Genomic DNA, 72,089 nt, shown 5'->3' on the forward strand with positions numbered 1-72,089 from the left:
AAGGCTGCATAGTATTCCATGGTGTATATATACCAAATTGTCTTTATCCAGTCTATCACTGATGAGCATTTAGGTTGATTTCATGTCTTTGCTATTGTGAACAGTGCGGCAGTGAACATATGCGTGAATATGTCTTTATAACAGAACAATTTATATTCTTTCGGGTATATACCCAGTAATGCGACTGCTGGGTCAAATCTTTAAATCTTGGAGGACTCTCTACATTGTCTTCCACAATGGTGGGACCAATTTACACTCCCACTAACAGTGTGTAAGCATTCCTTTTTCTCTACAACCTCACCAGCATCAGTAATTTTTTGTCCTGATTTCAATTCTTTTCCGAACATCCATTTTTAACTGATTTATAACATACAGTAGTTTCACTAGAGTGAAATGAACATATTGATTTAAATACTAACTTCCTGGACTTTTTTTAATTCAGAATTTTTGAAAATGAGAATATCAGCTCTTGTTCACTGATCTTGACCTCTATTGACTAGTGGCTGAAATTTCCTCTTAAAACTAACAATTCTAAAGTCAAGAAAACATAGTTTCCATTTTCAAAATTAGCTTCAACAAGATCATGTGAAGCAAATAATTTAAAGAAAAAGCAGATGAAACATTAAACTGTACATCCAATGGTGGTACTCCACCTAAAGGAGAAGGAGTTCGATGTGGCAGGAACATCCTTCAGGCCTCAGAAGATGGGGAGCGGGAGGGAAGGCATTGACAGACAAGAACTAGATGGAAAACAGAAGTTACAGCTGATCAAGAATTTACCTTTATTCTGATTATGATTCTTCAAAGAGCATTAGTTGTTTACATTTCATTTAAGTCATGCTTAAATACATACCAAATACGACTACTTATAGTCCTTTTGACCAAAAAGCTGAAAATGTTGTTCTAGTTCATCTTACTCATTTTATTCTGATGTGAAACACTTTAAATCCAAATCATTTTGAAAGTAAATAGGCCAAGTGGCCTACCCTACCCTTTTTATAGTACAAATTCTGTGATACTGCCTTCTTTTCAGTATACGCTCCTCTGTGGGCCTTTGGCTTACACGGAGACCATCAGCTATAACCCATGGCAGTCAGCTTCAGAGTCCTCGCTCCAGTGTGCATCTCGTTTCTCAGCCACAAGTTTGATGAATTGAAAATGACTGGCGTAAAGCTTCAGTTTATCATTGATGTCCACCCATTTCACTTTTCCAGCATCATCTCCAGCTTCTAGAGTAAGATTATCCATTATCTCACCTGGTTGCCAAAGAAAAACCATCACCAAGAAAAATTCATCTCTGTTTTAGCATATCTATATCGTCAAGTATTCTTACTTAAAATAATCTTAAATCATCATTGTACTAGCTGGCCAAGTGAATTAAAAACTAGACTATTCCATCCCTGGTCAGCAGAATGAATAAAAGGAAAAAAAAAAAACAGACTATTCCAAAATGCCCAAATTTTAACAAAAACACACAATACAAAGACTTTTCTCTAAAAAGATAATCCTTAAAAAAGAGATTATATTATATGAATACGAAACCTTACATCAAAATCAATCCAAGAGGGATTAGAGATTTAAATGTAAAAAAAAAAAAAACAAATTATTGGTGACTCCTTTTATAGTCTTAGGTGGAGTTTTCTAAGCATAACACCAAACCAAAAACCATAAAGTATGTTTAAGTCCTTAAGATATTTTAATAAATACAAGTATTTATAAATAGATTTATTGAAATATTTTAAATTAGGCCAGACACGGTGGCTCACACGTGTAATACAGTACTTTGGGAGGCTAAGGCAGGTGGATCACCTAAGGTCAGGAGTTTGAGACCAGCCTGGCCAACAAGGTGAAACCCCTTCTCTACTAAAAATACAAAAATTAGCTAGGTGTGGTGGTACATGCCTGTAGTCCCAGCTTACTTGGGAGGCTGAGGCAGGAGAATCATTTGAATCCATGAGGCAGAGGTTGCAGTGAGCCAAGATCACACCACTGCACTCCAGCCTGGTGACAGGGTAAGACACCATCTCAAAAAAAAAAAAAAAAAAAAAAAAAGAAAAAAAAAAAAAAAAAATTAAATTAAAATTATCAAAAAAATAAATAAGTGCTCCCAATCAAGGTTGGAAATAGGAATATAAATGGCATATTTCTGTAGGCAATTTGACAATGTTTATCAAGAGCTTTTAAAAAGTAAGTATATAAATATAAGTTTATATTATAAGTATATAAATATCAGAGTACATCTTGTGTACCAGACTCTGTATTAGGCACTGAAGATACAATAAGCAAGCCAGTAATTCCACTTTGAAGAATTTATTCTAATGAAATAGAGACAAGCCTATTAAAGTATTCAAGGCAACATTACTTAAATACTTTATTTTATTTTTATTTATTTACTTTTAGACAGAGTCTCGCTCTTGTTGACCAGGCTGAAGTGCAGTGGTGCAATCACGGCTCACTGCAACCTCCACCTCCTGAGTTCAAGCGATTCTCCTGCCTCAGTCTCCCGAGTACCTGGGATTACAGGCACTCGCCACCATGCCCGGCTAATTTTTTTGTATTCTTGGTAGAGAGCACACTGCCATACCAAAAACTGGAGAGACAGGCAAATACAGAGACTCACAACTGACGAGGGAGAGAAGGCGACCACTGGAGTCAGCACTTGGTAGGAACACTTACTTAAAGGGTAACTTGAGAACTGCTGAAAGCTGACCTTTGGACTAGCTTGAAAGATAAAATCTCCTAGGGGCTCACCCATACCAGTATGAAGGGGTGGCCTCCATTTTAGTGAGTTTTACCTCCAAGAAAGCCACTGCGTGAAGACTGCAGAAAAATCCTCTCTCCCTTCCAACATGGAGAGGGGAAAGGTAACCATTCTGAAATACACCCAGATCACTCTGCCCTCAAGGAAGCCCTAAGCAACCTGAGGGAAAGGAAATACCCAACTCCACAATTTACCACCATATCTATCAATAGGGCTGTTTAATAAAAGGTGAAGAGAGCTGAAAGAAGGGCATGCTTCAGACCTTATTTAAGAAGTCTCCAGGGAAATCTAAAACTATAGGAAATTTAAGCCTCTGACACATACAACTACAGCAAACAACAAACACAGCCTAACACCTAGCCAGATAAAACATAAAACCTCACACTAAAGAACTATTTGCCTTAGTTCCCTTTACAAGATATATGGTGGTCAATTTTCAAAAAAGCACTACAGCCAGGCGCAGTGGTTCATGCCTGTAATCCCAGCAGTTTGGGAGGCCAAGGTGGGTGGATCACCTGAAGTAAGGAGTACGAGACCAGCCTGGCCAACATGATGAAACCCCATCTCTACTAAAAATACAAAAATTAGCCAGGCATGGTGGTGCATGCCTGTAGTACCAGCTATTTGGGAGCCTGAAGCAGGAGAATCACCTGAACCCAAGAGGCAGAGGTTGCAGTGAGCCGAGATCATGCCACTGCACTCCAGCGTGGGCAACAGAGCAAGACTCCATTTCGGAGTTAAGAAAGAAAAAAAAAAAAGGCACTAAAAGCATGCTAAAAGGCAAAAAACATAGCCTAAAGAAACAAAGCAAATATTAGAACCAAACTCAAATATGGCACAGATTTTGGAATTATCAAAACACAATTTTTTAAGTTTAAAGAGAGAAAAAGGGTAAAAACAGCGAACAACCTATAAACTCTATAATCAACCTCTGAAAGATCAGTTATTGTTTTTAATTCCAAAAATAAGTAGTTAACAAATTTATCAGTACTAAAGTTGTACAGACCTGCTTCTAATTTACATCTGCATATTTCTTCTAATATACCTCAGTGGAAATACAGAAGCAATGGAAAATGGTCCCAGGAGTTTCCTCCAAGTTCAACAAGCAAAAGCACAGGACATAGAAATGACAGATCTTCTAGTTCTAGCCCATTTTGTAAGTGAAAAAAACTGAGTCCAAGAGGACAAGTGATTTCTACAAGGTTACACAGCTCAGAAAGAACCATGAGTGGAACATTCATTTCATTTCTCTAGCATGATGCACCTACTTTTATGCTACAAATAAAAACAAATTAAATTTAGCAATAAAATATGTTTCAAGGGAGCCATTCAATGTGTACATTGAGATCAAATTAATTTTTAAGACAGCAGATTTTTCCTTTCTCCTTCTGTAATAACAGGTTTGACCCTCCTCGTAAAATTTTAAATTCCATGGACCAGAAAGAACATTCATGTAAATTTTCTCAGGACCTGGAATTTTTTATTGCTTTGTGTTTTAATAATCCAAGATTATTATAAAAATATTTCAAATAGTAAGATATAAATCCCATTTCCTTCATCATTGCCATACTTCCTACCCAAATCCCAGTTGCTTTCGTTTTTGTTTTGCAAAAAAATGAATCATACTCAATAAATAATCTGGTATCTTTAAAGCATACCATTTTAGCCCATAATTTCAACCTTAATTTCAAATGTTACCAATGGATTAAAGAAAATTTAATCACTGGTGATAACAGTTTTGAAGATTTCTCCTACGTATTCCTTTAATACCAACAATTTTGCTTTTATATAACTACAATCCTACAATCAACAGTTCAGTGGTTTAAGAAGCTAAAATAGTCCAGATTTAATCATGCCTTAGTGGGCTACTGGCTTAAATTGATCCTTTAATCCCAGTCAGTTTAATAAATACAAAGTTACCTGTTTCGTCATGGTAGTTCACAGCTTCTGTCTCCATCCATGCATTATCGGTGTTTCGAGGATCATCAACATATCCCTTATATATCTATTTTCAAAAGAAGACAGATATTTAAGAAAACAAGATGTAGTGAGTACAGCAGAGCATGTTACCTTCACTAGCATCAGAAATGTAAATATCCTGTTGCACAATATGAACATATTGAATGCTACTGAGCTGTAAATTCAACAGTTTAGATGGCAAATTTTATGTTATGTGTTTCTATCAAAATTTTGTTTAAGAAATGTAAGTATCAGCCAGGCGTGGTGGCTCACGTCTATAATCTCAGCACTTTGGGAGGCTGAGGCAGGTGGATCACCTGAGGTCAGGAGTTTGAGATGAGCCTGACCAACAAGGTGAAACCCTGTCTCTACTAAAAATACACAAAAATTAGCCAGGCATGGTGGTAGACGCCTGTAGTCCCAGCTACTCAGGAGGCTGAAACAGGAGAACTGCTTGAACCCAGGAGGTGGAGGTAGCAGTGAGCCAAAATCACGCCATCGCACTCCAGCCTGGGCAACAGAGCAAGACTTTGTCTCAAAAAAACAGAAAGAAAAAAAGAAAGAAATGTAACTATCATAAAACTTTTAATGCAGTACTTCATGTGTTTGTTTCAAATTTCCCACAGAACAATATTCTCTTTTGAGGCAGCTTTAAAACTCATGAAACCCTCAGGACAGGCGCAGGGCTCATGCCTGTAATCCCAGCACTTTGGGAGGTGGAGGCAGGCAGATCACAAGGTCAAGAGATCAAGACCATACTGGCCAACATGGTGAAACCTCATCTCTACTAAAAATACAAAAATTAGCTGGGCATGCTGGCGCACACACCTGTAGTCCCAGCTACTTGGGAGGCTGAGGCAGGAGAATCACGTGAACCTGGGAGGCAGAGGTTGCAGTGAGCTGAGATCACGTCACTGCACTGCAGCCTGGCAACAGAGCAAGACACCATCTCAAAATAAATAAATAAATCATGAAACCGTCAACACTTCAAACTCTAATTTCAGAATCTGAGAATAGTCAGATTTGGGCAATATGATCTTTTAAGAGAGTCCATGATTTAAGTATTTTTCTGTGATTATGGTTTCTGAAATACAAAGGTAAACTCCTATAGTTAAAGGAGATCTATAAGTAAAACTAAAGATTACTACTTAAGCTATTAACATGTGAAAATATTTGGATCTAGTCATCTAGCACAAATGTAACCCAAAAAAATCTGGACAACATAAATAACTAAATCCCAATTCTGAAAAGAAAACAAGCAATCCAAATTAAAAAATGACATAAAAAAGGCCAGGCGCGGTAGCTCACGCCTGTAATCCCAGCACTTTGGGAGGCCAAGGCAGGCAGATCACCTGAGGTCAGGAGTTCAAGACCTGACTGGCCAACATGGTGAAACCCTGTCTCTACTAAAAATATAAAAATTAGCCAGGCATGGTGGCACACGCCTGTAATCCCAGCTACTTGAGAGGCCGAGGCAGGAGAATCGTTTCAACCCAGGAGGCAGAGGTTGCAGTGAGCCGAGATCGCGCCATTGCACTATAGCCTGGAGACAAGAGCGACACTTTATCTCAAAAAAAAAAAAAAAAAAGAAACAACAACAACAAAGAAGAAAAAAAAATCTATTATTTTCTAAAAGCATGGAAGGCCAGGCTCACTCCTATAATCCCAGCACTTTGGGAGATCGAGGTGGGGGAATCACTTGAGCCCAGGAGTTCAAGACCAGCCTGGGCAACATGGTAAAACCCCGTCTCTGCAAAACAAAAAACAAAAAATCACCCCAGTGCGGTGGTGTGTGCCTGTGGTCCCAGCTACCCAGAAGACTGAGGTGGGAGGATCACATGAGCTCAAGAGGTTGAGACTGCAGTGAGCCATGATAACACCACTGCACTCCAGCCTGAACAAAGCAAGACCCTGTCTCAAATAAAAATCAAAAGAATAGAGGGTATATGGACAAAACAGACATGAGATTTAAATTATCATCAACCAGAAAAATCTCTGTATGACATAATTTAAAATGTAAATGTTCTTTCAGCGAGAGCTGAATTCATGCACATACAAAAAGCTTTCTGTTGGATGGGTACTCAATGTGAAAGAAAATAGTTTACAGGCCAGGCATGTTGGCTCACGCCTGTAAACCCAGCACTTTCGGAGGCCAAAGAGGGCAGATAACTTGAAATCAGGAGTTCAAGGGCAACCTGGCCAACATGGTGAAATACTACATGGTGTCTCTACGACAAATACAAAAATTAGCTGGGCATGGTGGTGGGTGCCTGTAATCCCAACTATTCCAGAAGCTGAGGCAGGAGAATTGTATGAACCTGGGAGGTGGAGGTTGCAGTAAGCCAGGATCATGCCACTGCACTCCAGACTGGGTGACAGAGCAAGACTCCATCTCAAAAGAAAAAAGAAAAACTAAGAAGAAAAAGGTTGTTATAATAAATGATATAAATGAACTAAATATAGATCATTTTAGCCTATATAAAGTTGGGCTATAAAACTTTAAATAGAAACCTATTTACAATGAAGTCTGTAATTTGTTTTTGTGAATATATTTTAAATATACAAGTATTCCACTTTATTTAGAGAAGGACATACAGATTTCCAGGTCAACTTTTAAGTCATTTTCAACAATCCACAGAACTAAATCCCTCCCAGAAACACTATTTCTTACCACTAGGTGGTCTTGGCTGAAGAGTTTGTGCAACTTTTCCTCTATTTCTCTCTTTTCAGCGCTGGTTTTCTGTAAGGAGTTGAGAGCTTCCTCACCAAATTCTCTTTTCAGTGTGGCACTAATCTTTTCTCCTGGGTCCACCATCCCCTAAGAGTCACATTAAAAAATTTGGAAAAAGGGATCAGCTTTGATTTGTTCAACAAATATTTATTGAGTGGTAGAGTGAACAGTATTCAATCTGCCTATAATAGTGATCCCCATTTCTCTGTGATACGCTGTTCTCTAAACCATCTGTTGCTAGTAGAAGAAGCCAATAAGGATATCTCATGTATTTGGCCACAGTGATTGGTCCAAGGTTAGTCTATGGCAAACTGAGCCAATCAAACCAATTTCCTGGTACTTGCCAAACTCAAACTAAGGAAAAAGGACTGGAGGCAAGAAATAATACAGCACATTGATTCTTCCCCCATTGTTCATTCCATTCCAGCCACACTGATCTCCTCAATGTTTCCAGGACCTGCCTAACATGCTGCCCGCTGAGCGCCTTTGCACCTGCTATTATCTCTATCCAAGATGCTTTTCTCTAGATATCTGCATGGTTCACTAATTCATTTCCCTTCAGATAGTTACCTAACATGCACCTCCTCGGGGAGGTCTTCTCTAATTGCCCTGTCTAAAACTGCAAACTCTCAAACACTTCCTAGTCCTCTAACTTGCTTTTGTTTTTTCTTAATACTTATTGTTAGATGCGATATATTTAACTTATGTATCTTATATTATCTGTCTCTCCAACTGGAATGTGAGCACCAAAAGATAGAGATATTTGTTTATGTTGTTCTGTTGTATCCTCAATGTCTAAAATATTAGCTGACAAAAGGAAGATACTAAAAATACAGTGATTAGATGAGTAACTGTCAAAATGATATCAATGACAGCAGTTTACTGATAAGAATTTCAAATAACAATAAAAATATAAGATTCTATGATGAAATCATTATTACATTATTGCTTTCAACCTAAGTGAAGTTTGACGATTTGGCTCAAAGAAGTTAGCCTAAAGTTTGCTGAGCGCGGTAGCTCATGCCTATAATCCCAGCACTTTGGGAGGCCAGGGCGGGTGAATCACGAGGTCAGGAGTTCAAGACCAGCCTGGCCAAGATGGTGAAACCCCATCTCTACTAAAAATACAAAAGTTAGCCAGGTGTGGTGGTGGTCGCCTACAATCCCAGCTATGAGGGAGGCTGAGGCGGGGAATTGCTTGAACCCAGGAAGCGGATGTTGCAGTGAGCTGAGATCATGCCATTGCACTCCAGCCGAGCAATGGACTGGATGGACTCCGTCTCAAAAAGAAGAAAAAAACAGAAATTAACCTAAACTTTTATCAGAGTCAGTTGAGATCCTTATTTCCATTCCATTTTTATTCTACAAAGAAAAAAACATTCTTGCAGATAACTGTATGTTTATAAAGAGTCATCCTAGAGAGGGTGGAGCAAGATGGCCGAATAGGAATAGCTCCAGTCTCCATCTCCCAGCGCGAGCGACACAGAAGACTGGTGATTTCTGCATTTTCAACTGAGGTACTGGGGTCATCTCACTCGGGAGTGCCGGACAATCCGTGTGGGTCAGCTGCTGCAGCCTGACCAGCGAGAGCTGAAGCAGGGCGAGGCATCGCCTCACCTGGGAAGCGCGAGGGGGAAGGGAGTCCTTTTTCCTAGCCAGGGGAACTGAGACACACAACACCTGGAAAATCAGGTAACTCCCACCCCAATACTGTGCTATAACACCGGCACACCGGAGAATATATCCCACACCTGGCCGGGAGGGTCCCACGCCCACGGAGCCTCCCTCCTTGCTAACACAGCAGTCTGCGGCAATCTAACCGCAAGGCAGCAGCAAGGCTGGGGGAGGGGCGCCCGCCATCGCTGAGGCTTAAGTAGGTAAATAAAGCCGCTGGGAAGCTCGACCTGGGTGGAGCTCACAGCAGCTCAAGGAAACCTGCCTGTCTCTGTAGACTGCGCCTCTGGGGACAGGGCTCAGCTAAAGGAGCAGAAGCCTGTGCAAACGCGAACGACTCTGTCTGACAGCTTTGAAGAGAGCAGTGGATCTCCCAACACGGAGGTTGAGATCTGAGAAGGGGCAGTCTGCCTGCTCAAGTGGGTCCCTGACCCCTGAGTAGCCTAACTGGGAGACATCCCCCACTAGGGGCAGTCTGACACCCCACACCTCACAGGGTGGAGTACACCCCTGAGAGGAAGCTTCCAAAGCAAGAATCCGACAGGTGCACTCGCTGTTCAGCAATATTCTGTCTTCTTCAACCTCTGCTGCTGATACCCAGGCAAACAGGGTCTGGAGTGGACCTCAAGTAATCTCCAACAGACCTATAGCTGAGGGTCCTGACTGTCAGAAGGAAAACTATCAAACAGGAAGGTCACCTATACCAAAACCCCATCAGTACGTCACCATCATCAAAGACCAGAGACAGATAAAACCACAAAGATGGGGAAAAAGCAGGGCAGAAAAGCTGGAAATTCAAAAAATAAGAGCGCATCTCCTCCTGCAAAGGAGCACAGCCCATCGCCAGCAACGGATCAAAGCTGGTCAGAGAAGGATTTTGATGAGATGAGAGAAGAAGGCTTCAGTCCATCAAACCTCTCAGAGCTAAAGGAGGAATTACGTACCCAGCGCAAAGAAACTAAAAATCTTGAAAAAAAAGTGGAAGAATTGACAGCTAGACTAATTAATGCAGAGAAGGTCATAAACGAAATGACAGAGATGAAAACCAAGACACGAGAAATACGTGACAAATGCACAAGCTTCAGTAACCGACTCGATCAACTGGAAGAAAGAGTATCAGCGATGGAGGATCAAATGAATGAAATGAAGCGAGAAGAGAAACCAAAAGAAAAAAGAAGAAAAAGAAATGAACAAAGCCTGCAAGAAGTATGGGATTATGTCAAAAGACCAAATCTACGTCTGATTGGGGTGCCTGAAAGTGAGGGGGAAAATGGAACCAAATTGGAAAACACTCTACAGGATATCATCCAGGAGAACTTCCCCAACCTAGCAGGGCAGGCCAACATTCAAATTCAGGAAATACAGAGAACGCCACAAAGATACTCCTCCAGAAGAGCAACTCCAAGACACATAATTGCCAGATTCACCAAAGTTGAAATGAAGGAAAAAATCTTAAGGGCAGCCAGAGAGAAAGGTCGGGTTACCCACAAAGGGAAGCCCATCAGACTCACAGCAGATCTCTCGGCAGAAACTCTACAAGCCAGAAGAGAGTGGGGGCCAATATTCAACGTTCTTAAAGAAAAGAATTTTAAACCCAGAATTTCATATCCAGCCAAACTAAGTTTCATAAGTGAAGGAGAAATAAAATTCTTTACAGATAAGCAAATGCTTAGAGATTTTGTCACCACCAGGCCTGCCTTACAAGAGACCCTGAAGGAAGCCCTAAACATGGAAAGGAACAACAGGTACCAGCCATTGCAAAAACATGCCAAAATGTAAAGACCATCGAGCCTAGGAAGAAACTGCATCAACTAATGAGCAAAATAACCAGTTAATATCATAATGGCAGGATCAAGTTCACACATAACAATATTAACCTTAAATGTAAATGGACTAAATGCTCCAATTAAAAGACACAGACTGGCAAACTGGATAAAGAGTCAAGACCCATCAGTCTGCTGTCTTCAGGAGACCCATCTCACATGCAGAGACATACATAGGCTCAAAATAAAGGGATGGAGGAAGATCTACCAAGCAAATGGAGAACCAAAAAAAGCAGGGGTTGCAATCCTAGTCTCTGATAAAACAGACTTTAAACCATCAAAGATCAAAAGAGACAAAGAAGGCCATTACATAATGGTAAAGGGATCAATTCAACAGGAAGAGCTAACTATCCTAAATATATATGCACCCAATACAGGAACACCCAGATTCATAAAGCAGTCCTTAGAGACTTACAAAGAGACTTAGACTCCCATACAATAATAATGGGAGACTTCAACACTCCACTGTCAACATTAGACAAATCAACGAGACAGAAAGTTAACAAGGATATCCAGGAATTGAACTCATCTCTGCACCAAGCGGACCTAATAGACATCTATAGAACTCTCCACCCCAAGTCAACAGAATATACATTCTTCTCAGCACCACATCACACTTATTCCAAAATTGACCACATAATTGGAAGTAAAGCACTCCTCAGCAAATGTAAAAGAACAGAAATTATAACAAACTGTCTCTCTGACCACAGTGCAATCAAACTAGAACTCAGGACTAAGAAATTCAATCAAAACCGCTCAACTACATGGAAACTGAACAACCTGCTCCTGAATGACTACTGGGTACATAACGAAATGAAAGCAGAAATAAAGATGTTCTTTGAAACCAATGAGAACAAAGATACAACATACCAGAATCTCTGGGACACATTTAAAGCAGTGTGTAGAGGGAAATTTATAGCACTAAGTGCCCACAAGAGAAAGCAGGAAAGATCTAAAATTGACACTCTAACATCACAATTAAACGAACTAGAGAGGCAAGAGCAAACACATTCAAAAGCTAGCAGAAGGCAAGAAATAACTAAGATCAGAGCAGAACTGAAGGAGATAGAGACACAAAAAACCCTCCAAAAAATCCATGAATCCAGGAGTTGGTTTTTTGAAAAGATCAACAAAATTGACAGACCGCTAGCAAGGCTAATAAAGAAGAAAAGAGAGAGGAATCAAATAGACGCAATAAAAAATGATAAAGGGGGTATCACCACCGACCCCACAGAAATACAAACTACCATCAGAGAATACTATAAACACCTCTACGCAAATCAACTAGAAAATCTAGAAGAAATGGATAATTTCCTGGACACGTACACTCTCCCAAGACTAAACCAGGAAGAAGTTGAATCCCTGAATAGACCAATAGCAGCCTCTGAAATTGAGGCAACAATTAATAGCCTACCCACCAAAAAAAGCCCAGGACCAGATGGATTCACAGCTGAATTCTACCAGAGGTACAAGGAGGAGCTGGTACCATTCCTTCTGAAACTATTCCAATCAATAGAAAAAGAGGGAATCCTCCCTAACTCATTTTATGAGGCCAACATCATCCTGATACCAAAGCCTGGCAGAGACACAACAAAAAAAGAGAATTTTAGACCAATCTCCCTGATGAACATCGATGCAAAAATCCTCAATAAAATACTGGCAAACCGGATTCAGCAGCACATCAAAAAGCTTATCCACCATGATCAAGTGGGCTTCATCCCTGGGATGCAAGGCTGGTTCAACATTCGCAAATCAATCAACGTAATCCAGCATATCAACAGAACCAAAGACAAGAACCACATGATTATCTCAATAGATGCAGAAAAGGCTTTTGACAAAATTCAACAGCCCTTCATGCTAAAAACGCTCAATAAATTCGGTATTGATGGAACGTACCTCAAAATAATAAGAGCTATTTATGACAAACCCACAGCTAATATCATACTGAATGGGCAAAAACTGGAAAAATTCCCTTTGAAAACTGGCACAAGACAGGGATGCCCTCTCTCACCACTCCTATTCAACATAGTGTTGGAAGTTCTGGCTAGGGCAATCAGGCAAGAGAAAGAAATCAAGGGTATTCAGTTAGGAAAAGAGGAAGTCAAATTGTCCCTGTTTGCAGATGACATGATTGTGTATTTAGAAAACCCCATCGTCTCAGCCCAAAATCTTCTTAAGCTGATAAGCAACTTCAGCAAAGTCTCAGGATACAAAATTAATGTGCAAAAATCACAAGCATTCTTATACACCAGTAACAGACAAGCAGAGAGCCAAATCAGGAATGAACTTCCATTCACAATTGCTTCAAAGAGAATAAAATACCTAGGAATCCAACTTACAAGGGATGTAAAGGACCTCTTCAAGGAGAACTACAAACCACTGCTCAGTGAAATCAAAGAGGACACAAACAAATGGAAGAACATACCATGCTCATGGATAGGAAGAATCAATATCGTGAAAATGGCCATACTGCCCAAGGTTATTTATAGATTCAATGCCATCCCCATCAAGCTACCAATGAGTTTCTTCACCGAATTGGAAAAAACTGCTTTAAAGTTCATATGGAACCAAAAAAGAGCCCGCATTGCCAAGACAATCCTAAGTCAAAAGGACAAAGCCGGAGGCGTCACGCTACCTGACTTCAAACTATACTACAAGGCTACAGTAACCAAAACAGCATGGTACTGGTACCAAAACAGAGATATAGACCAATGGAACAGAACGGAGCCCTCAGAAATAATGCCACACATCTACAACCATCTGATCTTTGACAAACCTGACAAAAACAAGAAATGGGGAAAGGATTCCCTATTTAATAAATGGTGCTGGGAAAATTGGCTAGCCATAAGTAGAAAGCTGAAACTGGATCCTTTCCTTACTCCTTATACGAAGATTAATTCAAGATGGATTAGAGACTTAAATGTTAGACCTAATACCATAAAAACCCTAGAAGAAAATCTAGGTAGTACCATTCAGGACATAGGCATGGGCAAGGACTTCATGTCTAAAACACCAAAAGCAACGGCAGCAAAAGCCAAAATTGACAAATGGGATCCAATTAAACTAAAGAGCTTCTGCACAGCAAAAGAAACTACCATCAGAGTGAACAGGCAACCTACAGAATGGGAGAAAATTTTTGCAATCTACTCATCTGACAAAGGGCTAATTTCCAGAATCTACAAAGAACTCAAACAAATATACAAGAAAAAAACAACCCCATCAAAAAGTGGGGAAAGGATATGAACAGACATTTCTCAAAAGAAGACATTCATACAGCCAACAGACACATGAAAAAATGCTCATCATCACTTGCCATCAGAGAAATGCAAATCAAAACCACAATGAGATACCATCTCACACCAGTTAGAATGGCAATCATTAAAAAATCAGGAAACAATAGGTGTTGGAGAGGATGTGGAGAAATAGGAACACTTTTACACTGTTGGTGGGATTGTAAACTAGTTCAACCATTATGGAAAACAGTATGGCGATTCCTCAAGGATCTAGAACTAGATGTACCATATGACCCAGCCATCCCACTACTGGGTATATACCCAAAGGATTATAAATTATGCTACTACAAAGACACATGCACACGTATGTTTATTGCGGCACTATTCACAATAGCAAAGACTTGGAATCAACCCAAATGTCCATCTGTGACAGACTGGATTAAGAAAATGTGGCACATATACACCATGGAATACTATGCAGCCATAAAAAAGGATGAGTTTGCGTCCTTTGTAGGGACATGGATGCAGCTGGAAACCATCATTCTTAGCAAACTATCACAAGAAGAGAAAACCAAACACCGCATGTTCTCACTCATAGGTGGGAACTGAACAATGAGCTCACTTGGACTCAGGAAGGGGAACATCACACAATGGGGCCTATCATGGGGAGGGGGGAGGGGGGAGGGATTGCATTGGGGAGTTATACCTGATATAAATGATGAATTGATGGGTGCTGACGAGTTGATGGGTGCAGCACACCAACATGGCACATATATACATATGTAACAAACCTGCACGTTATGCACATGTACCCTTGAACTTAAAGTATAATAAAAAATAAAATAAAATAAAAAAATAAAGAGTCATCCTCATATCAAACTATCTCCATTTCACAATATGGTATAAAATATAAAACCCTCTACCACACACATAAACATTTTAAACGGCCACTTCAGGCCGGGCGTGGTGACTCACACCTGTAATCTCAGCACTTTGGGAGGCCCTGAGGCAGGCAGATTGCTTGAGGCCAGGAGTTTGAGACCAGCCAGGCCAACATAGTGAAACTCGTCTCTACTAAAATTACAAAATAGCCAGGCATGGTGGCGCATGCTTGTAATCCCAGCTACGGGGGGAGGCTGCTGCAATAAGCCAAGATTGCACCAATGCACTCCAGCCTGGATGACAAAGTGAGAGACTCTGTCTCAAAATAAATAAATAAAAAATAAATGGCCACTTCAAATATACCGCTGCCATAAATTCAAACTACAAGTCAACAAAAGTATACTCATCTTGATGACATTATAGAAATTATTTAAACTACAAGGAACAGTAAATAACAAAAGTTAATTTTTTAAATGTCAAAAGTTATCAGAATTCAAACAAAAAGTGCTTAAAAATACTACCTTGGGCTTGGAGTAGAGGTTAAATTCTGAAATGGGATCCAACATAATGAACGCCTATTTATATGTGATCTCTAATAATCCTGTGAAGTAGATCTCTTTATTTTAAAGACGAGGGCCTGAACTCCCAATCACCCAGCTGCAAGTGGAATGGCCAGAACACAGACCTACATCTAATGTCAAAGCCCAAGTTACTTCCCAAGGGTGTCAGAATTAGACGCAGATTCTAACAGTCTTGGATTATCCTAAACTTGTTGTTGACAATGACACTTCATGCAGGGATGAAAAACAAAAGAACTACTAATTCAAGTGGGAAGGAATAGAGGAAAATGGAATAGAAAAGATCCACAAACAATAACCATGTAGTAAGTAAAGCAACTAAAAAGAATTTAAACACTAATTTAATTTTAATGCTTACCCCTGGGATTGCCCATTCTCCACAGTCTTTCCTTTTTATTGCAACAAACTGTAAGATGTGTTTCCCAGAAACAGGATGCATGATTTTATTTCCACTGCTATCCTTTTTCCATCTGTGAATAGTAATGTAAAATCATAACTATTTACAACAAAAACTAAGGTTTTATCTCAAATCTGAGAAAAAGTTACAAGGACACTTTTCTTTAAAACAGAGTATATACAAATTTATCTCAAATTAGCTAGTTTTATTTAAAACTATTGATTTTTATAGGAAATATTCTATATTCATCACTGTTACAAACCAGGACAAATGTCTACATTACATAAGATACTACATTGGCCGGGCGCGGTGGCTCAAGCCTGTAATCCCAGCACTTCGGGAGGCTGAGACGGGCAGATCATGAGGTCAGGAGATCGAGACCATACTGGCTAACACGGTGAAATCCCGTCTCTACTAAAAAAATACAAAAAACTAGCCGGGCGAGGTGGCGGGCACCTGTAGTCCCAGCTACTTGGCAGGCTGAGGCAGGAGAATGGCGTAAACCCGGAAGGCGGAGCTTGCAGTGAGCTGAGATCCGGCCACTGCACTCCAACTTGGGCGACAGAGCGAGATTCCGTCTCAAAAAAATAAATAAATAAAATAAAAGATACTACATTATCGGTAACGAAAATTCAGGATATGAACAATTTTTACCACTTAAAGTACTAAAAAAACAAGTAGCAGCAGAATAGAATTTAAAGAAAAGGATATCAAAGTCTTTTAAAAAATAAGTTTACATATCCTTCTTTAAAAATTACTGGTAGTTGCCAGGTGCTGTGGCTCACACTTGTAATCCCAACACTTTGGGAGAATTGCTTGAGCTCAGGAGTTCGAGACCAGCCTGGGCAACAAGGGAAGACCTCATCTCTACAAAAAATTAAAAAATCAGCTGGTGCGGTGGCATGCACCTATAGTCCTAGCTAGTTGGGAGACTGAGGCAGAAGGGTCACTTGTACCCAGAGTTTGAGGTTGCACTGAGCTAAGATCGTGCCACTACACTCTAGCTTGGGTGACCGACAGAGAAAATTACTGGCAGTGAAAAAGGCATGGTAAGATTTGTTTTTGGCAGGGTGTGGTGAGTCACGCCTGAAATCCCAGCACTTTGGGAGGCCAAGGCGGGCAGATCACCTGAGGTCAGCAGTTCAAGACCCCCCACCAGCCTGGCCAACATCGTGAAACCCTGTTTCTACAAAAATACAAAAATTAGCCAGGCATGATGGTGAGTGCCTGTAATCCCAGCTACTCAGGGGGCTGAGGCAGGACAATCACTTAAACCCAGGAGGCAGAGGTTGCAGTGAGCAAAGATCGTGCCATTACACTCCAGCCTGGGTGACAGAGTGAGACTCCACCTCAAAAAAAAAAAAAATTTGCTTTTAACAGTTCACCCTGTGCTAAGAGAAAAGCAGATTATATGACCCAGTTTAGTTGTTGTCAAAAGCAGTACTTCTCAATTTTTTTTTTTTATTTAAAGAGACAGGGTCTTGCTCTGTCACCAAGGCTGGAGTACAGTGGTGCAATCATAGTTCACTGTAACCTTAAACTCCTGGGCTCAAGCAATCATTCTGTTTCAGCCTCCTGCATAGCTAGGACTACAGGTGTGGGCCACAACGCCCAGCTAATTTTTTTTGTTTTTCAGTAGAGATGGGGTCTCCTGCTAGGTTACCCAGCTGGTCTTGAACTCCTGGCCTCAAGCCATCCTCCCACCTCAGCCTCCCAAAGTGCTGTGATTACAGGTGTAAGCCACCACACCTGGCCCTGCTTCTCAATCTTTATGCCCTCTAATTTGATAAACAAACAAAAAAAAACTCTATCCTTTTATTTTACATTTTAAATTTAATTGATTATAGGTTTTGTAAAAACTATCAAGGCAATGTTAGTTTCAGAATACACTTTTTCTAACCACACTCTCTTTGCCAGAGATGTTGATACTAATAAATCGCCCCTTCCCCTTCCTCACCTCCATATCAACCTCCAGCCCAATTTTAGGAATTGTCCTAATGATCTCCTAGTCAAAAAAAAATCTTCCAATGCTAAACCAAAAAAGAAGGTCTATGATCTAATCATTACTCTGGATGAAACCCAATAAAATATTAGTGTGGATATGAGCTTCCAAATTTCCTTATATAGTAGCTGACTACCATATCTAATTTCCTTATATAGTAGCTGACTACCATATCTACCGTATTTAATTCCTCCCATGAAAGAGCTCACAGTCTAGCAGTGGCTCTAAATTAGAAGGGTGATAGTTTGATGAGTATATTAAATAGAAATGAAATAATAATTAGTACAAGAGGGCACATCTGTTTTTTTAAATGCCAGAAAGGGGAATACAGGAGTGAGAAACAAAGTCATAAAATAAAATAATGTGTTCAAGAAACTGAATGTCCATACGGGGTCTAGCACCATGGGCATCAGTGAGGGAAAAGATAGGCCAGAAAAGTGGGCAACAGGCTTATACGACGATTCATCTAATTCATCTACTTAGAGAGCCACAGAATGTTTTTAAGCAGGGTAAAGCCATAACCAATCTGAATTTTAGAAAGCTCACTCACTTTGACAAAAGCATGTATGTTGGTCTGCAGGAAAGCAAGACTGGACTCAAGATCAGCTGGGAGGCCACTACCATGACCCAGGTAAAAGATGATGACAGGACAGAAGGCAGAGACAGTGAGAAAGAAGAAAGGATGGATTTTATTTTTATTTTCTAAAAGCCACTTAGATAGCATGTATTATATATATAACACTGTTCCAAGTGCTTTCATGTATTTATCTATTTAAGCCTCAAAACAACCCTATAAAATAGTCGTTTTATTATCTTTATCTTACAGATATGGAAAATAAAGAACAGAAAAGTTAGGTAACTTCCCTAAGACTGCAGTGTTAACAAGGGTGTAAACAGAACTTTGAACCTGGGCAATCTGGTTCCAGAATCTGTGCTCTTAATTACCATACTATCTACTTAAACTGAACAAGCAGAACGTTTACACTAATTAGGTAAGAGGAAAGATGACCGGGCGTGGTGGTACACGCCTGTAATCCCAGCACTTTGGGAGGCCATGAGGTCAAAAGATCAAGACCATCCTGGCCAACATGGTGAAACCTTATCTACTAATACAAAAATTAGCTGGGCAGTGTGGCGTGCACCTGTAGTCCCAGCTACTTGGGAGGCTGAAGCAGGAGAATCACTTGGAGGTTGCAGTGAGCCAAGATAGCACCACTACACTCCAGCCTGGGTGACAGAGCTAGAATCTGTCTCCAAAAAAAAAAAAAGGAAAGATAAGAAGGTGAATGATGGCTCTGTTCACTCATAAACATTTACTGGCACCTACTACACATCACATGCAAGGAGATGGGAAAACAAAGACTCAATACAGCCACTGCTCTTCAGCCAGCCAGTTGTAACTATGGAACAAGGATGAGAAAGAGAATAGAGAGAGATGCTGGCCAGGTGTGGTGGCTCCTGCCTGTAATCCTAGCACTCTGGGAGGCCAAGGTGGGAGGATTGCTTGAGCTCAGGAGTTCGAGACCAGCCAGGGTAACATAGCAAGACCACATCTCAAAAAAAAAAAAAGAGAGATGCTGCTGGGGAGAAGGTAGGACCAGAGAGATGATGAGCAGCTTGCATATGTTCTCAGATTTTATTCTGAAGGGACAAACGTATGGATTTTAAGCACAGTAGCTTCTTGCTATGTTATTTACTAGTATTAAATACATTATCACCAATTTTAAAACAAAATTTCTTGATCTAACAGAACACATCATTTTAACTGATGAACCTAATGAACACTTACTGAATATCAATGGTATTTCTATGCCCTATTGCTATTCCCTCCCCAGTTCTGGTAGTATGCCCCTTCCTGTCGTTAACCAAAAGGGAACAGAAAATGATAGTCATCAATTATTTGAGCTGAATTTATTCAAAATAATATATTAACACTTCCCAACTCATTTTGACTCTAGAGGATCTGAAGAAACTTTTGAAAATTATACCTGGACAATCTCTAGGAGAGATGCCTGGGAATCTGAAAATTTAACACCTGACCTGGAGCTTCTGAACTAAAAAGTTTATGAAATCCTGAACAATGTTGTTTTGAATCATGAAGTGCATACTTGAAAGAAAGGGGGATAGAATCTTTGCTCTGAAAGTGCCTGGGTGATTCTTCAGTAGAAGGAATATACCCTAAAATAATGATAAAAAGTACAGTATAGTAAAGACTCACTAGTGGTGTAACGGAAAAAGCACAGTATTTAAAGCCACTTACCCCGATTCAGATGTCAGATCTATAACATTTAGGCAAGTCACTTAACCCCAGTGAGTCTGTATTTTCAAATTCTCAAAACAGATATATCAATACCTACTTGGAGGGGCTTCTGTGAAAAACAAATAGAAAAACTAATGATAGCACTGATAGGATGCCTGGAATAGACTAGTCTAAAAGTAGAATACTTTTAACAATTCATCTAAGGCTTGATCCTTCTTTCAACATCTTTCACTCTTCTCTCTTCCATTTCTGCTGCCTCTCATCTATTTAGAGGAACTCATCAATTTATTAATTAATGCATTATTATTAATTAATCATTATTGAGATAACAAAGAACGTCAATCTAAGAGTACAGCTGAAAGCCAGACACCGCCACTTGTGGGCTCTCTTACAGCCTTGGACCATCTCTAAGCCTTCATTTCTCTTATCTGTTGGACAGAGTTAAGCTCAAAAAGTCTACCATTTCAAAACAACTTGACACACAATCACCACATACACTCTTAGCCACTATTTGGTCCAGCATAGATAAAGATAAGCTAACTAGATTCTAACTTTCAAGATTCAGACTCCCTTTTCTGCTTCTCGTCCGCTTACTAGCATTACATTCCTGTTTCAAACGTTTCATACCTTCCTGTTTTTAGCCAGCTTCACCAAAGTCAGAAACTAACACTGCCATTAATATTTTTTTATTAACTCTTTCCATCTCATTTAAACCATATAGGTTCTAACAGTACATGGATGGAGAGGTAGGTTGATCAGTAGTTAAGTAAGTAAGTAGGTGAATGGGTGGGTAGGTGGATAGATGATGGAGGGAAGATAAAATTGGGGATTGGGTAAAGATCCTTTTTGGCAGGAGAATCGAGAGGGCAAGTAAGAAAGTGAGACCAGGTGAGTATGGGTGCCTCTTCCAGCAACTTGAAAATAAAAAAAAATATATAGAATTAAACTCTCAGATCAAAGAAAAACAGAGTCTCCATGAAGAAAAGCCCCCAAAATATCAAAACTAAGAAAGTAACAATATTGAAGATACTTGCACTATTTAAAGAAAGAACATGACAATTCCATGTGGGGAGACAGATGGTCAGCAAAGAAATTCTGTAAGTAAAAAAATAAAAATTAAAAGGATGACAAATATGACAGTATTTCAGATACATTAGAAAGATGATTCCTGTGGAGATAGCTAAGCCCATCTAAACATTAGATTCACTGACCTTCTTAATTCTGATTCATGCTCATCAAGAGTCCTGAATATGATTTGGCTTACCAGATAGGTCTGCCTCGGGAAGAGAATGCCTCTCCCCTGTTCTGAAACCTTCAGTGGCTCCAGTCCATACTACCAATTTTGGCATTTAAAATTCTTCACAATAAAACTGCACAAAAATTAACTTTTAGTTTCACCCACTACTCTCCTACAAGAATTTTTTTTCACCCACTACTCTCCTACAAGAATATTCTGTTTCAACCAAGCCGGTCTCTACTCAGATATTACTACAAACCCTTTTCTTAGGCTTCCTGCTATCTCCTTACCCATGGTTCAAGTTCAGCTCAAATCTACCTGCTTTATAATGCCTTTCTTGAGTGCTCTAGTTTACCACAGCCATGCCCCACATCCAATCTTCTAAAGCATCCTGAATCACCCATACTATTTGATGATATTTAACATGTTTTCTTACTTCATATTTTCCATCTTGCAAATACAGCCATAGCTCTTCAGTCACAGAGAACCAACTTAGGATTCTCAGATTTTTTAATATCTACTAAAGTGCCTACTCAACGCTGAAAACAAATAGATGTTCAATAAATAGATGCATAAATAGAATTAACCTTCTTTATATAATGCCTAACCTACTCATATAATGACAGCTTTATACTTATATCACATCACTATTGTATATAAAATCCCTTAAAAACATCAATTATATATACATCTGCATGCATATTTATGTAATATACATATGCTGGCTTGTGTGTGTGTGTGTGTGTACAGTCATGTGCCATATAATGATGTTTTGGTCAATAACAGACTACATATGCAGTGGTGGTCCCATAAGATTATGATGGAGCTGAAACATTCCTATCACCTAATGATGTCATAAGCCATTGTTAATATCCTCACCCAATGTATTACTCACATGCTTGTGGTGATGCTGATGTAAACAAACTTACTGCACTGCCAGTCATAAGAGTACAATCACATACAGTACATAATACTTGATAATAAGTGACTATGTTACTGGCTTATGTATTTACTATACTGTACTTTTTATTATTATTTTAGAGTATATTCCTTCTACTTATAAAAAAAGTTAACTATAAAACAGCCTCAGGCAGGTCCTTCAGGAGATATTCAAGAGGAAGGCATTATTATCATAGGAGATGACAGCTCCATGCATATTACTGCCCCTGACAACTTTCCAGTGGGACAAGATATGGAGGCAGAAAACAGTGATATTGATGATCCTGACCTTATATAGCCGTAGGCTAATGTGTGTATTTGTATCTTAGTTTTTAACAAAAAGTTTAAAAACAAACAAAAAAACTTTTTTTAATTAAAGCTCACAGAATAAGGATGTAACAAAAAAACTATCTTTGTACAGTTGCACAATGTGTTTTAAGCTGTTGTAAAAAAGCCAAAAAGGTTTTAAAAATGTTTAAGTTTATAAAGTAAGGAAGTTACAGTAAGTTAAGGTCAATTTATTATTCACAAAAGGAAAATATTTTTTATAAATTTGGTGTAGCCTAAGTATGCAGTGTTTATAAACTCTACAGTAGTGGACAGCAATGTCTTAGGCTTTCATGTTCACTCACCACCCACTCGGACTCACCCAGATCAACTTCCAGTCCTAAGAGCTCCATTCAGGGTAAGTGCCTGAAACAGGTGCATGGTTTTTTATCTTTTATATCGTATTTTTACCTACTTTCCCTATGTTTAGATATATATACACTTACAATTGTGTTACAGTTGCCTACGGCATTCAGTACAGTTAACATGCTGTACAGGCTTGTAGCCTAAGAGCAACAGACTATAGCATATAGCATAGGTGTATACTACTTATTCAATTGTACCTACACAACCTAGGCTTATGTAAATATACTCTATGATGTTCGCATAACAACAAAATCACCTAACAATGCATTTCTCAGAACATGTCCTCATTGTTAAGCAATGCATGACTGTATATACACATATATATACAAACACAAACATATGCATATACACACAGGTAGACATATATACACACAGCTACAGTCTGCATTTTTTCTATCACTTAGCTCTTTGCTACTGATATGTTTTTTTACTGGCTCTTACCTGGTTATAATGGGATCTGCAGCATGATTTGGGCCCCATCGCCCCAAAAGCCCCCGGCCAACCAGTCCGGTCCGTCCTGCAGGATTTCTGGAAAAACAAAAAAGCATAAAATCAATTGAATGTTTTCATCTTTTTAACTTGATTTGATATAACCCAAACGAAGGGAATATAAGCAGTAAGACGGAACTAATAAGTCCTTACAAATCCAACAGTACCACCACATATCTGGTGCTAAGGTCATGTATGCCATTACACTGCCATTTAATTTTTCTTTTGTGCATGTGATATGCTTTGAACTTGAACCAGGAAGAGGTTCTCATACTCAAAGTGGTTCTACAATGGGATGATTTGTTTCAGTTTTCACCTATACTCCTAAATTCAAACTAGAACCTTCCTGCATTCTTTTGGAACACCCACATCTCTCTTCACTTTCTCATTATTCTCATTTCCTACTCTACTCTCCTACAACCCTTCCCATTAAAGTTGTTACTGTTACATTAAGTCCATTTTTCCTCAATGGTTTCTGGATTTTTATTATCATCAATAATATATATTTGTAGCATACAATAAGGTATTAGTATTACTATTTCACAGATTTCAAGTATACTAAAATACAATTTTATAAAAATGCCAACTATTTAACCTGATGCCACAATCCAGTGTTAAAAATTTGTCAGATAAACCCATCAATACTCATGCCTGTGTCATTTTATTTCAGTAAATATCCTTTAAATGTTTAACTTTCATTATGTACTACTAAAAAAATGTTCTAACACGTAATTCTACCTAATGGTACTGTATCTTTTGCCCTCCCACTATATGAAAGTAAATAAACAACTTGCCAAAATATCCCTTTTTGCCATTTTTTATTCCTTCTTCCCAGTAACTGTTATTAAAATTGAATGAATTTTTATATTGTTTTCGTATAGACTCAGAAATATTTCAGCAAGACTTGCAAATAGCAACAGAAAGAAAAGACAAGACACCTGCCCAGCTGACAATAATTCTTTCCAAATTAACAGGAGGAGGAGGCAGAGTGGCCAGCAACCATTTATTTATTTATATATATTTTTTTTTTTTTTTTTTTTTTTTTTTTGAGATGGAGTCTCACTCTGTCGCCCAGGCTGGAGTGCAGTGGCATGATCTCGGCTCACTGAAACCTCCGTCTCCTGGGTTCAAACAATTCTCCTGCCTCAGTCTCCTGAGTAGCTGGGATTACAGGCATGCGCCACCATGCCTGGCTAATTTTTGCATTTTTAGTACAGACGTGGTTTCACCATGTTGATCAGGCTGGTCTTGAACTCCTGACCTCATGATACACCCGCCTCAGCCTCCCAAAGTGCTGGGATTACAGGCATGAGCCACCATGCCCAGCCTGCAACCATATTTTATTCCATGTAACCACACATCCCTGAACACAAAGTGATCAAGGCCACCATTAAAAGACAGGTTAGTTTGTATAGATGACCAAGACTGTAACTTGTAAACAGGAAACTGGAATGGACACACAGATTATATTAAAACCTGAAAAGCACAGATGGTTATTTGCAAAGAGAGAGTAATAAGCCAATAATATAGACAAAAGAATAAATGAAGCAGAGAGAGTCCTGATGGATTTCGAATTCCATGTTTTCCTAAAGTCAGCTGCATTTTTGCTTTGAGCTCCCTGAGACATTCCTATAGCCTTAAAATAAATTTTACTTTTGCTCAGGCAAGCTAAAGTTAGTTTCTATTCATCAGAGACTTGATTAAAAGAACAATCTATCTTGCATTTCCATCTATGTATCTTACCTATCTTTTCACATATTTTATCTTTTTGTAATTGTATCTATAAAAGAACCTAAGGAATCAGTCAAATGCAAGGAGAATTTGACTTAAAAAGACTCAATAACATATGTGTAAGTTATCACCACAGAACGAACTTAGCAAAACTGAAGGACCAGGTTGAGATGAGAGGAGTACTACCATTTCCTTGTCTTACAGGAACCAAGAATACAAAGTGTAACATTTTTATAAGGTGATAACCATGATTTCAAATCTGTGATCCTTCTTTGGTTTTATTTGGTACATGCTAATTTTTACGTTTCTTTCTAACTTTTTAATATGATTTGGCTCTGTAACTCCACTCAAATCTCACCTCAAATTTTAATTCTTGTAAGTTGAGGGCAGAACCTGATGGGAGGTGATTGGATCATGGGGGGCAGTTTCTCCATGCTGTTCTCATGATAGTGAGTGAGTTCTCATGAGATCTGATGGGGTTTTTTGGTTTTGTTTTGTTTTTTTTGAGATGGAGTCTCGCTCTGTTGCCCAGGCTGGAGGAGTGCAGAGGCACGATCTTGGCTCATTCCAACCTCCGCTTCCTGGGTTCAAGCAATTCTCTTGCCTCAGCCTCCCAAATAGCTGGAATTACAGGCGCCCGCCACCGTGCCCAGCTAATTTTTGCATTTTTAGTAGAGACAGGGTTTCGCCATATTGGCCAGGCTGGTCTCGAACTCGTGATCTCACGTGATTCATCCGCCTTGGCCTCCCAAAGTGCTGGGATTACAGGTGTGAGCCACCATGCCCGGCCAATCTGATGGTTTTATAAGGGGCTTTTCCCCCTTTACTTGTTCACTCTGTCACCTGCTGCCATGGAAGATGTACCTTTGCTTCTCTCTTGTCTTCTGCCATGACAGTAAGTTTCCTGAGGCCTCCCCAGCCATGCAGAACTGTAAGTCAATTAAACTTCTTTCCCTTATTAATTACCCAGTCTTGGGTATGTCTTTTTTTTTTTTTTTTTTTTTTTTTTGAGACGGAGTCTCGCTTTGTCGCCTAGGCTGGAGGGCAGTGGCACAATCTCAGCTCACTGCAACCTCCACCTCCCAGGTTCAAGCAATTCTCCTCCCTCAGCCTCCTGAGCAGCTGGGATTACAGGTGCCCACCACCACATCTGGCTAAATTTTGTATCTTCAGTAGAGATGGGGTTTCTCCATGTTGGTCAGGCTGGTCTTAAACTCCTGACCTCAGGTAATCTGTCCACTTCGGCCTCCCAAAGTGCTGGGATTATAGGCGTGAGCCACCACACCCAGCCAGGTATGTCTTTGTAGCAGTGTGAGAACAGGCTAATACATGTTTATAATATCTTCTTAAGAAAAATGGATAATTTTTTAGTTGTACAGAAAAATCATGTTTTAAAAAATATAGAAAGACCCTTGATGTTAAATTATTGGGTTATCTTTATTTTTGCTCTTACAGGTTTGGATAAATTCTTACTTTAAGATACTATACCATTTAATAAATATCTGCTGAACAATTTTCCTTTCTGTTAATGTATTCAACTAATTATTTCTATTTTCAAGATAAAATTACAAAAAGATGCATTCAAACGCTGCCTCTGCCACTTGCTAGCTGTATACAAATTGCTTACACTCTCTTTCCTTCAACTAAAAATTCAACTAAAAATATCCACCAACAGGGTTATTGTGCAGATTTAATTAGATCACATATATAAATAAATTATTTGTACAACATCTGGGTCATACAAGGATTTGATAAATATGAACTATCTTTTCTACTTTTTGGTGACTCATTATTGTAAGATGCTCTACTCCCAGTACCTACCTTGGTCTTCCATTTTCAATCTCATACAGGCCATTCTTGCTCTTTCTCTCAACATGCCCATCTTTTTCGTTAAATTTGGGAGAAAAATTACTTTCACTGTAATGAGAATACCAAATAAGAAATAATCATTCAAAACTACCAACAGCTTAATAATGCAAGTCAATCTGTTATCCATAGGAAGTATTTCTGAAACAGTAAATTTTTAAGGGTTAGTTTTTTTTTCCACAAATCCATCTTATTCCTTCAAAACAATTTTTAAGGGAAACAAAAAGTTTTAACCAAAACACCATACATTACAAAGATATATATTATTATTAAACTTATTAACCCCTCTGGGAAGGACTACCAGCAGAAGAGCTAGAGCTCCTATCACATGCTACAGAAAGGTATATTGGCAAGAAGGAATTGTTGGTGGGCACATTATGAAAACTATTGGTTCCCACGTAATTTCAAAAATAAGATTCCTTCTGACGATGTTTCTACTATTTTAAAATAATTTAAATTTCTTCAAATGCACACTGATTAATATTTTTATCAAAGAAAACCCACGAAGCAGTGAATTTGCCCCACAAGCTGCATAATAAATATGATGTAAATTAAAAACAGACATACTATGCTGGAAATGTTCTAGATTTTGATCTGGGCAGTGGTTACAGAGCTATGTAAATGTAAAACTTTACTGAGCTGCACACCTTCACATGTAAGAAATGTGCACTTTACAGCCGGGCACGGTGGCTCACACCTGTAATCCCAGCACTTTGGGAGGCCGAGGTGGGCAGATCACGAGGTCAGGAGATCGAGACCATCCTGGCTAACACGGTGAAACCCCGTCTCTAATTTTAAAAAGCAAAAAAAAAATTTAAAAATGTGCATTTTTAATATATTTATATCATACCACAACAAAAAAATTTTTATGTTTTATTTATTTCTTCTTTTTTTTTTTAAATGGAGTCGTTTTTCTGTCGCCCAGGCTGGAGTGCAATAGCACTATCTTGGTTCACTGCAATCTCCACCACCCGGGTTCAAGCAAATCTCCTGCCTCAGCCTGCCGAGTAGCTGGGACTACAGGAACATGCCACCATACCCAGCTAGTTTTTTATATTTTTAAATATAAATATATTTTATAAATAAAATATGTATTATATATATATAAATAAAATATACATTTTATATTTTTAAAATATAAAAAATTAGCCGGGCACAGTGGCACATTCTTGTAGTCCCAGTTACTCGGTAGGCTGAGGGTTTCATCATGTTGGCCAAGCTGGTCTCAAACTCCTGACCTCAAGTGATCCACCCACCTCGGCCTCCCAAAGTGCTGGGATCACAGGTGCAAGCCACTGTGCCTGGCCCAACACAAAATTTTTTAAACAGACATAACTAAACTACTCTCCTCACCACTATAAAATCCCTGCCATAATTACACTGACAGTGAATAAAGAGTTATGTAGCACTGGATAGTTCATGGGCAGTTCTGACACAGGTTTCACTTCTTTCTTGCTTTAATGCCAGTGAGTGAGCAAAGAAATATCTGTGGTTTGGGGAATAATTTCCAACTTCAATGATCCATACATTTTCTTAAGACTTCTAACCAATCTGCCATCTAACATGCAAATAAAATGAATTAAATGATAAAAACCATGAAATTATAAAAACAGAGTTGCAATGCCTTTGGGACTCTAGAGATTCACCCCTTTAAAAAAATCACCAGGCGTGCTGGCTCACGCCTGTAATCCCAGCACTTTGGCAAGCCAAGGCAAATCACTTGAGCTCAGGAGTTCGAGACCAGACTGGACAATAATAAAGTGAGAACTCATCTCTGCTAAAAATTTAAAAGTTAGCCAGGCATGGTGGCACACACCTGTAGTCCCAGCTGCTCTGGAGGCTGAAGTGGGAGGATCACTTGAGCCCAGGAGATCAAGGCTGCAGTGAGCTATGATCACACCACTGCACTCCACCCTGGGTTAGAAAAGGAACATAAAGAGGTGGGAAAAATGGGGAGATGTTGGTCAAAGGGTATAAAGTTTCAGTTATGCAAAATGAGTAAGTTCTAGAGATCTAATTTACAGTGTGGTGACTACAGTTAATAATACTGTTCTTGTCCAGCCTGGACAAAACAGTGAGACTCCATCTCTACTTAAAAAAAAGTAAAATAAAATTAGCCAAGTATGGTGGAATATGCCCATAGTCCTAGCTACTCAGGTGGCTGAGACAGGAGAATCACCTGAGCCCCGGAGTTGAAGGTTAGAGCAAGCTATGATCACATCACTGTACTCCAGCCTGGGTGAAGTACAGTCTCAAAAATAGATAGAGCACCAGTCTCAAAAATAGTAATAATACAGTATTGTATACTTGAAACTCACTGAGAGTAGATCTCAACTGTTCTTACTACACACACAAAAAAGGTAACCATGTAAGATTATTTTAAATGGCTTGATTGTGGTAATCACTTCAAAATGTATATGCATGTCAAAATATCACATTGTATACCTTATATATAGTTATTTGTCAATCATACATCAATAAAGCTGGAAAAAATAAAAGAAACATAAACACAAAATGTTAATCAATGCAGCACTTCTATGAATTTAGTGAGAGCCCTTTCTCTCTCATTCTTCCCCTCTCTCTTCCCTTTATCCATCCCTCTTCTATTTTTTCACACTGGTTTATCATCATCCTGTTCTTAGTAACCTGGAAAATTTTCCGAAAAATATTTTCACAAGTCTAGTTATGTTGGAAAATAACCACAAAAGATGTTCTATTGATAACCCAAACAAAACACATGAAAACAAGTACCATCAGCTGTTATTTCAAAACAAATATAATAGTACCAGCTGTTATTTCATAACACATAGCTGATGCTATTTGTTATTTCAAATCAAAACAGATTTAACTATTTGGAAGTATCCTCCTAAAACCCCCAAAAGAGTAAAAAAATATGAACTGTTTATCTTTAGCAAGAATTCAAGCAAATGTGGAAACTGAGTTATAACACAGCTAAGCATAGATTGAAATTATTTTCAGGAGTCAAAAATATACTTTACAAATAAAACCATTACCTTCTCTAAGAGTCTTACTCCCAGCTAACGCTGTCTTATTTGCTCACCTGATCTGAGGATCTGCCCACCTGGGTCCAGCCAAGACAGAGACTGCAGTGTATTCCACAGGGTTATAGTCCTGCCACTCAACAAGCCAGCCCACCTTCTCATTAGGAACCTGGCTTCGTTCAACTTTTGAACCTGGGTAAGGAGACGTCCGAGCCTTATTGTGGGAATTCTCTTTGGAACCATTAGAACCAGACATGACGTTGGTATTAAGATGAAACCAACAAGATGAAAACGAGTTTCTGGGGAAGAAAAAGAAAAAACATTTTACATAAATACCAAAAATATATTAATTAAAGAACCTAGGCCGGGCGTGGCGGCTTACTCCTGTAATCCCAGCACTTTGGGAGGCCGAGGTGGATCACCTGAGGTTAGGAGTTCAAGACCAGCCTGACCAACATGGTGAAATGCCATCTCTACTAAAAAGACAAAATTAGCCAGGCATGGTATGCCTGTAATCCCAGCTACTTGGGAGGTTGAGGCAAGAGAATCACTTGAACCCAGAAGGTAGAGGTTGCAGTGAGCCAACATCGCGCCATTGCGCTCCAACCTGGGCAACAAGAGCAAAAACTCCATCTCAAAAAAAAAAACAAAAGAAAAAGAACCTAATTCAAAGACTCAAAAACATACTTTCCAATTTCAAAAACCTTTAAGGATCAGAAAATTCAAATATGATGTATATTAGTCTAAAGGTCCAACATCTATGAGAGATTATTTTCAAATATATATTTTTTTAACATATAGCTAAATCTTATTAATTGGAACCCACTCACTGAATTTATTTTAGGCAAAAAAAAAAAAAAAGAAAAAAAAAGACACAAGCTTACTTGTGTGTTATCTGTTGTAGAAGGGGAAGTCTGTTATAAAAACTCAAACCATAAAAACAAATGTAGGCCCGGCGTGGTAGCTCATATCTGTAATCCCAGCACTTTGGGAGGCCAAGGTAGGCAGATCACTTGAGGTCAGGAGTTCGAGACCAGCCTGCTCAACATGGTGAAACCCCGTCTCTACTAAAAAATACAAAAATTAGCCAGGTGTAGTGTTGCGCACCTGTAATCCCAGCTACTGGGGAGGCTGGGGCAGGAGAATCACTTGAACCCAGGAGGTGGAGGTTGCAGTGAGCTGAGATTGTGCCACTGCACTCCAGCCTGGGCGACAGAGCGAGACTCCATCTCAAAAAAAAAAAAATTATAAAAGAAAATCGTTTAAAGTCTATGTGAAGGAATGCATTTTAAAAAAATCATCTATAGTCTAATATACACGTAAAACATATGGCAAAAATGGTTCAAAGGAAAAATGGGAACATAGAAATTAAATACTGAAAAATTCTTACACTGAAAATGAACTAATGTAATATAATTTGAAGGTAGACTGTGGTAAATATACAAATTGTAACCTTTAGAGCAAAATTTAAACAAAGTATACAGGCATGAAATAATTAGAGAGCATATGCAAAAGAAAAACCAACCAACCTTCACCCTAACCACACAGCATATACAAAAATTTTTCATATCTCATCTTTCCTAAAAAGTTAAATGACTTCTCATTATCCTTAAAATAAAATACGAATTCTTGATGACCTTAAATTAGGACATCTAAAGTAGGAAAGGAGATTCTGAGGACATGGTAAAATTATGGTAGCTCCTTTTCCCTGCTCTCACAATACCAGTCAGTTTGACCTTCTTAAGACAAATGATTGACGGGGCAAATATCCACTTGACCAAGGTTGTGGAATAAGTCAACCGCATGTGCCTCCTGATCTCATACAGTGAGAAGTACACAACAATCATTTGAGGTATTTCTGCCAAAAATATATGACATGAATCTGGACATTAGAAAACACAGGACAGACCCGGGTTAAAAGACATCTTACAGAATAAAGGTGTGTACTCTCTAAATTGGTAAGGTCATGAAAGATAGAGAAAAGTGCAGGAACTCTTCCAGATAGATTAAGACTAAAAAGACATGACAATTAGAAGCAATCAATGATCCTGGATGGGCTGATAACCATAAAAGAAAAAGTAACCATTGCAGGATAGGTAGTAAAGTTTGAATGGGGTTGTATAATCTTAAAAGGCGAATTTTTTTAAAGTATCTATTTACTCCCAACAAAGAAAAACCCAGGACCAGATGGCTTTACTGATAAATTCTACCAAACATTTAAAGAACAATCAACACCAATATTCCCTCAACTCTTCCAAAACCCTGAAGAGGAAGTAAACACTTCCAAACTCACTCTATGAGGCCAGCATTATCCTGATACTAAAGCTCGACAAAGACACTATAAAAAAAAACTACAAACTAGAATCTTTGATTAATACTGATGTGAAAATCCTCAACAAAATAACAACAAACAGAATTCAACAGCACATGAAAAGGATTATACACCATGACCAAGGGAGACATTCCTGGAATGCAATGATGGTTCCACATAATGAAAATCAATCAACATAATGTACCACATTAACAAAACTTTTTTAAAAAACACAATCCTCTTGATTGATGCAGAAAAATTATCTAACAAAATTCAACACCCTTTCATGATTTAAAAATATTCAACAAACTAGCAATAGAAGGAAATTACCTCAACATAATAAAGGCCATATATGAAAAGCCCACAGCTAATGGTGTGAAGGTGAAAGACTGAAAGTTTTTCCTCTAAGATCAGGAACAAGACAAGGATGTTCACTTTATTTAATATAATACTGGAAGTTCTAGCCAGAGCAATTAGGAAAGAAAAAGAAGTTCTGGCCAGAACAATTAGGAAATGAAAAAAAGGAAAAAGCATCCAAATTGGAAAGGAAGAAGTAAAACTGGTTGAGTATTCCTAATCCAAAAATCCAAAATCAGAAATTTTTTGAGTGCTGATATGATGCCACAGATAGAAAATTCCACACCATGGGAAACACTAAAATTGTTTCAGGCACAAGTTCAAAATATTGTATAAAATTATCTCCAGGCTACCTGTTTAAAGTATATATGAAACATAAATGAATTCCGTGTTTAGACTTGAGTCCCATCTCCAAGACATCTCATCATGTGTATGCAAATATTCCAAAACCTGAAATCCAAAACGCTCTGGTCCCAAGCATTTTAGATAAGGGATACTCAACCTGTATTTACACATCGCATGATATTTTATGTACAAAACTCAAGATAATTTACGAAAAAACTGTTAGAACTAATAAATGAATTCAGCAAAGTTGCAAGGTATGAAATCAACACACAAAAATGGTTACATTAAAAAACACTAACAGGCTGGGTGCGCTGGCTCATGCCTGTAATCCCAGCACTTTGGAAGGCAGAGGCGAGTTTGAGACCAGTCCAGCCAACATGGCGACACCCTGTCTCTACTAAAAATACAAAAATTAGCCGGGTGTGGTGGTGCGTGCCTGTAATCCCAGCTACTCAAGAAGCTGAGGCAGGAGAATCGCTTGAACGCTGGAGGCAGATGTTGCAGTAAGTTGAGATCGAGACTCTATCTCAAAAACGAACAAACAAAGCACTAATAATTAACAATCCAAAAGGAATATGAAGAAAACAATTCTACTTACAATAGCATCAAAAAGAATAAAATACTTAGGAATAAACTTAAGGAAGCAAAACTTTTATACACTGAACACTACAAAATATTGCTAAAAAAAGTTAAAGACACCAATAAATAAAAAGACATCCTATGTTCATTGACTGCAAGAAAATATTGTTAAGATATCAATACTACTCAGTTATCTACAGATTCAATGCAATCTCTGCCAAAATCCCAATGATGTTTTTCCAGAAACAGAAAACTCTACCTTAAAATTTATATGGAATCTCAAGGAACCCCAAATAGCCAAGACAATCTTGAAAGGGAAAAACAAAGTGCAAGGTCTCACACTGACTACACAGCTATAGCAATCACAACACTGAGATACTGGCATACAGACAAACATATAAACTAATGGAATAGAAGTAGAACCCAGAAATAAATCCTCATAATAATTTTTGACAAAGGTACCAAGACCATTTCAACAGGCAAAGGGCAGTCTTTTCAACAAATGGTGCTAGGAAAATTGGATATTCACATGCAAAAGCAATATGAAGTTTGACCCTTACCTTACGCCATATAAAAATATTAACTAAAAATGGGTCAAAGACCTACACATAAGACCTAAAATGATCAAAATCTTAGAGGAACACATGCTGACAAAATTTCACGACACTGGATTTGGCAATGATTTTCTGGATATGACACCAAAAGTACAAGCAACAAGAGAAAAAATGGTAAGTTGGACTACATATTACATCAAAATGAAAAACTTCTGGGTATCAAAAGACACAATCAAGAGTGAAAAAGCAACCCATGCAACAGGAGAAGATACTTGGGAATCACATGTCTGATAAAGGGTTGGTTATATCCAGAATACAGAAAGAACTCCTACACACAACAACAATAAAACAACCCAATTGAAAAATGGGCAAAGGATTCCAATAGACATTTCTCCAAAAAAGATATACAAATGGCCAATAAGCACATGGGAAGATGCTCAATATCACTAATTATTAGACAAAAGCAAGTCAAAACCACAATGAGGTACTGCCTCAGACCCATTAGAATTACCACTATGAAAAAAACAATACAGAAAATAAGTATTGGCAAAGATGTGGAGAAATTTACTTGCTAATAAAAATAATGACATCAAACAATTTGTATTTCCATAAGGTATTGCTGAAAAAAGATTCAGTAAAGTGCTATAATACGATACTATTTTTATAAAGCAATGACATAAAAAATAAGTAAGTACATACATTTCAGTGCATGTATATAATGTATTAGTTTTCTATTGAAGCCATAACAAATCACCACAAATTCAATGACTTAAGACAACACAAATTCATTCTCTTAACAGTTTCGTAGGTTAGAAGTCCAACAAAGGTCTCACTTGGCTAAAGCAATTTACCAGCAGGGCTGCATTCCTTTCTGGAGACTCAAGAGAAAAATTCATTCACTTTCCCAGCTTCTAGAGGGAATCCCCATTCCATCTGCATTCTGTGGCTCATGGCCCCCTTCCATCATCTTCAAAGCCAGCAACATAGAATCTCTCTCTGACCATTCATTAGTAGTCATATCTTTGATCACGGCCAGGTCATTTTTTAAGGACTCTCAATTACATCAGGCACACCTTCCAGGATGCTCTCCCCATCTCAACATCCTTAACCTTAATCACATCTGCACTCTCTTTTGCTATGTAAGGCAACTTATACACAGGTTCCAGGTATTAGGATGCATACATACTTGGGGGGCCATTATTCTGCTTACCACAAATGTCTATACTATTATATAAGCATATATAGAAGGATCTACATAATCAGGTTCTTAACACAAGCTAGGAAATAAGGTGCTAATGTGAATAGACGTAGAAGCAAACAGGAAGAGGGAAAAGAAAGGAAGAAGAAAGAAAAGGAAAGGGAGGGGGAAAGGGGAGTAGAGGAGAGGAGAGAAGAAAAAGAGGATGGGGGAAAGAAGAGAGAGTGGCAAAGATGGGGAGGAAAAGGGGAGAGAGAAAAGGAGAAAAGGAAAGGGAGATGCAAGAAAGGATAAGAAAAAAAGAGAAAAACAGATTTAAAAAAAAAGGATAAGAAATAAAATGGAAAAGGAGAAAAGGAAACAAGTTAAAAAAGAGAAGGAAAAAAGACTCCCAAATATACCAAATAAAGTGAGGTATGCCTGATCAAATTTATGCAATTAGGGAAAATTACATAATTATATATACACAAAAAGAAACTTATCAGTGGGGCATGCTGGCTCACGTCTGTAATCCCAACACTTTGGGAAGCCAAGACAGGAGGACTGCTTGAAGCTGGAAGTTCAAGACCACCCTAGGTGAGATAGTGAGACCCTTATCTCTACAAAAATTTTTAAAAGTTAGCCAGGCATGCTGGTACGTGCCTATAGTTGCTGCTACTCAGGAAACTGAGGTGGGAGGATCTCCTGAGTCCAGGAGGTCAAGGCTGCAGTGAACCATGATCACGCCACTGCACTCCAGCCTGGGCAACATAATGAGATCCCGACTCATTAAAAAAATAAGAAACTCTTTTTTTTTTTTTCATTAAAATTCTTAACCTGACTTACAAGAACTGCCTACTAGACTTCCTCCTGGTCCATCTTCAGTGTATACAGTGTATATATGTACCTACTATTAGGTATCATACACAAGTTTCACTGCCCCAAAGGCAGTGAATTTTATGTGTACAATTCCATAATAGTTGATGCGTGTCATTATACATTTGTCCAAACCATAAAGTACGAGACTGAGAGTAAACCCTGATATAAACTACAGGACTTTGGGTGATAAAGCATCAATGTAGGTTCGATTTTAACAAACGTATGGCTCCATGGCTCTGTGGGGATGTTGACAATGCAGGAGGCTAAAGTCCTCTGTGCTACCCCAATTCATCCAACTCCTGATCTTTTTACTGTCTCCACAGTTACGCCTTCAAGAATGCCATATAGTTGGAATCATACAGCCTTCCTTCAGTTAATAATATGCATTTAAGATTCCTCCATCCATGTCTTTTCATGGTTTGATAGCTCATTTCTTCTTAGCACTAAATAGTATCCCATTGGCTGGATGTACCACAGTTTATTTACCCATTCACCTATTGAAGAACATCTTGGCTGCTTCTAAGTTTTGGCGGTCATGAATACAACTGCTGTAAACATCTGTGTGCAGGTTTTTGTGTGGACATAAATTTTCAGTTCATTTGGGTAAATACCAAAGAGTGTGACTGCTGAATTCTAAGTGTTGAGTTCTGTAAGAAACTGCCAAACTGTCAGTTGGATTTTTAACTGGTTTCATTCTTTCCTATTTTTGCGCGTCTACAGTTTTATGTACTATTCAAGCTGTTCTCTTTCATCACATTTAAAGACTCTGAAACAATTACTATTTCATTTTACACTCACTTTACATCTGCAAAGTGTTGTAAAACACACCAAAATCGGGAAACCCTAACCAATAAAGAAGGGAATATCCCCAGATGGGCTGAAAACTAGTGCAAGGTGAGCGAATATCTGATTTGTGACTAACTTTATTAAAAGCGGTAGGTTCATTCACTTCCATGCTGTGACGACTGTCTTGCTTCAGCTGCCACAGTTTAGGAAATGTACATAATGAATATTCTGAAAATAAAGAGTCCCTCACTCACCTTAAACTCATACTCAATAAAAAATAAATACATATATGAAACACATCTATCAAAATTAGAAAACAGACTTCAGGTGTTTTAAAAAGCAAAATTTTAACATATGGAACCCTAACCTCTAACTGAACTCTACTACAGAATGAGTTATGTTTCACGGTTTGGGAGTAGGGCAAGAAAAAAGTTAAGGCCATTAATTAAATACCCAACAGTAAACACTAATCCTGTTCCACTCCATCCCACTTAAGTACCAAAAATATTTAAATAACTTAAGGCTCTTTGTTCCCTGATTAAGCAATAAAATGTTTATGGAATTCCACCAACCTATCTACTTGACAAGACAGACTTACACACTGGATTATTTACCTTTCTAAAACAAATTTAATTGTGCAAGAAAAAGAGCAAAAATTCAGACTACACATCTTATCACATCAAAAAGTGTTAACACTGCTATCTAAATATGCTATTTAAATGTGATACACTAAAAGGTAACAGAAAAAAGAATACTTGTAATATACACACACACAGCCTAGACCTTTGTACTGTATTACTGAACAAGTGCAAGAAATATATTTGGCCTAGCAAATGGGAACTAAGTAATTGATAAAGTTCATTTACATGGCAAAAACCAGTTCTTAAAACTGGCAAACTTTAAAAAATGCAATACTGACATGGTGCTTTGAAATAAAGAAAATCTGCAACAATCATATTGTCATAACCACAGATAAATACATACAGTGATTACTATGTGCAAGACGCTGTTCTAAGCACTGTAAATTAACTCACTTGATCCTCACAACTGAGTTCAGTTACTTTTTTTTTCTTAACCTTTTTTTTTTTTTTTTGTGAGACAGGGCCTCACTCTATTACCCAGGCTGGCGTGCATTGGTAAAATCATGGCTCACTGCAGTCTCGACCTCCCAGGCTCAAGCAATCCTCCTGCCTCAGTCTCCTGAGTAGTTGGGACTACAGGCATGTGCTATCACACCTGGCTTTTTTTTTTTCTTTTTTTCTTTTGGTTTAGTTTTGTCTTTTTGTTGAGGGAGCGGTTTGGTAAATCAGGTAGGCTCAGAGACTCCCAATTTTGTTTATTTTTTGTAGAGATGGGGTCTCACTGTATGTTGCCCAGGCTGGTCTTGAACTCCTAGGCTCAAGCAATGTTCCTGCCTCGGACTTCCAAAGTGCTGAGATTACAGGTGTGAGCCTCCACACCAGGCCATATTATCTTTTTTCTTTTCTTTTTTTTTTTTAAAGAAATAAGAACATTAAGGCCAAGTGCGGTGGCTCACACCTGTAATCGCAGCACTTTGGGGGGCTGAGGCAGGAGGATCGCAAGGTCAGGAATTCGAGAACAGCATGGCCAACATAGTGAAACCCAGTCTCTACTAAAAATACAAAAAAATTAGCCAGGCATGGTAGCAGTCACCTATAATCCTAGCTACTCAGGAGGCTGAGGCAGGAGAATCACTTGAACCTGGGAGGCGGAAGTTGCAGAGAGCCAAGATTGCGCCACTGCACATCAGCCAGGGCGACAGTGCGAGACTCCGTCTCAAAAAAAAAAAAAGGAAATAAGAACATTAAGAACCAGAGAGGTAAATAAGTTTACCAAGGTCACACAACTGAGTAGAAATCAGGATCCAAACCTAGGCAAGCTGTCTTAGAATTCCAGGCTCTTAACACTATGCTTTACTATCTCTATTTCATTTTTAGTTCATTCATGTGTTTTACGTATTCACAGTAATAAAACAATGTTCTACATGCGTGTCCCCAGTAGATCCTTCCGGAAGATTTGTATGTTGTGCTATTTAAAAGCATTCACCACATCTTTGTAATATACTACTTTTTTTCTAGAAAACCTACACTTGATGACTGGGAGCAGTGTCTCACACCTATAATCCCAGCACTTTAGGAGGCCAAGGCAGGAGGATCACTGGAGCCCAATAGTTTGAGACCAGCCTGGGCAACATAGGGAGACCCACCTCTACAAAAAAAAATAAACAAATTTTTAATTAGTCAGGCATGGTAGTGCGCACTGGTAGTACCAGATACTCAGGATGCTGAGTTGGGATAATCATTTGAGCCTAGGAGGTTGAGACTGCAGTGAGTCATGATCACACCACTGCACTCCAGCCTAGATGACAGAGCAAGAAAAAAAGAAAAAACTTTCTAGTAATCACAAAAACTAAGTGCAAAACTGTCATTTTCTGGGTTTTTCCAAATTATCAAAGACTGGTAAAATTCTTTTTTTTTTTTTAAAGACAGGGTCTCGGCCAGGGGTGGGGGCTCACACCTGTAATCCCCAGCACTTTGGGAGGCAGAGGCGGAGAGATTACCTGAGGTCAGGAGTTTGAAACCAGCCTAGCCAACGTAGTGAAACCCCGTCTCTACTAAAAATATAAAACTTAGCCAGGCATGGTGACAGGCGCCTGTAATCCCAGCTACTTGAGAGGCTGGGGCAGGAGAATCGCTTGAACCTGGGAGGCAGAGGTTGCAGTGAGTGGAGATCGCGCCACTGCACTCCAGCCTGGGTGACAAGAGCAAGACTCCATATCAAAAACAAAAAAAATAGGAAAAGAACATTAGGGACAGGGTCTTGCTCTGTCACTCCGGCTGGAATGCAGTGATGGAATCACAGCTTACCACAGCCTCAAACTCAACTCCTGAGCTCAAGCAATCCTACTGATCACTTAGTAGTCTCTAAGCCTACTCTGCTCCTATGATAGTGAGGAGTACACATGCATGCCAACAGATCCAGTTAATTTATTTTTTTTTTTAAGAGACAAGGGTCTTGCTAAGTTGCCTAGACTGGTCTCAAACTCCTGGCCTCACACGATCCTCCTGCCTCAGCCTCCCAAAGCACTGGGATTACAGGTGTTAACCACGGTGCCTGGCTGTAAAACTCTTGTTTTTCTTGAGACATTGTATCACTCTGTCACCCAGAATGGAATGCAGTGGCATGATCTCAGCTCACCGCAACCTCCTACCTCCCCAGCTCAAGCTATTCTGCCATATTAGTTACCAGGTACATGGCACATTTGTTAACTGTTGGCTTTTTCTTTAAAGCCAGTACAGTCTCTGGTTCTGGATATACCTGCCTCATCTAGGGTTCCCAGAGTTATAAAAACGAAGAATAATTGCCAAGCAAGTTTACACTGTTCTGCTGGTATCTAACAAAAAAAGCATTAGAGATTTCCAGAGAGCACATACGTGTATTCCTTCCTTCCTCAAATCCCACTGGAAGAAAATAAAGATAAAGGGAAATAAAATCCATACCAGGAGAAGGAATAAATGCCACCAGTGAATGACAGATGTTAACCAACTTCAGGAAGATGAAAAGTAGTTGGAATATTGACCTTAAAACCAGAGTAGGACAAAGTAAATTTAAGACTATGCACCAAGGACAGGCGTGGTGGTTCACGACTGTAATCCCAGCAATTTGGGAGGCTGAGACGGGCAGATCACGAGGTCAGGAGTTCAAGACCAGATCAGCCTAACCAAGGTGTTGAAATCCCCCCTCTACTAAAAAATACAAAACAATTAGCCGGGAGTGGTGGCGCGCGTCTTTAGTCCCAGCTACTTAAGAGGTTGAGGAAGAAGAATCCCTTGAACCCAGGAGGCGGAGGTTGCAGTGAGCCGAGATCACACCACTGCGCTCCAGCCTGGGCGACAGAGTGAAACTCCGTCCAAAAAAAAAACCACCAAAGGATTAGGGGGAGATGCTATTCCTACAAACTGAGCAGAGTTAGAGGTTTCAAGCTTGAAGTCAGTGGGCCCAAAGGTCATAAATTGGCAGCGGGACAAAAACCATGGAAATCACTCAGTCCTCCTCCCTCCCCACTCTTCAAGCAAAAACTGCAAAATAGTTATGTTTGTCCCTAAAATAAAGTCAAAAGTTTTTTAGAAATGAAGGGGTAGGACCCCTACTGTGAATACTGCTGTTAAGAGTACACAGCAGAAACTTAGGCTTAATAATTTTACAGTTCACACTGAGGAAACAAAGTTAAACAGCCATACTCAGCGGAGAAGCTGCTCCTCCACTAATGTAAAGCTTGAAGCAAAAGGCAGGTTCCCGGCCTATCCGTCTGGTACCTGCTCACGTGCCCTCAACTGAAACCTTCCTATCTAGGCGACCTGGTACAAAGAGCCAAAAGTCAATTAGCGACCCGTGTACTGAAAACAAGACCTATTACTCACATTAACCAAAATATAGACAGATAACCAGTGCCCATCAGACGTGGGAGAAAAAGCAGCAGAAGGAAACAGGACGGACCAAAAAGACACAGAACTATTGCCCAACAGTAAACAGATTTAGGAAACAGATTTTTTTTTCTAATTATCATCTTTGTAGATTCAAGAGACTTTTAATATCTATAAAATAAATAAGAAAAGGCTGCTGCACCTAGGACCCTGTGTTTACTAACTCAAAGAATAAAAACTGGAGAAGAACAGGAGGAGGCGGCCTAAGACACCATAAATTCCTAAATTTATCCACAATAGACAAATTAAAAAAAAAAAAAGGAGGTAGATAGCAAATATATTATCTACCCTGGAAAGGGGGTGGGGGAATAGTGATTTCACTTTTCATTTTACATCATTTTCAAGCTGTTTTAACTATGTACATATATTAATTCTAACAACAATGTTTTAAGTAGTAACCATGGAAAAATGGCACAGGGCAACACCATCCCAAACAAGTGCTATTTAAACTCTCTCGTGATACTAACAATGATTTACGGAGGATGGCAAATTTCAAAATAAGAGGTCAAAAAGGGTCCGACGCCACTCGTTTCCCTCAAAAGGCAGATAAAACATTTTACAGCCTTTTTGAAAACTTGCATATGACTATAAAAACCCGGGAGACAAAGCAAAGCCTACAGAATACGCCGGAAATAAAGCTGGTTCCACCCCAATTCAAAGTCTAGGGCAAATGAGCCGGCAGTAGGAGGGCGGAATACCTGAACGCAGGGATGCCGCGGCAGACGGGGGACCTGACGGTCACAGAGGCCAAGGCCACAGAGAGAGACACTGCAGCTAAAGCCCTTCCCAGGAGGCGTCCGGCCATCAGCGCCCCGAGGGCGGCTTCACGATGCTAGGTTGCTCTTAGTTGGTGCCTCCACCTCCCCACAACCCACAGCTCCGAGTCCCGGCCCCCCGTATCTAGTGGGCACTAGGACCCGGCTGCCGTTGGGTTCCCGAACTGGAGTAGCTGTGCCTACCTATAAATCACAGATCAAAAGCCCTCCCACGCTAAGAGTCCGGGGCTTTACCCAGGCATCGAGAAAAATCCAAACCAGCACGTGACGCACAGCGCCAGCTACCGGGGGAACCGCAACCAAGGACGTCGTAACTTTCTCGCTGCGTAACGGCGCTTTACGGCCGCGCCGCAAAGCAAAGATCGTGCGTTGCCGGCTTCGTAGCGCTTTCGGTCTCCAACTTCCCAGACTTCCCAGTCTGCGCAGGCGTACTTGGAGCCGAAGGGAAATACCAAGAAAGTACCAGAGGAAAGGAAACGTCTGACAGACGAGGAACTGGAAGGGGAATAAGTGGGAAAGAAGCCAAGGGGTTTGAGAGAGACTTGTTGCCCTGGGTTTTGTTTGTTTGTTTGCTTGGTTTTTGAGACGAGAGTCTGGCTCTGTCGCCCAGGCTGCAGTGCAGGGGCGCGATGTCAGCTCGTTTCCGCCTCAACCTCCTGGGCTTAAAGCGAGTCTCCTGTCTCAGCCCCCGACGTAGCTGAGACTACAGGCACACACCGCCATACCTGGCTAATTTTTGTATGTTTTGTAGAGACAGATATTTGCCGTGTTGCCCAGGCTGGTCTCCAACTCTCAAGCTCAAACAATCCAACTGCCTGGGCCTCCTCACAGGCGCGAGCCAAGGCGCCTGGCCCTGCCCTGGTTTTTTAAGGCAGTAAGTTGTTGCGGAACCACGCGGGTCTTAGCCATATTTTGAATAGTACTTGATTATGGGAATGAAACCCCCTTTGCAAAATTATAACTGATTTGGGAGGCTGAGGCGGGATCACTTGCGGTCAGGAGTTCAAGACCAGCCTGGTCAACGTGGTGAAACCCCCTCGCTACTAAAAATACAAAACTTAGCTGGGCCTGGTGGCGCGCGCCTGTAGCCCCAGCTACTCAGGAGGCTGAAGCAGGAGAATCGCTTGAACCCGGGAGGCGGAGGTTGCAGCCAGCTGAGGTCACACCACTGCACTCCAGCCTGGGCGACCAGAGAAATTACGTCTCAAAAAAAAAAAAACCCCTCTACTCCCTGAATGCTCAGGGAGACTGATTTGAGTAATAAAAAACTCCGGTCTCCCACACAGCCGGCTCTGCCTGAATTACTTTTTCTCTATTGCAATTCCCCTGTCTTGATGAATCACCTCTGTCTAGGCAGCGGGAAAGGTGAACCCCTTGAGTGGTTACAGCAAGAGGAGATAGTGCAGAGACTCAGCCCTCGTATCTTGAAGCATTTCTCAGTTTTTTGTTTTTGTTTTTGCTTTTGCTTTCTTAACCAAGTTGTCTGCTCCAGTTGCTGGATTTCATTCACAAGGCTTTGCCAGGACCAGGTGTGGCCCTTGGAAACTCGTGGAGGAGAAAAGCTATGAAAATAGGCACACAACCTGGAGGAGGAACAGAGGGCAATACCCTTAATACTGGAGAAGAAACTCGAGAGGCAAAAATTAGCCAAACGGACGAACTGAAAGTTGGAAACCCAGATTGTCCAAAGCAGCTTGTAATCAGGCTTACCTCATTTATATTAGCTTATTGATGTGGCAAATATTTGACTTTTGCTTACATGAGCCACTGTTTCTGTGCGGTTCCAATACACCAACGTTACAAAACTTTGACCATCTTAAGAGCCAGATTAATCAAATTTTGACAACCATTGTTCTGAAAACTGCAGAACTCTTGACAGTATTGACTGTTCAAACCTTTACACGGTCCGCCTAGGTGTGTCTCAGATGCTGAGGCACGAAATAGAATTTAAAGCATTTACTTTAGCCAAAGTGAGGACAGCTGCCCAGAAGACCCAGACCCAAGTAACCTTGAATGTGAGCTCCCGTCCGCCTTCGTTACAATCAGGTTTTTAAAGGCAAAAAGGGGACAGGGAGTTGACTGATACAAAGTTGTAGAGAATTATTGCTTTGTAGAAATAGCATTGATTAGTGAATGGCTATATATTAAGCTATACGGTGGGAGTTACAGTGTCCAGTGTGCCATTATTAGGTTAATTGGTAGCTACTTGTGGCTGTAGCAAGCAGTTTAAAGAGATGAATACATAAGAAAGTGGGGAGTAGGATGTAATTGCTGTCTCATTTTAATGTCTCTCTGGGCCTGATAATTTTAAAGGATTCACCTTCCTCATATAAAAGTTCTTTTCTCAGCACTGAGAGACTTGATTATACTCTAGCATAACTTCCAGTAGCTTAAGGCCTTGTCCCTAGGCTGGTCCCAGACCCCATTAAAATGCTTCCCTGAAATCAAAACTCAATGCCTGGAGAATTTACTGTTTGTTCCAGCCAAAACTTGGTGATAGGCAGATAGGTCACTGAATCCCTTCTTAGAGCAGTTACCTTAGAATTCTTTCTCTACCCTTCCTGATGTAAGTCTACCACCCAAAACAGTTTCCTCAAAGACTTGGGAGCCATCTCCTTGAAATGCAAATATTCAGGGAGATAATTCACCCTATCTCCTGGTCCCTATAGGAGGCAGGTACCTTGCTTTAGCTAGCACCACTGCCTCCTATCATAAAGATAGAAGTTTGTTTCTCCTCTGGATACAAGCCAGTTAACAAACCCAAATGGCATAGTCACATCAATCAACAAACCACCGCCCCCCTCCCCGGCTGCTCGCCACCCCCTAAAACTTAAGATCATTTTGTGCCTTTCTCTGTTGCATACCTCAGCCTTTTGTTTCAGGGAAGTGTGGGGTTTGTTCATATTACACTCTCTTCCCTATTGGACTGCCATTACTGAATAAAGTCTGTCCTTACTGCTTTAACTAGTGTCCGGCTTCATTTATTTTGACTGCTATCTCAGGTTGAGAAGTAGTATTATTGAAATGTGCATTTTAAAGATAAATATCTGTACTTGGCTTCCTTTGGTCAGATAAACTTTGCTGTCAACGTTGTTAATCACTGCTTAAGTTGGAAATGTATTAGACCAGCTCTGTTCATCAAGTTCAGCGTTTCCAAAGTCTGCTGACAAATTAGTCAAGAGAGAGGACAGGAGAAAAGCAGTGAGTTACAAAGTCAACAAGCAAAGAAAGGGAGCAACAGAAAGTAGTTCTCACAGGAAGCTCCTCAGACCCTAGTCTTCTAACTCCACATTCCTTAAGGGGAGGCTAGTGTGAACTTAGTTTGATGAACCACACAACTGTGCAAACAAAACCAATTCCATGGCACTGAAACCAAATCGCAGTTAGCTGGGACAACCAGATCTCCTGGGTTCCTCCCTTCGGGGACGCATACTCCCATGTTTGCTAGGGTGTAGTGAGTGCATGTTCTGCAACCTGCTCTTGGGTAAAAAAAAAGAAATCTCGTTATTAAATTACCCACATCCTAAATTAGTTAAACAGATGTCATCAGAATTTAAGTAAGGAGAAGTAAGGACTTTTTTAAAATTTATGAAGCATGTACCAACTTCAAGGACATCTTACAATAGTTGGTGAGACAGGCCAATGACACTGAGAAATGAGAATTTTTAAATAGGAAAGTGACATATGTGATCATTGGAATTGATGGGTATGCTAAAAGTAAGAGTAATTCAGAATCTCAACTATTTCCCTGATATAGTTTGGATATTTGTCCCCCATAATCTCATGTTGAAATGTATTCCCCCGTGTTGGAGGTGGGGTCTGGTGGGAGGTGTTTGGGTCATGAGGGTGGATCCCTCATGGCTTGGTGCTGTCCTTGTGATAGTTCATGCGAGATCTGGTTATTTAAAGATGTATGACACCTCCCCCACCTCTTTCGGGCTCCCACTCTCACCAAAATGTCAGCTCCCCTTTGCCTTCCACCATGATTGTAAGCTTTCTCAGGCCTCACCAGGAGCCAAGCAGATGCCCAGCACCATGCTTCCTGTACAGCCTGCAGAACTGTGAACCAAGCAAACCTCTTTTCTATCAGGGGAACCCACCCCCAATATTTCAACATAAGTTCTTTCTATTTTCCATAACTGTCGGCCAGCTGAGAAATAAAGAGAAAGAGTACAAAGAGAGGAATTTTACAGCTGGGCCACTGGAGGTGACATCACATATCGGTAGGACCATGATGCCCACCTGAGCCACAAAACCAGCAAGTTTTTATTAAGGATTTCAGAAGGGGAGGGGGAATACGAACAGGGAGTAGGTCACAAAGATCACATGCTTCAAAGGGCAAAAGACAGAACAAAGATCACATGCTTCTGAGGAAACAGGACAAGGGCAAAATCAGAACTCTTGGGTAAGAGTCTATGTTCAGCAGTGCAAGTATTGTCTTCATAAACATCTTAACAGAAAACAGGATTCAAGAGCAGAGAACTGATCTGACCAATACTTGACTAGGATGAAGTTTTCCAATTCTAGTAAACCTGAGGGTACTGCAGGAGACCAGGTCGTATCTCAGTCCTTATCTCAACCACATAGGACAGACATTCCCAGAGCAGCCATATATAGACCGCCCCTGAGGAATGCATTCCTTTCCCAGGGTCTTAATATTAATATTCCTTGCTAGGAAAAGAATTTAGCAATATCTCTCCTACTTGCATGTCTGTTTATAGGCTCTCTGCAAGAAGAAAAATATGGCTCTTTTTGCCCGACCCCACAAGCAGTCAGACCTTATGGTTGTCTTCCCTTGTTCCCTAAAAATTGCTGTTATTCTGTTCTTTTTCAAGGTGCACTGATTTCATATTGTTCAAACACACATGTTTTACAATCAATTTGTACAGTTAACACAATGATCACAGTAGTCCTGAGGTGACATACATCCTCAGCTTATGATGATAACAGGATTAAGAGATTAAAGATGGGCATAAGAATTATAAAAGTATTATTTGAGAACAGATAAATGTCCATATTAAAATGAAATCTTCACAATTTATGTTCCTTTGCTGTGGCTCCAGCCGGTCCCTCTGTTTGGGGTCCCTGACTTCCTGCAACACTTTTCTTTATAAATTACCCAGTCTCAAGTATTTCTTTCTTTTCTTCTTATTTTTTTTTTTTTTGAGATGGAATCTCACTCTGTTGCCAGGCTGGAGTGCAGTGGCGTGATCTCGGCTCACTGCAACCTCCACCTCCGGGGTTCAAGTGATTCTCCTGCCTCAGCCTCCTGAGTAGCTGGGACTACTCGGCCCACACCACCAAGCTTGGCTACATTTTTGTATTTTTAGTAGAGACAGAGTTTCACCATGTTGGCCAGGATGATCTCAATCTCTTGACCTTGTGATCTGCCCACCTTGGCCTCCCAAAGTGCTGGGATTACATGCATGAGCCACCATGCCCGGCCTCAAGTATTTCTTTACAGCAATGCAAGAATGGTCTAACGTATTCTCTCTCTCTCTTTTTTTTTTTTTCTTCCATTCATTTAGTCATTGTAAACAAACATTCTCTGAAAAGGAATTTGGAGGAAAGAGACTTTATTCCAGTGGACAGTTTGCAAACCAGGGAAACATGGCCTTTGGTGTAAAACAAAAGTGTGCTCCAGAGAACAGAGAGAGGGTTTGGATTTTATAACCAAAATTGCCACCCAGATTACTAATTAGGTCTGTTTATACAAATGAGGGATTCAAGCTAGCTTAGTTCTGATTGATTGACACAGCTGAGCTCCTATTGGTTGGTTCGGGTGAGTTTTGTAAATCCCGAAGTTCAATAGAGGTGTGAGTTTTCAGTGAACTCAGAGTATGTGTGTGACCTTTAGTAAGCAAATGGCCACTTGGCTCTGTTTAAAATTTGTTAGCCACATGGGATCCATCTTAAAGGATTGCCTCTTTCGGGTTCACATTTATTCACATTATACCGTAATGACAAATAATACTATTTACTAAGCACACCACCCCAGGTGCCAGGAATACAGTTGTGAACAAGATGGACAAGGTCCTACTCTCATGAAGCTTACTTTATAGAAGAGGGAAATAAACGTTAATAAGTAAACCAATAAACTAGGAATTCCAGATTAGGAAAAGTGCTGTGAAGGAAATAGATAACTTGCTGAGGGACAGAATAGTTGAAGGAGAAGTGACTACTTTAGATTGCAGGGTGAGGATGTCTTTTCTGATGAGGTCACATTTGTGCAGAGACCTAAGGACATGAAGCTGCCAGTCATTGAAAAAGCTGGGAAAAGAGCATTCAAGGCAGGTAAGACTGAACGTTGAAAAAACAGATCTGAGGTAGGAAAGAAATAAGAATAATCAAGGAGGCCAGGCACAGTGGCTCACTCCTGTAATCCCATCACTTTGGGAGGCCAAGGCAAGTGGATCATCTGAGGTCAGGAGTTCAAGACCGACCTGACCAACATGGTGAAATCATGTCTCTACTAAAAATACAAAAATTAGCCGAGCATGGTGGTAGCCGCCTGTAATCCCAGCTACTCAGGAGGCTGAGGCAGAAGAATCGCTTGAACCCAGGAGGCGGAGGTAGCAGTGAGCCGAAATCATGCCATTGCACTCCAGCCTGGGCGCCAGAGCAAGACTTTATCTCAAAAAAATGAAATAAAATAAAATAGCCAAGGAATAGAAAGGCCAATAAACTAAAGCATAGTAAACTAGGGGCATAATAATCTGTATTTAGGCCAGTATGGTGGACACTGCTGGCTGCTTCCCAATACCCATTAATTCTTTCTTCCACATTCTTTGTAGAAATATGCCTAGTTTTAACTTCTACCTCCCTAATTCTCCCTGCAGCTAAAGGGGCCATGTGACTCTTTCTGGTCAATGAAATGAAAGTGGAAGTCTACTGTGTGGGTCTTCCGGAAAGGGTATTGTTTTCCTGGTAAAAAGGAATTAGCTCATTTCATAAGCACCATTTACCCTTTGCCATTTCGCCTCCTTCCTTTATTCCAGCTTGAAAGGAGGACATAATTCCTAGAGAAGGAGGAGCTATCCTGAGACCAATACTGACAAAAGCCACACAGTATGGATGGCAGAGTAGGGTGCAAGAAGGAGCCTGTCTTTTATGACTTCCTCAAGTAGATGTACTGGCCCTGGACAGCTGGCTTCTGGACTAATCAAGAAAATAAATCCTATCATTATGATTGTGTTAATTTTATGTAAAAATCCTGACTCAAGACTTAAACATCTAAGGCCTTACACACTATTCTGAGGAACTGGGATCTTATCCCAAGTGCAATGAGAAGTCATTAAAACTCCACCAAATTTTATTGTTCACAACATAGAGAAGTAGATGTTATAAACATTGAAACTGGATAAACAGCAGCATTCAAGTGGGCACTGTGTGGGATCAGGGTACTGGATTCTTCATACTTGCTTATTTTATTTTATTTTTTTTAGATACAGAGTCTCACTCTGTTGCCGAGGCTGGAGTGCAGTGGTGTGATCTTGGCTCACTGCAACCTCTGCCTCCCAGGTCCAGGCAATTCTCCTGCCTCAGCCTCCTGAGTAGCTGGGATTACAGAGGCACACCACCACGCCTGGCTAATTTTTGTATTTTTAGTAGAGACAAGATTTCACTATGTTGGCCAGGCTGGTCTCGAACTCATGACTTCAAGTGATCCACCTGCCTCAAACTCCCAAAATGCTGGGATTACAGGCGTGACCACCACACCCAACTAATATTTGGTTCTATTACCGTCATCTCCCTCTTATTTCCCACAATTCACTGGGTCAGAAGTAGCTTCCTTCCCCCTCTCTCTTTCATTATGGAAAAAAACATTTTTTCATATCATCTGTTTTTTCAGTTAAAGAAACCCTTCACACTCACCAGTCCTGCTTCTTGATAAGTTAATGCATGCAGAAGGATTTTTTAAAACCCCTTCTCACTTGACAAAGCCTGGCTTTCAAGATTAATCCTGTGCTGGAGACTCAAAAATCCCATTTGACAGTTGCTTCTTTGTTCCAATTCATATGTGTTCCTCCCCCTAAAGCATGGAAACCATTATTTCGATGGATGGAGTGCCTCAGGGCAATAAGACACTCAAATATAAAAACATCTAAAAATATTTCAAAAATATTATGCTTATGGTGTTTTTTTTTATTTTGTCTATATAGTTTGGGCACATTCACTTCTCTATGCCTGTTTCCTTACCTATAAAATGAGGAGATATGGTAATCAACATCATAGAGCTATGAGAATTAAAGAAGATAAATTTTATAAAATGTCTAAAAAAATTGTAATTATTTTTTTTTCAAGCATTTACAATGTGATACCTACAATTGGCTATATACTTTACACATATCACCATGTTTAGAGCTGACAATTACCCCCAGGAGGGCTGGTCTGATTGCCTCTACTTTAGAGATGAGGATTCAGACTTGAGAAGTTAAATAACTTGCTCAACTTCACACAGCCTATCTAATAATTTCTAGAGTCAGATGTATTAGTTTTCTGTGGCTGCTATAACAAATTACCACAAATTAGTAGTTGAAAATAACAGAAATTTATTCTCTCACAGTTCTGGAGACTGGAAGTCCAAAATCAGTTTTGTTGTACCAAAATGAAAGTGTCTACTGGACCATGCTCTCGCTGGAGGCTCCAGTGGAGAATCCATTCTTTGCCTCTTAGAGCTTCTGGTGGCTGCTAACATTCCACGGCTTGTGGCCACATCAGTCCAATCTCTGCTTCTGTGGTCACATTGCCTTCCCCTTTCCTGTTTGAATCAAATTTCCTTCTCCCTGTCTTATTATTATTATTATTATTATTATTATTATTATTATTAGAGACAGGGTCTTTCTCTGTTGTACAAGCTGGAGTGCAGTGGCGCTATCTCAGCTCACTGCAACCTCCACCTCCCAGGTTCAAGCAATTCCCCTGCCTCAGCCTCCCAAGTAACTGGGACTACAGGCATGCACCACCACGTCCAGTTAATTTTTGTAGTTTTAATAGAGATAGGGTTTCACCACATTGGCCAGACTGGTCTTGAACTCCTGACCTCAGCTGATCCACTTGCCTTGATGTCCCAAAGTACTGGTATTACAGGTATGAGCCACTGCACCCAGACTCTCCCACTCTTTTGTAAGGACACTTGTGATTTCATTTAGTGCCCACCAGGATAATCTCACCATCTCAAAATTCTTATCTACATCTGCAAAGACCCTTTTTTCATGTTAGGTAACATTTATGGGTTCCAAGGATTAAGACCTGATATCTTTCATTATTCAGTTTGCTACATAAGGAATCAAATGTAGGTCTATATGACTATACGCTTAAATTCCAACCACGCATTTGTCCACTTCATATTTATTAAATTCCGGATACATAGAAGCACTGTGGCAGATACTGTGGCTACGATGTGAAGCAAAACCAATCACCATTGGTTGATTTGGGCTGCCCTTATGAGCCAACAAGTTCACTGGAGAGATAGATATTGGTAAAAATAATCATGCAAATGAATGTCAAATTGCAGCTATGATACATGTTACGATAGGTACATGGTGCTGTAGGAATTTGGTCAAGTCTGGGAAAGCTCCACATACTAGGAATTACTTGAGATGAGATCTGAAGGAAGAATGGGGTCACTAGACATAAAACGAAGAACAAGCAAAAATCCTTATGTAGTCCTGCTAGCACAAGGTCTGACACATATAAGTGCTCATAAAATCAGTTTCCCTCTTCCCACTCTCCTCTCTTCCTTAAAGAATCTACTGGTGCAACTATAGTCTTATTGTAACAGACATAGAACTACTCCCACGGGGCTGTAGAACTACACAGATTTCCCTAAGTGTCTTCCTAACTCATGCTCTGTGCTATAATCCATGTAACATCTGTCTTCACAGGTCATAGTTCATCAGCTTTAAATTTTGATAAATCTTTAATATACCTTGCTCCATCAAGACAGGAACCAAAAATTAAATACTTAGTTTGTAAAAAAAAAAAAAAGCAAGCATTTTGTCAATGTACTGTGTTCCAAAATGGGATTGAGACATTGTCAAGACGTTAGAAAAATCCCAACAAACCACCTTTTTTTTTTTTTTTTTTTTTTTTTTTTGGCAGCAGAGCATTTCTCTGCTGCCCAGGCTAGAGTGCAGTGACACGATCTTGGCTCACTGCAACCTCCACCTCCCTGGTTCAAGCAATTTCCCTGCCTCAGCCTCCCTAGTAGCTAGGATTATAGGCTTATGCTACCATGCCTGGCTAATTTTTTTGTATGTTTTGTAGGCACGGGTTTCTCCGTGTTGGTCAGACTGGTCTCAAACTCCAGACCTCAGATGATCCACCTGCCTCGGCTTCCCAAAATGCTGGAATTACAGGCGTGAGCCACCGCACCCAGCCAACATTTATTTTTTCAAAAAAGATCTTGTCAATTCTATCTCACATTGTTTATTAGGCAACAGAAAGTTGTTCAAAGACAGTCGTTGCAAATGTCACCATGTGGTAGATGAAAGAAATTTCAGAAAATGTGCTTTTGCAGTTGAAAGTAAGTATTTTTGAAAGCTTTCATGGACTTTTTGTGTTTGTTTGTTTGTTTGTTTGTTTTAAGCCAGTCAAACTTAGCTGGGGGGAGGGTAGGGTTGTACACCAACTTTAGTGACACTAATGTTAATAAGTTCTGATAACTCACTACTGCTGGACCAGCCTAGCTGACATTTGCCATGTAAAGGAAATAAAATTATCTGATTTAACAGCTAGTTGAAAAACAAAATATGGAATAGTTTTCCTTTTTTGTTTTAGATCTTATTCAATGTTATTTCTTAACCTTCTCAGATATTTCTTTTTTTTTTTTTTTTTTTTTTTTTTGAGACTGAGTCTCACTCTGTCACCTAGGCTGGATTGCAGTGGTGCAATTTCGGCTCACTGCAACCTCTAGCTCTCGGGTTCAAGTGATTCTCCTGCCTCAGGCTCCCAAGCAGCTGGGATTACGGGCATGCGCCACCACATCCGGCTAATTTTTGTATTTTTAGTAGAGACAAGGTTTCCCCGTGTTGGCCAGGTTTGTTTTGAACTCCTGACCTCAAGTGATCTGCCTGCCTTGACCTCCCAAAGTACTGGGATTACAAGCGTAAGCCACCACACCCGGCCTAAATGTTCTATTTCTTAACCTGATGATGGGTACGTAAATGTCCATTTTATTATTCTGTAAATCATACATTGTTGTGTTTATGATTTATTTCACAATTTAAAAAAGATCACTCCACCTATTCCCCTTGCTCAACTTCCATGCTCATTAAAGAGCATTCTGGTGATGCTCTGACTCCTATTGTAACTGTGCCTCCAGTAAGGGAATGGATATTGGACCATTTGGCATGTATAATTCTTTTTTTTAGAGTAATAAACTGGTGTGAAAGTTTTATTTTAGAAAAAAATACTAATGAAACAATGAATGCTTAGTTCATTTAATGACTGCGTTCTTATAAATGAAATTAAAGTGGTCTCTCAGTATGTTCTCTTAGAGCCAATATATCTTCTGCAAGTAACCAAATTCATGCTCAGAATCAGGACTTTCTGGATGCTTCCATTTCATCCCATATTGCAGCTTCAATTTTTGAAACATCATATTCCCTCATCATATCAAATTCAAGTCACAGCTGTCTCTACTTCTAAGTTGCTTTCATTTGTTCTTCGGTGAAACAAGCATCAAATATTATTCCTTAAATATTAAAATTTGGACAGTCCCAGTATTTGGACGAGAGCTGAGGCTTCATTTTCACTTTCAGCTTATTAACAGGAACTTCTTGGCTAGGCTGTTGTGCTACTGGCTTCATATTCACATCAGCAGTGCTATATTCAGGAAGGGCATCTCGTAACTACAGCAAGTTATCATCCAGCCATTTCTCTAATTTGACCACTTGAATCTCCTGGATTCGAAGATTATAAAGTTCAAAGCAAATCTTAACACCTTGTCCTTTGATAATATTCCTAAGGATAAAAGTAGCCCCAAGTCCTTTTCCTGATCTCTAGATGCAAATCCCCAGAAACTGGCTGAGTTTTTTCACTGGCATATGAGTTAGCTATAGTAACACAAAGAATACTTCCAAAATAGAACTCTGGAATGTGGAGTACTTTTCTCCTTTCTAACATAACTTTTCTTCCTTTTTGAAATTTCAGAGGATTTGTTCTTCCCCTTGGAGGAATGAATTAGGGACTCAAGAACTGCAAGCAACAGAGGCCAACCCCCAGCCTGGAAACTCTGGCCTGGGCTTCTTGCAACCGCATGCCCCACCACAATGCAGGCCACCATGCTAGCTTGCTCACGTTGAGACTACCAGTCTCCATGTTTTAAATTAGTCATTTTTCTTCCTTTTGGTGAGTTCTGTAAGGTTCAATAAGTAACCTCTCATCAATATTTATTGCTGGAGAAAGAACTAAACTGTGAGTTTGAATCAACAAACACTACTGTGTATAGTAGCAGTGCTGCAAGAAGTAGGACAAGAGCTATCTGGACATTCATCCACAGAGAGTTTGATTGATTTGGTGGCTGGGAGATGAGGGCATTCCTTGTGATTGCTTCTGTTTATGCCAACGGAGACAAAGCGGTCAGCTGATGGTGAGGGAAGGAAAGGGAGTATAGACAGTTTGAGGAGAGAGGACAATGTGTGATATAGCCTCTTTTAGACAGTGGGAAAGGAAACATCGTAGGAAATTTCCTCCCAGGGAATATTTAATGATCCTTTGAGATTTGTGTATGTGAATTCAATCAGCATGGTTGAGGCCGTTTTTTGATTTGTTTCAGGAATGTTCAGCTTCGTGGTGCAAACACAAAGTAGAAGAGAGCGGGGTTTAACTAGGGGTTAGAGCATTGCTAGGAGAGTCCAATAGTGGGATCAAGCATCAGGAGAATGATTCTAATGAAGGGCCATGGGTTCTAAGCTGAATAAGGGGAGAAGGGAGGAACTGAGTCAGGTAATCTGTAGTGGAAATTGGAAGTCAGTTGATTGGAAGACACTAGTCAAGCAGTTGCTCTAGTGCACTCAAGTGAGTGGGCTGGAAGGCTAGTAAGGGAGGGGTGGGGTGTGAGAGACGGGGAGGTTCCAAGCTGAGATTGGGATGCTGTGCAGAACCAAGGATATCAAGGTCATGAATATAGCCTCAAGAATGAGAGATAAAGACAACTGAGTAAAAGTCAAGTCAAACAAGCAATTTTTGGCCTTATCTAGTCTCTTCTCTGCACATTGGTCTCCATTATGTAACTATTTTACTGTTGCATGGTAACAGGAGACTTGGCAGTTCTCAGAGGACTTATCTTCCTGTTTATGAAAGAGTGGTGAACTCAGAGGTTATCACTGGTAGGTAGATGGTTAACACACAGTAAATAGATCTATAATTTATATGGGAGTGATCATAGGACAAAGCATTCTGGGAGTGTTATAAAACTCCAGGGAAATCAAGAGGCTAAAAGGCTGCAAACAATAAAGATGGCAAAAAAGGAATAGTGTTGAGTGGTTTTGACTCATGATGAAGGAAACTCAATAGTAGGAAAGAGGAACTGGATTAAGCAAATTCAACCTAATTCTTCGGGGTTATAAGTCAAGGACAAATAAACCTGCATACCATTTTATTTACTCCTTTATCTCCACAAAAGGGAATATTTTCACTTGAAGTAAATCAAGCTATAGAGAATATCCACAGTAGCCTTGAAGAGGAAAGCAAGGATAACAAAGGTGGATAGTATATGAAAGCTTCAGAACCTCTTTCTCCCAGTAGGTTTAACATGAGGCACCAAATAACAGAAAACTGCAAATAAATTAGGGGGAAGCAGCACTGAGTTCAAGTGCAGAGTTTAATTTTAATCTCTTTCAAATCCCAGATTAAAAATTGTATAGTTTGGACATTGTATATAGCAAAATTCTTAGATAAGATATTCAGGTTTAAATTCTAGTCTCACTTATGAGGCAGAAAAAAATGTGTCTGTATATACCTAGTCCAATGCTAGTTTGACAATTTTATGATCTGATTCATAAATTTACTTTTCTTAGAGTATAAGCTTAGATAATTTTCTAATAAGGTGTTTCCTTATTGGTCACTGAATTTATAGATCATAGTTTTCTGAAACTTCCCACTACTTGTTGGGAAAAAGCTGAGTTTTGGGGAAAAAACTGAGGCAGGACTTGCATGTCTGACATAATATCCTCTGGAATGTGTCTAGACTTGCTGGCTTCTTGCTTCTAACCCTCCTAGGCTCCTAGATTGATTGTATTCCCATTATCTCAAGTAGCAGATGTTCCATATAAATCCTAAACCATCGCAGCTGTAGATCATGCACCTGCCCTTTTGACCCCCACATTCTCACGACCTGTTTCTTTGTTGGATTCCCAATAAATAGCTTGGGCTCCCAGAGCTCAGGGCCTTTGCAGTGTCCATAATCATGATGGCCCCCTGGTCCCACTTTTCTTCTCAAACATTTTCTCAATCTTTTGACTCTGCCGGACTTTGTCGCCCCCACGACCTGGTGTTGGGACTGATCACCCCAACATTGCTGGCAGCCCAAAATGGGGCAATAAAGACACCGGTGAAGGAACACTAGAACTTGTGAAAGCAGAGGATGCATCATCAAAGGACACCCAAGGACGTCTAAAAGAAGCTTAGCAGAAAAGCTGAGCACTTGGAAGAACCAGGGTAACAACGGGACAAAGTGAAAGCAGACATTCTGCTTATTTAAATTTCGTAAGGTATTTATTACGAAGAGGAGGAGTGAAAGTTAGTAGTCAGAATTTGTTGTCACCCTTTAATGCAGTAAAGCAGTTTTGTCCATAGTTCCTGGAACAAGGGAGTATGGAGTTGAATGAATGGGAGATAATTGGCAGAGATTTTTTAAAAAGTGTATGAAGATGGAGCAAAAATTCCAGTCTTGGTTTGGTCAATGTGAGTGCTAATAAAAGCAGCTCTTGAACCATTTCAAACAGATGATGAGGCAGATTCAGATGGGGAAGAGGAGGATGAGTGTAAAAACCTATCTTCAGATTCTGAATGTGAGGAACAAACAGGAAACAGAGGAAATTAAAGAAAAGAAAGGGAAACTGAAAAAAGCATGTTTTACTAGCCTGTCGGCTCTACCTGCTGAATTAAGTGAAAGGCCACCTCCTCTCTCTCCCCTTAATGGGTGAGAAGATGAATTAGCTACAAAACTTACTGCTCCTGTAGTTGTAACATTAAAATCTGGAGCAATTGGTGGTGCTATACAAAATTCTATTCAAAAGGCTAGAGCCTAGGGAGACCTTGAAGCATGGCGATTTCCCTTAACTGTAATCCAACAGGAAGGACAGAATATGGCTAATCAGACCACTTTTCCTTTTAAGCTGTTAAAGGAATTCAAGCAAGCCATTAGTCAATATGGGCCAAACTCTCCTTTTGTGCAAACTTTATTAAAAAACGTTTCTCTCGATAATAGATTAATACCGTATGATTGGGATACTTTAACAAAATCTGTTCTCACTTCATCTCAGTACTTGCAGTTTAAAACCTGGTGGGCTGCTCTTTCCCTTCCGCGCGCCACTGAAGATCCTGGTGTCTCCATGGGCCGCCGCCCCGCCCGTTGTTACCGGTATTGTAAGAACAAGCCGTACCCAAAGTCTCACTTCTGCCCAGGTGTCCCTGATGCCAAGATTCGCATCTTTGACCTGGGGCGGAAGAAGGCAAAAGTGGATGAGTTTCCACTCTGTGGCCACATGGTGTCAGATGAATATGAGCAGCTGTCCTCTGAAGCCCTGGAGGCTGCCCGAATTTGTGCCAATAAGTACATGGTAAAAAGTTGTGGCAAGGATGGCTTCCATATCCGCGTGCGGCTCCACCCCTTCCACGTCATCCGCATCAACAAGATGTTGTCCTGTGCTGGGGCTGACAGGCTCCAAACAGGCATGCGAGGTGCTTTTGGAAAGCCCCAGGGCACTGTGGCCAGGGTTCACATTGGCCAAGTTATCATGTCCATCCGCACCAAGCTGCAGAACAAGGAGCATGTGATTGAGGCCCTGCCCAGGGCCAAGTTCAAGTTTCCTGGCCGCCAGAAGATCCACATCTCAAAGAAGTGGGGCTTCACCAAGTTCAATGCTGATGAATTTGAAGACATGGTGGCTGAAAAGCGGCTCATCCCAGATGGCTGTGGGGTCAAGTACATCCCCAATCGTGGTCCTCTGGACAAATGGCGGGCCCTGCACTCATGAGGGCTTCCAATATGCTGCCCCCACTTAATACCAATAAATTCTACTTCCTGTCCAAAAAAAAAAAAAAAAACCTGGTGGGCTGATGAAGCTCAAACTCAGGCAAGGGAAAAGACACAAGCACAACCACGTGTGCCTGTTTCCTTTGAACAGTTAATGGGAGTCGGAGCAGATTGGGGTTGATTAGAAAATCAAGCAGTAATGGAGGATGTTGCCATTGTTCAGCTGCGCTCTGTGTACTTACAGGCACAGGAAAGGATAAATGTTACAGGGGGAAAATATCCTTGTTTCAGTTCTATCCAACAAGGACCTAAAGAATCATATATTGATTTTATTGGTTGGCTCCAAGAGGCTGTGTATAAAGCCATAACTAATAAAACAGCTCAAGATGTTGTAATACAGCTTCTTACATATGATAATGCTAATGCAGAGTGTCAAACTGCTATTAGACCCCTGAGAAAGAAGGCTCATTTAGCTGAACATATTAGGGCTTGTGATGGCATTGGAGGTAACTTACATAAGACTACTTTTTTAGCTCAGGCTATGGCTGGATTAAGAGTCAGAAAGAATATGCCCTGTTTCTTAGGCTCTTGCTTTAATTGTGGGCAACTGGGACACACAAAAAAGGAATGTAGAAAAGGAAATCAAAAGGCAAGAACTACCAACAAACAGAAAAGTCCTGGTGTATACCCCCATTGTGAAAAAGGCCATCACTAGGCAAGTCAGTGTCATTCTAAAATTAGCAAAGATGGACAACCTCTCTCAGAAAACAGGAAGAGGGGCCCACCTCGAGCCCCTCAACAAACCGAGACATACCCAGTACAGTCACTGCCCTTACAAATGTACAATTGTCCCCCGCCACAGCAGGCAGTGCTGTTACGGACCTCTGCAGCACAATTCCCATCTCCTTACTTCCTGGGGAGCCACCAAAACAGGTCCCCACAGGAGTTAGGGGACCCTTACCCACAGGAACAGTTGGTCTATTACTTGGAAAGTCTAGTCTAAATTTGAAAGGTGTCACTTGCATATAGGAATAATTGATTCTGATTATATCAGAGAAATTCAACTAGTTTCTCAATACTATGGTGTGCTTCCCCAGGAGAAAGAATTGCTCAGCTGTTGCTGTTGCCTTACATAAAATTAGGAAGCAGCACAATGAAGAGAACAGGAGGCTTTGGTAGAACTAACACAACAGGAAATGCTGTATATTGGGTTAATCAAGTGTCTGACAAAAGACCTATTTGCACAGTAACTGTTCAGGGAAGATATTTTGAAGGACTAGTAGATACTGGAGCTGATGTCTCTATTATTGCTATGAATCAATTGCCCTGGGCACTGGCCTAAGCAAAAGGCATCCATTGGTATTGTTGGAGTAGGAGCTGCCTCGAAAGTTTTTCAAAGTTCCTTGATTTTACCATGTCAAGGGCCAGATGGTCAGGAAGGGACAATTCAGCCTATATTACACCTATTCCTCTCAATTTATGGGGTAGAGACTTACTGCAATAATGGGAGGCTGAAATATCTGTTCCTATGGATAAATATAGTAGTAACAGTAGACAAATGATGATAAATATGGTATATTGCCCAGGAAAAGGACTAGGGAAAGATAAAAATGGCCAATCAGAATGTTTAGAATTAAAAGGACAAACAGATCGGACCAGATTGGGGTGTCATTTTTAGAAGTGGCCATTGTTGAGCCTCCAGCTCCCATTCCTCTTGTTTGGCTAACTGCCAAACCAGTTTGGGTGGAGCAGTGGCCGCTGAAACAGGAAAAACTGGAGGCCTTAAAAGAGCTGGTGCAGGAACAATTGCAAAAGGGTCCTATAGAACCTACTTTCTCCCCTTGGAATTCTCCTGTATTTGTCATTAAGAAAAAATCAGGGAAATGGAGAATGCTAACAGATTTAAGGACTGTTCATGCTGTAATTCAACCCATGGGTGCACTACAACCAGGGTTACCCTCCCCAACAATGATCCCAAAATACTGGCCTCTCATAGTGATAGATCTAAAGGATTGCTTTTTTTTTTTTTTTTTAAACCATTCCTTTAGCTGCCCAAGATTATGAAAAATTTGCTTTTACTATTCCCACCATAAATAATAAAGAACCAGCAGACAGATACCATTGGACAGTACTACCACAAGGCATGCTAAATAGCCCGACTATTTGCCAAACTTACGTCAGGAAAGCTATTAAGGCAGTTAGATAACAATTTAAAAAGTGTTATAGCATCCATTACATGGATGATATTTTGTGTGCAGCTGAAACTAGGGAAGAATTGATGTTGTGCTACAAACAGTTAGAAAGGGCTGTAAAGGTGGCAGGGTTGATTATAGCCCCCAGTAAAATCCAAACTTCTACTCCTTTTCAATATCTAGGAATGAAGGTAGAGTAAAATCCTATTAAGCCTCAAAAGATTCAAATTCAAAGAGATAATTTAGAAACCCTAAATGATTTCCAAAAATTTCTAGGTGACATTAATTGGATTCATCCAACTTTAGGCATTCCTACCTATGCTATGTCTCACCTCTTTTCTACCTTACAAGGTGATTCTAACCTTAACAAGAAACATTCCTTGTCCAAAGAGGCATTGGAGGAACTTCAATTAATTGAGGAAAAAAAATCAGCAAGCACACGTAGAACAGATTAATCCAATGCAACCATTACAGTTTTTAGTTTTTCCTACTAAGCATTTGCCTACAGGAGTTATAGTTCAACAGGATGATCTGGTTGAGTGGTTTTTCTGCCTCACAATACAACCAAAACATTCACTCTGTACCTGGATCAAATTGCTGTGCTAGTAGGACAAGCAAGGCTGCACACAACAAAGCTAATGGGATACGATCCAAATCAGATTATAGTTCCGTTAACTAAACAACAAATTCAACAAGCCTATATTAATTCCCAAGAATGGCAAGTTAATTTGGTAGGTTTTGTTGGCATTCTTGATAATCATTATCCTAAATCTAAGGTATCTCAGTTTCTAAAATTAACATCCTGGATATTGCCTTCTATTACTCAAAAAGCCCCTATTAAAGGGGCCCTTACTATTTTTACTGATGGATCTAGTAATGGGAAAGCCTCATTTGTGGGACCTCAACAAGTTTTGCAAACTGACTTTACTTCTGCTCAAAGGGCTGAACTTATGGCTGTGATAACAGTGTTAAAAAACTTTTAAACAGCCAGTAAACATTGTTTCTGATTCAGCCTACATAGTGCAAACCATACAAAATATTGAATGTGCCTTAATTCAAAATGTGACTGATGAACAACTTAATTCTTTATTTCATTCCTTACAGCAAGCACTACAACAAAGGCATTCACCTTTCTATATCACTCATATGAGTGTACATACTAACCTCCTTGGCCCTTTAAACTTAATCAAAGAGTGGATGCATTGGGGTCTGCAGCTTTTGCTAGTGCACAAACATTTCATTCTTTTACCCTTCTTAATGCTTCAGGCCTTAGGAAAAGATATGGTGCATCATGGAAAGAAGCTAAAGAAATTGTGCAACACTGTTCTGCCTGCCAAGTCCTGCATTTGCCACATCAAGGAAGAGGAGTTAACCCTAGGAGTTATCTCCAAATTCCATCTGGCAGACGGATGTAACACATATTCCCACTTTTGGAAAATTGTCCTTTGTTCATGTTTCAGTAGATTCCTATTCACATTTTGTCTGGGCCACATGTCAAACAGGGGAGGCTACAGCTCATATTAAAAGACATATTTTGTCTTGCTTTTCTGTTATGGAAATTCCAGAAAAAATAAAAACTGATAACGGCCCAGGATACTGTAGTAAAGCCATGGCTACATTCTTTCAACAATGGAATATTGCCCATACTATGGGTATTCCATATAACTCACAAGGATAGGCAATAGTGGAAAGAGCTAAACGTACTTTAAAAACTCACATACAAAAGCGGAAGGCAGGAGACCAGGAATATAAAATATCACATATGCAATTGCATCTAGCTTTATTATCATTAAATTTCACAAAAAGATCAACCCATAACTGCAGCGGAACAACTTCTGACAGGACAAAAGGAAAATAAAAAGGCTGGACAAGATATATGATGGAGGGATACACATACAAAGAACTGGGAAAAAGGAAAGATAATTACATGGGGAAGAGGATTTGCTTGTGTCTCTCCAGGTGACAGTCAGGTGCCTGTGTGGGTGCCCACCAAACATCTGAAGATCTATCATGAGCCACAGTATCTAGTGGACCCACCTGTACAGTGCGAATTGAAGGTCTGAAAAGCCTCGATTTGCTTTCCTTGTGCCTTCTGTTAGAAGGGGCCTGTTTCTCATTATCAGTGGCCTCCTGGCTACAGCCACAAAAGTTTTTGCTTCTGTTTCAGTAGATTTAATAATGTGGGGGTGAGGGTATGCTTGTGTTTTTGCAGGAGATTAATGAACCGTGTGGATGCCCTCAAGATGTGTATGACCATGGAACGGGAGACTGGAGGGACCCATGGATCCCAACTATGGACTGGGTTCCCCCAGTAGGAGCCATGAGCCAGTTGAATCTGAATGTGAAGATGGAATGAAGACTGACCAGAGTCATGATGCTTAATGAACCAGTGCTTTCTGACTCAGCTCCTCCCTACCCTGAATACAAGAGACCCTAATAGTTAGGCAGGAATATCATTGCCCCTATTCAGCATGAAGAAGTTACAGAAGACTAACCTTCATCTTTCCGCAACCCCTAGGATTAAGGGTCCTCTTGTGAAAGGGAAAGGGGAGATATGTGGGATGCATTCAAACCACAGAGTCTCCAGTTTGAATAAGAGCTAAGAAAAATGAAGCTGGACCACCAACCGGCAATTAAGGGCTGCACAGCCTGCAATTGCCTTGCTCAATTAAAAGAGGCCACCTTTTATGCTAGTAATAATGATAACTAGTAATAATGATGGTAATAATGATACCTTCTCTTTTACAAAAAGGAGAAGCGGGGCATTTTGGGGAAAAAAACTGAGGCAGGGCTTGCATGTCTGACATGATGTCCTCTGGAATGTGTCTAGACTTGCTGGCTCCTTGCTTCTAGCCCTCCTAGGCTTCTAGATCGATTGTATTCCCATTGTCTCAAGTAGCAGAAGATGTTCCATATCAATATTAAACCATAACAGCTGTAGATCATGTGCCTGCCCTTTTGACCCCCACATTCTCATGACCTGTTTCTTTGTTGGATTCCCAATAAATAGCCTGGGGTCCCAGAGGTCGGGGCCTTCACAACCTCCACAATCATGATGGCCCCCTCATCCCACTTTCCTTTTCAAACTGTCTTTTTCTCAACCCTTTGACTCTGCCAGACTTCATCACCCCGTGACCAGGTGTTGGGTCTGATCACCCCAACACTACTGTGGCTGAATACTTCAAAATTATTAACTTTCATAGCTATTTGATTGTCTTTTCTTTGATTCAATTGATAGAGTGTTATCACCTTTAACATGCAGGGTACAACTTAGGCTTAATATTCCTAGTCAATAAAAATAGACTATGTTTTAAAGAATCTAGGCCAGGCGCAGTGGCTCACGCCTGTAATCCCAGCACTTTGGGAGGCCAAGGCAGGCAGTTCATGAGGTCAGGAGATTGAGACCATCCTGGCTAAACACAGTGAAACCCCATCTCTACTAAAAATACAAAAGAAAATTATCCGGTCTTTGTGGCGGGCCCCTGCAGTCCCAACTACTCAGGAGGCTGAGGCAGGAGAACGGCGTGAACCTGGGAGGCAGAGCTTGCAGTGAGCCAAGAGTGCGCCACTGCACTCCAGTCTGGGAAGCAGAGTGAGACTCTGTCTCAAAAACAAAAACATAAAAAAGAATCTAGAGGCCAGGCGTGGTAGCTCATACCTGTAATCCCAGCACTTCAGAAGGCCACGGCAGGTGGATCACCTGAGGTCAGGAGTGGGAGACTAGCCTGGCCAAAATTGCAAAACCCCATCTCTACTAAAAATTTCAAAACTTAGCCAGGCGTGGTGGTGTGCACCTGTGGTCCCAGCTACTTGGGAGGCTGAGGCAGGAGAATCGCTTGAACCCAGGAGGCAGAGGTTGCAGTGAGCTGAGATCATGCCACTGTACTTCAGCCTGAGCAATAGAGCAAGACTCCCTTAAAAAAAAAAATCTAGGGAATAAAAGTTCAATTACCCTCGAAAATACTACTCAAATGGTATTCACTGCCCCATTATTGAGAAATATATTTCAATATCTTTCCTTAATAATTTACAAAAGAATTATATGAAAAAGCTGAAGACTAAAGGAAAAGCATGATCCTGTAATACCCTCCACAGTAGGTGTGATTACAAAATAAGGGGATGAATTTTGAACAAACTTATCAGAAAGTATATGCTGCTTTCAAACAGTTTCCCAGGGGGGAGGTGCACTTTATCAGTAATGTTGCTCATACCACAAATGAGGACACTTCTGAGACCCAGTAAGGCTTGGATAAGTGATTCTCAAATGGGGGTTAAAATGAACCACAGGTAAAACGGAGCCCTCCCTAGGGAGAGATAACCAGGACCTCCAACCCAATGTATAATTTGAAACAAAAGCATATTAAAGATTAATATTCTTAATTATTATTAATATTAATGTCGCAGGATCATTGAGTGTCACTTTTCCAACAAACCTCTATGGTCAGTGGTGCCTTTCACCAAGTTTTGCTCAGGCCCACTGGGCTTGGTAGGCTACACTCAGCTCACACTACCAGCTTGGACCTCATGCCTTCCAAGGGCCAGCCAGGCACGGAGTGGTGAAGGGTGTGTGACTGAGTGAGTGTGGGGTCCAGCTACTGTGCACAGCCAGACACGCTGGCTACAGTGGGGCAGGCAGCTCCAGGTGCCAGCACAGGCACTAGCATCCTGTGAAACTGTGACCAAACCAGGAGTACTGTAAGCAGCTTCCACAGCTGGCAGTGGGGAATGCGGTGGCACCCAGAAGCTTCGAGATGCCAGAAACCACAGAGCCCCAAAGAAGGAGTCACAGCCCTGGCTCAGGGAGCTCCTAAGTCTGGGATCTCTGAAGGGTCACAGCTCTTCTCTCCGTCTCTCTTCCCTCCTTCTCATCGCCTACAATACAGTGAGCAAGGGATGTGTTTCAGCCCGGCAATTTGGCAGGTCCTAAGTTCTTGTCCCACGTCCAGGAAGAAGGAGGCATGTAGGCAAGCAGAGGGTGAGCAAGGTGAAGAGGTGCTTTATTGAGTGACAGAACAGCTCAGAGGAGACCCACAGTGGGTAGCTCCTCTCCACAGGCAACAGGCAGATTTATCCCAACATCTGTTCAGCTCTTAGCAGAGAAGAAACCCACAGTGGGTAGCTCCTCTCAGCAGGCAGGTTGTCCCAACATCTGCCCAAATCTGGCTGAGTCCAGGGTTTCTATGGGCTTCAGAGGGGAGGAGGTATGTGCTAATTGGTCCATGGATGGCCATGGGTGGGTCCATATAAAGCACCATAAGTTCTCACTCTGGTCCACAGAACTGGCAACATGGCCCCCAGGCCTCAGACCATCTGTGGCCTGAAGGTAGGGTTTCACCAGCGACCCGCCCCTTCCACCCTGGAGCCTATCTGCCTCCTGCCAACATTAACCTGCTCTCCACAGTGGCCACAGTGCCCAGGTCGTTCATGCCGAGGGGTACCTACAGGTTAGCATCAAGCTGCCTTCAGCACCTGCTCCACCTGCCTCCCATGCTCATCAGCACCCAAAGTCTGGAGGGGACCAAGGAGGCAGGGGGCTGGCCTGTCAGCACTGCCCCCAAGCATGCACACATCTGGGCGGGCTGTGATAGCACCGGGGCTGGGCCTCAACTTTGCTCCAAAATCAGAACAGGTGCCCGTAGTGGGGAGAGACCAGGCAGCAGGAGCATGCACTTCTGAGTCTGCTGAAGCATGGGGGCTTCCTGGGCCCCTGAGAGTGCAGAGATGCCCGGGTCCCCAGCTGCAGCTGGGCCGCTGCAGTTACGGGGGCTCCTGCCTGCTCCTGGCCCCCAAGAGAACAGGGATGCACAGCTCCAGAGCCGTGGTTGGGCAGCCACAGCTGCACTCGGAAGCACAAGACTCTAGCCCTAGCGACTCAGAAAGGGGATGGGGCTTCTGCCTGTTTCAGCTGCTGCCAGCTCCATGAAGCACACAGCCCCAGTCATGCCTCCCTCGCTGTAGCCAGTGTGATGGCAGTGGCTACTCCAGACAGGCCCCCACTGCCATTAATATCCAAATACATATTTAAACTAATTAGAATTAATTTTGTTTATTCATTTTTAATAATATTAAAGGAAAGCATGAAATTTTTTTAAAAAGTTTAATCAAAATGGCCATGTGTTAAATCTGCTAAATAGTTATTCCCAACCTGTAATATTAAAACTCAGTTTTTCTCCAATGGTGTATGCTAATAAACATAATTTAGTAATATATCATAAATATTATTTAGGCTAATTTCAATGAAATAATTTAGTATTATAAATCAGATTGCTAGGCAGGCATGGTGGCTTATGTCTGTAATCCCAGCACTTTGGGGGGCCGAGGTGGGCAGATCACTTGAGGTCAGGAATTTGAGACCAGCTTGGCCAACATGGTGAAACCCCATAAATACAAAAATTAGGTGGGCATGTTAGCTCCCACCTGTAATCCCAGTTACTCCAGAGGCTGAGGCAAGAGAATCCCTCAAACCTGGAAGGAGGAGGTTGCAGTGAGCTGCGATCACACCACTGTACTCCAGTCTGGGCAACAGAGTGAGACTACATCTCAAAAAATAATAATAAAATAAGAAGTAAAATAAATTAGATTGCTTACACAAAGGTATGTAACACTTTATTTTTTATTTTTTATTTTTTAGAGTTTCACTCTTTTCACTCAGGCTGGAGTGCTGTGTCGCAGTCTCAGCTCACTGCAAACTCCACCTCCTGGGTTCAAGTGATTCTCCTGCCTCAGCCTCCCAAGTAGCTGGGATTACAGGCGCCTGCCACCACTCCCAGCTAATTTTGTATTTTTAGTACAGATGGAGTTTCACCAGGTTGGCCAGGCTGGTCTCAAACTCCTGACCTCAGGTGATCCGACCGCCTTGGCCTCCTAAAGTGCTGGGATTACAGGCATGAGCCATTGTGCCTAGCCAACACGTTTTTTAAACACGTTGAGATGGATAATACTAAAATTGTGGTTGCTGATTGGAGTGATACGCGATAAATCTGTAGTTATTTATTGGATAATCTCATCATTAGAGCTCTGAGCATATTACTACTTGAAATAAATAAAAGAAAGTTCTTTATCACAGGTTTTAATTTTTTCTTAAAGTGGTATCATAGTTATTAATTTTCTAGGAAGTTATCATTGAAACATATGACATGTAATTTGGAAAAGTTATATCCAAACCCATATTTCAAGAACTTTCTCATCATATCTTCGATTCAAAATAAAGATCCAATGAAAAGACTTCTTCTCTGTGTGGCTCTTCCTGAATACTTGGGCAGCTTCCACAGCTATGGACACCAAAGCAAAAAGTGGGCAATAGCCAGGTCATTTTACATGTTGGATTGATGTGATTTAATAGAGTGTGGAGAGACTCGGGTGGGAGCAGAGGAGTCCTAAAGAAAACTGCCCATTATCCTAAATATTTATTGGATATTTATCTATTGATCATCTCTGTGGTTTTCTATTTGTTGGTTGGTTGGCTGGTTTTATGTTTGTTTTTTGAGGTTTTTTTTCTGTTTTCTCCCGATTCTAAGGTCTACTGACAAAAGGAGTGTTCGGCTGAAAGAGGCCAACTAATATCCATTTAAGCTGGCTCTTCTCTCTAGTCTTTACAAATCCAAGGACATCTTAGAGGCCAAAAAAAAGGGAGAAGGGAGGGACATTTCAAGAGTATAACCTCAGAGTCAGAGAGACCTAGATTCCCATATTATGAACCATAGAACATTCGACAAATTACAGGCATACCTTGTTTTACAGCACTTGATTTTATTGCATTTCACAGATATTGTGCTTTTTACAAATTGAAGCTTTATGGTAACCCTTCATTGAGCAAGTCCATCCACACAATTTTCCTAAAGCTCACTTCATGTCTCTGTGTCATATTTTGGTAATTCTCACAATATTTCAAACCTTTTCGTTATTATTATATCTGTTAAGACGATCTGTGATCAGTGATCTTTGAAGTTACTATTGTAATTGTTTTAGGACACCAAAAACCGCATATCTGAATAAAACAGCAAACTGAATCAATAAGCATCATGTGTCTGACTGCTCTACCAACAGGCTGTCTCCCTACAACCCTCTCACCCACTCCCCATAATCAGGCCTCCTGTTTCCTGAAACCCAGCAATATTCAAGTTAGGCCAATTAATAACCCTACAGTGGTCTGAGTGTTCAAGTGAAAAGAAGACTCAAATGTGTTTCACGTTAAATCAAAAGCTAGAAATGATCAAACTTAAGGCATGTTGAAAGCCAACATAGGCTGAAAGCTAGGCCTCTTGCATGTACAGTTAGCCTAGTTGTGAATGCAAAGGAAACATTACTGAAAGAAATTAAAAGTTCTATGCCAATGAACACACAAATGATAAGAAAGTGAAACAGCCTTATTGTTGATATGAAGAAAATTTTAGTCTGGATAAATCTAACCAGCCACAATATTCCCTTCAACCAAAGCCTAATCCAACTGTCTTTAATTCTATGAAGGCTGAGAGAGGTGAGGAAGCTGCAGAAGAAAAGTTTGAAGCTAGTGGAAATTGGTTCCTGAGGTTTAAGGAAAGAAGTCATCTCCATCAGATAAACAAGTGCAAGATAAATTGGTTTCTTGAGATGGAATCTACTTCTAGTGAAGATGCCGGGAAGATATTTAAATGAAAACAAGGATTTAGAATATTCCGTAAACTTAGTTTATAAAACAGCAGTAGGCTTTGAGAGCATTGACTCCGATTTTGAAAGTACTACTTTGAATTTATAGATTCATTATTGAAAAAAAAAATGTGTCATTGCACACAAGCTAATGGCTAAATTTCTCCAGCTCTAAAATTCAGATTTTGGAGTCAAACTGTGAAGTCTTCTATCTCAGGATGACAAGAAAACTATGGGAAATACCACTGTTAGCAGGTGTGGCAATCATTTCTGTATATTTTTCCTCAGTATTCTTTAGAGTGAAAGTGAGCATTCTTCACTGGCCTGTGTAATTGCTAAGTGTGACGGTCTTTCATTCCTAATCTGCTGGGATACAACAGAGTCAGCCTTACAAATACAGGCCTCCTACTGATGACTGATTCACATATAGTAATGGCTGTCATTCACTAAGTATGTTTGTATGCAAGATGTGCTTTTATATATCTCATTTACTTTTGTGCTTTTTACTCCTATGAATGACTCTGTGCTTTATATATATATATCATTTACTCTTCAGAGCAACCAAGCTGCTATTACACCCATTTTACAGATGAGGTAACTGAGACCTCAGGAGAGGTTAAGTAATTAACCAAATACCACATAGCTCATTAAAAGCTTGGTAGGAATTCAAACGCCTAATTTTTTTTTTTTTTTTTTACTATTATACTTTAAGTTCTAGGGTACATGTGCACAACGTGCAGGTTTGTTACATATGTATATATGTGCCATGTTGGTGTGCTGCACCCATTAACTCGTCATTTACATTAGGTATATCTCCTAATGCTAACCCTCTCCCTACCCCCTCCCCACAATAGGACCCGGTGTGTGATGTTCCCCTTCCTGTGTCCAAGTGACCTCATTGTTCAATTCCCACCTGTGAGTGAGAACATGTCAAACGCCTTCTTTTAGCAGCTGCAATCTATTGCCTGCTAATTAGGTATTTACCTAATTGTATGAAAGGGAAGTGTTATTAATGTTGTGATTCAAAGTCAGGAGTTTTGATCTTTTTGAATTTATCTAATGGTTCAGAACTGAGAAGCTTTTCTTTTTTGCCCTACGGAAGAAGAAGAAGGCAAATTGCTCTGGCTGGGACTCCCAGTTAAAAAAAAAAAAAAAAAAAAAAAAGGCTGGTGATGACAGCCTAGGTTTAAATTCAACTCTACATTTACACTATGACCTCAAGTGGTTTGCTTAATTTCTCTTAATTCTTTATTTCTTCATTCATATAATACAGATTTCTATTGAACCTACTGCTTAAAGTTATTGAGAAGATAAAATGAAATGTGTTATTGAAGCACTTAGCGTATGCCTGGACATAGCAAGTGTTCAAGACATTGATGAAAGACCCCTATTCTTCTGGTTCAAGTTAGTGTTTTTGAACACTAGAAAAGAAAGAAAGAAAGACCCCTTTATCCTCATCTTTTTTTTTTAAATACTGTTTCAACTTCTGGGAAGGCAGCATGAAATTAAGATGTCCCACACAGGTTGGGTGCGGTGGCTCACACCTGTAATCCCAGCACTTTGGGAGGCCAAGGCCGGTAGATCAGTTGAGCCCATGAGTTAGACCAGCCTCTACCAGGGTAGGGAGACCCTGCCTCTACCAAAAATACAAAAATTAGCTAGTCTCATAATCCAGTCTCAAAATAAATAGATAAAAAAAATTTTAAAAAACAGATGTCCCAAGTACAAAATATTTTAAACCCTGCCAATGAAAGATGTTTTTTAAAATCACAAATACATAAAATCACATAACCATCAGATTAGAAGCTAATCTGTGTTCTGTGAACAATTTTCATTGTAAACATCTAGTGTGCTGTTCACAAAATCATTCACGTTACAACCATCACTCACAAGACCATTCACATCACTCACATTCTATTAGTGTTAATTAAAATTTACATAGAGTTGAATAGTTGATAAAGCAATGTGCTTTCTATTAACTCGTTTGAACTTCACAAGAATCCTGTAGGCTAAGTATTAGTTATCTCAATTTTACAAATTAAGAAACATGTTCAGAGAGATGAAGTCACACACACATAAGGGATTCAGGTATGACTGCTTCCAAACGCTGTGTTGTTTCCCTTAACCAATGAAACCTTTATCAATTGTAGGTTAAAACTACCGAGCTTTTTTTTTTTATTATTAATAGAATGGAATGAGAAATAGCATAGCCAGGCTGCGTGCGATGGCTCACACCTGTAATCCCAGCACTTCTGGAGACCGAGGCAGGTGGAACACGAGATCAAGAGATTGAGACCATCCTGGCCAACATGGTGAAACCCCGTCTTTACTAACAATACAAAAATTAGCTGGTGTGGTGGCACATGCCTGTAGTCCCAGCTACTCAGGAGGCTGAGGCAGGAGAATCACTGGAACCTGGGAGGTGGCAGTTGCAGTGAGCCAAGATTTCGCCACTGCACTCCAGCCTGGAGACAGAGTGAGACTCCTTCTCAAAAAAAAAAAAAAAAAAAAAGAAAAAAGAAAGAAAAAGAAATAGCATAGC

The 72,089-nt window shown here is 40.3% G+C and overlaps 2 protein-coding genes and 1 pseudogene across 6 annotated transcripts; 1 reads left to right on the forward strand and 2 right to left on the reverse strand.

Annotated features, from left to right (window-relative positions):
- Positions 1-762: 762 nt before the first annotated feature.
- On the reverse strand, positions 763-42,878 carry NUDT9 (nudix hydrolase 9). Of its 5 annotated transcripts, none has more exons than XM_023198092.3 (8): positions 42,449-42,878; positions 30,317-30,556; positions 27,211-27,306; positions 23,611-23,697; positions 16,000-16,111; positions 7,392-7,538; positions 4,682-4,766; positions 763-1,256 (listed from the first exon to the last, which is right to left on the reverse strand). In XM_023198092.3, exons 1-8 carry the CDS (start codon positions 42,553-42,555, stop codon positions 1,078-1,080), a joined length of 1,053 nt encoding a protein of 350 aa, XP_023053860.2. In that variant the 5' UTR covers positions 42,556-42,878; the 3' UTR covers positions 763-1,077. The 5 variants fall into 5 exon arrangements, with proteins under 5 accessions (XP_023053860.2, XP_023053862.2, XP_026312479.1 ...); XM_023198094.2 differs by having other exon boundaries at positions 42,761-42,868; XM_026456694.1 differs by having other exon boundaries at positions 42,710-42,857.
- An 11,191-nt stretch (positions 42,879-54,069) lies between these two features.
- On the reverse strand, positions 54,070-54,721 carry LOC111530856 (annotated as a pseudogene).
- Positions 54,722-58,045: 3,324 nt separating this feature from the next.
- Positions 58,046-58,801, forward strand: LOC111530864 (60S ribosomal protein L10-like). The gene has a single exon (XM_023198091.2). The coding sequence runs from the start codon at positions 58,087-58,089 to the stop codon at positions 58,729-58,731; it is 645 nt and encodes a 214-aa protein (XP_023053859.2). The 5' UTR covers positions 58,046-58,086; the 3' UTR covers positions 58,732-58,801.
- Positions 58,802-72,089: the final 13,288 nt, after the last annotated feature.

This window comes from Piliocolobus tephrosceles, chromosome 3, assembly GCF_002776525.5.
Source record: "Piliocolobus tephrosceles isolate RC106 chromosome 3, ASM277652v3, whole genome shotgun sequence".
NCBI lineage: Eukaryota > Metazoa > Chordata > Mammalia > Primates > Cercopithecidae > Piliocolobus > Piliocolobus tephrosceles.

What these genes read in the sequence shown, in the direction of transcription:
- LOC111530864 (XM_023198091.2), top strand. Translation starts at nt 58,087, where the DNA reads ATGGGCCGCCGCCCCGCCCGTTGTTACCGGTATTGTAAGAACAAGCCG.
- NUDT9 (XM_023198092.3), bottom strand. Translation starts at nt 42,555, where the DNA reads ATGGCCGGACGCCTCCTGGGAAGGGCTTTAGCTGCAGTGTCTCTCTCT. An exon ending in TGGGCAGATCCTCAGATCAG is followed by an intron (nt 27,307 to 30,316) that starts GTGAGCAAATAA and finishes TTCTCATTACAG; the next exon opens with TGAAAGTAATTTTTCTCCCA. An exon ending in TCAGCCAAGACCACCTAGTG is followed by an intron (nt 4,767 to 7,391) that starts GTAAGAAATAGT and finishes TTTTGAAAATAG; the next exon opens with ATATATAAGGGATATGTTGA.